The sequence below is a fragment of the Peromyscus californicus genome, unplaced genomic scaffold (genome assembly GCF_007827085.1).
Source record: "Peromyscus californicus insignis strain IS unplaced genomic scaffold, ASM782708v3 Scaffold_17__1_contigs__length_78620276, whole genome shotgun sequence".
NCBI classification, from domain to species: Eukaryota; Metazoa; Chordata; class Mammalia; order Rodentia; family Cricetidae; genus Peromyscus; species Peromyscus californicus.
In genome coordinates this window covers 4,431,262-4,503,350 of record NW_026294469.1, presented here as the reverse complement: position 1 = coordinate 4,503,350, position 72,089 = coordinate 4,431,262, and positions in this window count along the sequence as shown.

The window sequence follows — 72,089 nt, the reverse complement described above, 5'->3', positions numbered from 1 at the left end:
GCACAAATGATTTTTAGAATGGTACTAATACACTCAGCTCCATGTCCCAAATTTACCTCTAATAGTTGCAACCACATTTCTAGATCTTGTAGAAGATGTCTGTTCCTGGTATTGCTAAGCAATCTTAATACTGATCATTGGACAAATGTGTCAACATCACCAGCATCATCTTAGCAGAACTACCCAAAGATGTTTGAAATAAAACAACACCTTAAAAAGAGGGTGCAGCTTAATTTATTTCAGCTCAGCCTGGGTGTGGGCCTAGGCTACTTCCTTACATTGCCTATGCCAACCTTCTCTGGCTTCTGGGATTTCTTGAGGTCCCTTATCTGCCAGGTCTGCGACCTGATGGGGTGCTGAGGTTAGAACAGGTCACATTGGACTACAGATTAGTTTATGTCATAGTGGGCAGTGTAGATCATCTTTGTATTCAGAAACAGAAGCATCAAAGTGTAGAGTTAACAGTCTCTGCACCACTACCTGACATGATTTGCTCCAGTGTGAACTTACAGTAGGTCAAACAGACTAAAGCGTTCACCCCTACCTGACATGATTTGCTCCAGTGTGAACATACAGTAGGTCAAACAGACTAAAGAGTTCACCCCTACCTGACATGATTTGCTCCAGTGTGAACTTACAGTAGGTCAAACAGACTAAAGCGTTCACCCCTACCTGACATGATTTGCTCCAGTGTGAACTTACAGTAGGTCAAACAGACTAAAGCGTTCACCCCTACCTGACATGATTTGCTCCAGTGTGAACATACAGTAGGTCAAACAGACTAAAGCGTTCACCCCTACCTGACATGATTTGCTCCAGTGTGAACTTACAGTAGGTCAAACAGACTAAAGCGTTCACCCCTACCTGACATGATTTGCTCCAGTGTGAACATACAGTAGGTCAAACAGACTAAAGCGTTCACCCCTACCTGACATGATTTGCTCCAGTGTGAACATACAGTAGGTCAAACAGACTAAAGCGTTCACCCCTACCTGACATGATTTGCTCCAGTGTGAACTTACAGTAGGTCAAACAGACTAAAGCGTTCACCCCTACCTGACATGATTTGCTCCAGTGTGAACATACAGTAGGTCAAACAGACTAAAGCGTTCACCCCTACCTGACATGATTTGCTCCAGTGTGAACATATAGTAGGTCAAACAGACTAAAGAGTTCACCCCTACCTGACATGATTTGCTCCAGTGTGAACTTACAGTAGGTCAAACAGACTAAAGAGTTCACCCCTACCTGACATGATTTGCTCCAGTGTGAACTTACAGTAGGTCAAACAGACTAAAGAGTTCAGATCATCTTAAGCAAGGACAATGTTCCTTTGGCCTGATTACGAGACATCCACATGCATCACTCCTGTACTTTTGAAATTCAGCTTTGCACCAGAGATGGTTGGACTCTGTGTCTTTAAGCACAGCATCATATCTGGCTGGAGGACTAGATAAATGGCTGGTTACTTCAGGTGCAGAGCTCTGAATCCAGAGGTATGCTCAGATGTGACTGGCTGCACACTGGATTGCTTCTCAACCTTGCTGTACATTGGAATCACCTAGGGAGCTTTTAAAAAATTACTGATGTCCAGGCCCCACCCCCTGAGAGCTCATTTAATTGGTCCAGGGTGGAGCTTGGGCACCAGTAATTTTTTTTAAAAGCTCCCTAGGTGATCTTAATGTGTACCAGGGTTGAAAACTACTGGTTTACAGTAAAATAGTTTCAGCCATGCAGCAGTAGCAAAAAAAGGGGGGGTCCTAGTATTGAGTGTGGAAAAGAATAAGAACATTCTATGGGCTTCTATAACTCTAACAAACACAGCAGGAGTGGGAAGGTGGAGGAAAGAATCGGGAGGCCCTACCTCAGAGCTTCCCAGGCAGTGAGGGAGGAAGGCTATACTCTTAACTTCCTGGTGGGTGGGAGAGGGGTTAAGCACCAATGCCATGATGGCGGAAGGACGCAGGCTTTGTCTGGGAGACAGAAGGAAATGAAGCACCCATACTCACCAGGTACAGACCAAACCAAAGTTAAAAGGATGACTGAATAGAATCATACTTGAAATACTCTGATTTACATCACTCCTTCCTTTGAGCCTCACAATTATCCTGGGAAGACAGTTGGACCTAAAAATCACATTCAACACACGAGGAAGAAGAAATATTAATATAAAAGCAGAGGCAGAGGAAGGTGGCAGCAGCCCTAACCATTACCCACCGGTGCTAGCCAGCGCTTCCTGTTGCAACGGCCTCACATGTTGTAGCATATTATTTTAAGATGTGTTACATTTGTTTATGCCGTGGGACATTTGTTTAATGATGCAAAGATGTGTTGCATTCTTTTATGTTGCATTTGTTTAACTCTGTGAAGCTGTGTTACTTTGCCTGTCGAAAACACCTGATGGTCTAATAAAGAGCTGAACTGCCAATAGCAAAGCAGAGAAAGGACAGGTGGGGCTGGCAGGCAGAGAGAAAAAAAATGGAGGAGAAATGTAGGAGAAAAGGAAGGAAGATCAAGGAATGCAAGAGGAAGGAGGAGGACTTCAGGGGCTAGCCACCCAACCACCCAGCCACCCAGCCTCCCGGCTACACAGCCAGACACGGAGTAAAAAGGAAAGAAAAGGTATACAGTAATAGAGAAAAGCCCAAGACCAAAGATAGGTGGGATAATTTAAGTTAAGAAAAGCTAACTAGAAACAAACCAAGCTAAGGCCAGACTTTATAAGTAATAATAAGCTTCCATGTGTGATTTATTTGGGAGCTTGGTGGTAGGCCTCCAAAAGAGTAAAAGAGAAAAAACACCCTACAACATTTTGGCGTTCCAACGTGAGGCCACAGAAAGCTAAGCTACACCCGCTCAGCGTTGCAGGACAGCACCATTGACACTCACCATCATTACTGCTTTTGCAGATGCACAGACCGAATCTCAGTCTTGTTAAGTTGCTTGCCCAAGAGCAGGTGACTGTTTTGTTTCATATTGTTGATCACGAGACTTCTGTATTCAAGTGGCACAAATGCAATGTTTCAAAGCAAAGGAAACTCAGAAGTCTGAAATGGATTGGTCAAATAAAGATGTGATGTTATGCCCAGCAGTCTCAGTGATGCAAAAGGCTGAGGCAGGAGGACCGTCCAAGTCCAGGAGTTTAGGGCTAGGGTGGGCATACATAAGTGTAGCTAGAGTTTTCCTGCCTGGCCCACAGTCAGGTCAAATCTCTCTCACCTACCAGTCCCACAGCCGCTCAGACCCGACCAAGTAAACACAGAGACTTATATTGGTTACAAACTGTATGGCCGTGGCAGGCTTCTTGCTAACTGTTCTTATAGCTTAAATTAATCCATTTCCATTAATCTATACCTTGCCATGTGGCTCGTGGCTTACCGGCAACTTCACATGATGTTTGTCATCATGGCGGCTGGCAGTGTCTCTCTGCCTTCCACTTCCCAGCTTTATTCTCCTCCTTGTCCCGCCTACACTTCCTGCCTAGCCAATGGCCAATCAGTGTTTCATTTATTGACTAATCAGCAACACATTTGCCATACAGAACATCCCACAGCACATAAGCCTCTTGAGTGTCTGACCTCTGCCTCAGTCATTCAGTTTCCTCCAATACTGACTCTCCTACACCATCTAAGGACTCCCTTGAATGGACACAGCCCTACAAGACGAAACAATACAGCTCAGTATCCTAAGGTAGCACTGTCAGTTCCTAGAAAGAAGAATGTGTGTCTCAGGCCAGGGCCATGGTTCAGAAGATAAGGGGCCTGTTGCTGAGCCTGGGTTCAATCCCCAGGCTCAACAAGGTAGAAGGAGATAACTGACTCCTGCAGGGTCTACTCTGACCTCCATGTATATGTCCATATCCACCATATAAAGAGACAGATAGATAAGTGAATAAGGAAATGTAATAAATATTCTGTAGAGGGAGATGACAAGACTTTTCTATATAATCCTGGCTGGCCAAGAACTCGGTGTAGACCAGGCTAGCTCACAGAGATCTGTCATTGCCTCCTGAGTGCTGGGATTAAAGGCACATACCACCTCAGCCAGTCAATAAACAATTTTAAATGTTTCCCTTCTCTCTCTCACATTTGCCCTTCTCCCTTCCATCCATGTAGGGGTGTGTGTGTGTGTGTGTGTGTGTGTGTGTGTGTGTGTGTGTGTGTTGGCTAGAGGAGGGGAACATTCTTCTCCTACCTCCTAGAGACAAAGGGAAAACCTGGCTAGACTCCATCCTTAGATCCTGGATGACAATCATTTCCCCCTTGCTTCTTTTCTAACACACACACACACACACACACACACACACACACACACACACACACACACACACTGTTGACTAGTTTTATGTCAACTTGATACAAGCTAGAGTCCTTTGGAAAGGAGGAACTTCAATTGAGAAAATTCCCCAACCAGCTTGGCCTGTGGACATATCTGTAATGCATTTTCTTAATTGGGGTGGTGTCAGTTCGCTGTGTGGTGCTACCTCTGGACTGGTGGTCCTGTGTTCTATAACAAAAAAGGCTGAGAAAGCCATGAGAAGCAAGTCATTAAGCAGCACTCCTCCAACGTCTCTGACCTTTCTCTCATGCCTGTCTGTTCCCAAATACCTGGCAGCTGCTTCCCAAATAATTGACTCAGAGGCTTAATATTGCTTGTAAATGCTCAACCAATAGCTCAGGCTTGTTAGTAGCTAACTCTTTTCTTTTCTCTTTTTTTTTTTTTGTTTTTTTTGAGACAGGGTTTCTCTGTGTAACTTTGGCACCTTTCCTGGAACTCGCTCTGTAGCCCAAGCTGATCTTGAACTCACAGAGATCCACCTGCGTCTGCCTCCCGAGTGCTGGGATTAAAGGCATGCGCCACTACCACCATGCCTCTTAGTAGCTAACTCTTACACTTAAATTAACCCATATTTCTATTTATGCTTTGCCACATGACTCATGGCTTGTTACCTCATTTTCTACACATCCTGCTTGCCCAGGGGGTGGCTTGCGTCTCCCCAGACTCTGCCGACTCTGCCCTTCTTCCTCCCATCATTCTTTCTGCATAAGGATTTCTCACCCAATTTCTTCTTGCCCTGCTTATCAGCCAATCAGGTTTTTTTTTAAAAAAAAACAATGAGCATAATCTACAGCACCCTGTCTCCAGGATCCTCCCCTGAGTTCCTGCCCTGGGTTCCCTAGTTCCTTGGACTACAAATATGAGATGAAATAAACCTTTTCCTCTCCAAGTTGATTTTGGTTATTGTGTTTTATCATAGCAATAGAAGGCAGACTATGACACACAACACACACACACACACACACACACACACACACACACACCACTAAATGAGATCTTTTTACTTCCCCCAAATGGAATCCTTTTTTGCAACACTTGTTGGAGTCTTTTGGACAAAAATTCCCTGGCCTGAGTTACTGTAATAATCATACTTGTGCTTTTTCTCTTTAAGACCTCAAGAACATGGACACATAGAGGTCACACTAATAATAAGTATTTGGGGAAGAGCTAGACATAATGTAATCACCCCATACACACAGTCACACATCTGAATCCCTGGGACCTGTGAATGCATTACAAGGCAAAGGGAATTCCATAGATATGAATAAATCAAGAAGGCTGAGATGGGAGATTGTCCAAGATAATCTGTCTGGGTGCCATCAAACCTTTAAAGGTTTTAAGGTTCTTCTATTTTGAGACAAGCACAAAGTAAAGCATTTCATTAGCACCAAGTCAGCACTGGGGATGATATTTAAAGGAACACTATACACAGAAGAGAAGAAAGACCTAATCATAAGAGCACAGGAAAAAAGAAGGTTTGTGAGAAGAATAGAAAGGCTGGGATCAAATCCATCACCTTCTAGCAGTGAACACCCCATACTAATGGAAAAGAAAGAAAGAATAAACAATAATCTAACCAATCAAAAAACCACCAACAGAACAAGAAGAATAAATAAACAACTCTCAATAATAGCTTTAAGTGTCAATAGCCCAACACCCCCCCCCCCTCTCTCTCTCTCTCTCAGGCTGTATGGCTAGATGAAAATACCATATTCAACTGTTTATTGTCTCAAAGAAACATATCTGACTAATAAAGATTCACACAGACCCAGAGTCAATGGATGGATAGGGTTTCCTGTCAAGGGAGCCAAAAGCAAGCTTGAGTAGCTATCATGATATTTTATAAAGTAGACTCCAAACCAATATTAGAAGGGTCTTTTGAAAAAGCCACTGGATAATTATTCAAGGGGACAAATTAGGGTTTCCTGTCAAGGGAGCCAAAAGCAAGCTTGAGTAGCTATCATGATATTTTATAAAGTAGACTCCAAACCAATATTAGAAGGGTCTTTTGAAAAAGCCACTAGATAATTATTCAAGGGGACAAATTATCAAGAACTCAAAACAATAGTAAATGTATATGCCAAATACTGGGGCTGCCAATTCAATAAGACAAACACCAATGGACACTAAAGGTCAGACAAGTCCTGATGCATTAATAGTGGATGCTGATTTCAGTTATGCCCTCTCATCTTTAGATAGGTCATCCTAAAGCCAACAGAGAAGCCTTAGAATTAAACCATAGACTCAATGGACTTAATGGGCATCCTATAAACAACTCTATCCAACAGAAACTCAATACACATTCTTCTCAGCAGTCTATAGAACCTTTGTTAAGTAGACCATAATCTAGGCCAGAAAGCAAATCTTACCAACAATAAAAGAACTGAAATAATTTATTATATTTTTCCAGATCAAAGTGAAATAAAAGCATAAATCAATAGCAAGAGAAATTACAGAAACTATACAAATATAAACAGACCGAACAATTCACTCTTGCATGATGAGTGGGCCTTTGGAGAAATCATGGAGGAAAATTAAAAATTCCTAAAATCAATTGAAATGAAAGCACAATTTGCCAGACTTTTTGATATATGTATATTTGGCAGCTCTATGAGGAAATTTTATATTCTTTATATTAAAACTTCAGAAAAAATAAAAAAGAAACACCTAATGATGCTTCTTCAGGTTTTGGGATAAGAATAAGCCAAGCACAAAAGCAGTAAAGAGCAAGAAACAATGAAGATCATTGCAGAGGGTAATGAAATCATGACAAAATGAACAATACACAGCTGCAAACAAAGGACTGGTTCTTAGGGAAAAATTAACAAGATAGGCAAACCCCTCACCAAGTCAACCAAAAGGAAGAAAGAAAAGATGCAAACTGGAGATGATATAGGGAAACAAACTACAAATTCCAACAAAGCCAGAGAATCATTGGAAATTCTGAGAAAAACCTTTATTTCAGAAAATTGGAACATAGAACAAATGGATAAATTCCTGGGTACAGAAAGCATGTGCAAATTAAGTCAAGAGGCTGCAGACAACATATATAGATCCATAACAATGAGACTGAAGAAATAGGGGCTTGAGGGCTAGTTCAGCCATTAAAGGCTAGGCTGTTAACGAAAATGTCAAGAGACTGAGAAATAACACAAAGTCTCCCAACAAAGAAATGGCCAGGACCAAACACACTGATGGCCAAATTAAGCCAAATATTTAAGGAAGAATTAATGCCATTTCTCTCCCAAACTAAAATAGAAAGAGAAGATATAAAACCAAACTCACTCTACAAAACCAGCATTACCAATACCAAACAGATAGGATTATCACAAAAAAAAAATGAGGGACTCATTTCCCTTGTGAACACAGATGTTAAAATTCTTAAAACCCAGGTTCAAGAGCACAGTGGCCATTCACTGTGACTACTTTGATTTTGTTCCAAAGATGCAAGGTTGGTTCAGCTTATGCAAATCAATAAGCATAATATAGCATACCATTAGGTATAAGGACAGAAATCATATGACCTTCTCATCAGCAAAGATCTTTGACCAAGTTCACCACCTGAGTAAGTTCTCACTAAGAAACCCCTGTTTTTCTCCACAGCTCCCTCTTCTTAATTTTTTAAAGGGCTCCACAGACATGTCAGATAGACTGTCTGTCTTAGGTCATTTTCTTCTTCACTAATCAGCCTTACCTGTCATGAAGATACACTTTCTGTTCAAGTGTGCTCTGTCTTAGGTTGGCAGCTAGCAAGCAGGACTTACCTGTCTCTGACTACTAGCCTCTGGCAGAGAAAAGTACAGAGCTTAACTCTATGCAGCTCTAAATCAGGTCCCCACTAAGAGTAGCTGGAACAATCACAGCAATCCCTATGGCTGCCACATCGCCCAGTAAATGAGTAGAGGATGACCAAGATGGAATGTCCTTTTTGAATGGGTCTGGGATGTCTATAGCAGCCTCAGCTGCACCAAGCCCTGTTTTAAATCAATACACTCTTGATACAACCACATCAAATAAATCAACAAACTCTTGATGCAACCACATCAAACCTAGACTCCCTTAGCTTCACCAAACCACAATACATGAATATCAACAGGTTAACATAATTCTAGCATGAATATTACTATACATATTTACAATTCTTACAAACTTACATCTAAAAACAAACTCTCAATAGGACTATTTGCACTTTACAAACTTTTAGCAAACATCCACAAGCAATTTCTTAATAGAACTATACAAAACCTAGGGTCCATTAATACAAGTTAACATTAGTCCACTCAAGGGACAAGAAAATATTTTTTTAATTAAAGAGACTGAGGAATATTAACTCCCCCTTTTCTTTATAATTTTCTAAGCTGCATCTTGAGCCTGGGTAGAAAAAAAACCAAACTTTTCCACTTAAATAGTTGCATTTTTAACACAAAACAGTTCATGAATCACCACAGTTAATAAAGGATATACTCATACACAAAACAATTGATAAGCCATCACAATTGATAGAGTCTATATGTGTAAGTAAAGTCAAAATTGTCCCATTGCAATTGCACCACTTTTGTCCATCCCATTTCTTGACTGAAAAGTTCAAAAAGACAGTTCTGATACCAATCTTAATAGTCTACTGAAAGCTTTCTGACAACAGTCTTAAAGTTCCAAATAGGAAGTAACCCACAACCAGTATTACTTTACAGTTCCTCTGAATGCAACAATTCAGTTCAAACAAGCATCTCAGAACCCTCACTCTCAGCCACAGAGACACTTTCAGTTAGCTTTCCCCTTGGCAAAAATTGCTCCAGGGTAAAAGCTGCTAGCTGGCTGGGGAAGATCTCTTTGTACAGCCAGCATGAACCATCAGTAAACAAACTGCGCAACTTTTTTACCATCCCAGTCTGTCTGTGCTTGCCCACCTAGAGACCCCAGTGTCCTGAGGCCCTGAGGGCTCTCTCATGCCTCATGCTGAATGGCTGGATGCTGGCCCGCTGCTATGAGCTATGGGTTCTCAAGCAGCCCTTCTGGGTCCGGGAGGAAAACCAGCTTCGAGAAAACCCAGCTGCAGCCAGCTGTGACTGCTACACCCCTGTTCTGTTACCTGCTTTGCTGGGGGTCTCTCCTCCATGTATTGCCCTGCTTGCATGGCCAAATGCTGCTCTCAGGCTCCTCCATGGCTCTGTCTCTCTGGGAGCTCAGGCTGCTCTTGGCTTTTAGCACATCTCCACCATTGAGCCTAGAGCAGGGCTCTGCATCACCTCAGCATTTCTCGCTGCTGTTCCTAAAGGGGGCACATCTCAGCTGCTCATCTGGATGCTGCCTCTCTGGCAGCGTCTCTACTGGGCACTCACCATCAGGGACTCTGGCTCTTGGTGTTCCAGCTGCTGGGGTCCAAAGTCTCTGCTGCACTCTCCAAGCCACTGCCCGCTGTTCATGTCTCTCACAGTGCAGCCTCTCTGCTTGGCTTGTCAAGGTTTTGAGGAGCATAGCCTCTAGGCATGTCAGTCCTCTCTCACAAGCACTCTGGCTGGCTGCACTCTCCTCACCATGGACCCACCATGGCAGAAAGTAGGCAGACCCCTGCAGCTCGCGCTCCTTTCTCAGCATCTGCTGATCGTAACAAGATGGTGCCCCATGGGTCTCAGCTGCTGATGCCTGGCGGGGCAGCACATCACCCTCTGCTGCTTTGGCTTTCTGAAGCTGGCAGCCTCTGAAGTGGCTTTTCACTCTCGAACCACTGTTGGTGGCTTCTGGAGCCTCTGAAGCAACTGGGACTGCTAAGTTTTCAGTGGCTGCTGGGTCCTGGATGCTGCCCTCTGCACCCCAGGTCCCCTCTGTGCTCAGGGGAAAAACTACTCTTACCCTCAGTGACTTTCTTATTAAACCTTCACTGTATCCCTAAACCTAAAGCTTAGTCTACCCTAATATACCTAAGCCTACACTTCTCAAACTAAGCTTCACCAAACTTTTTTACAACTTTAGAGCAAAAGAAACAGAGAAACATAGACAAATACAGATGCAGGTAGAGATACTTGCTGAAGCCTAACTTTTACTACTTACTTTATATTTACAATTTTACTCCGGAAGAACAAAATACCACTACCTAAACTTTAATTAATAATTGGATATGTCTAACTGCTTCCATGGTGCCCACTACTCTCTCTCTCTCTCTTACTTATTTCCTCTGCACCCAAGTCCCAAGTTCTGGTGCCATCTGTGGGATGCTGGCTCCCACCTTTTCAAGGGTTTTTATTAGGAGGAGAGAGGGATAAGAAAATATTAGATAGAAAGAGAGACCTAGTTGATGAGAAGAAAGACAGAAACACAGAATAGCTTCGGGAGGACCTGGGTCAATACCCAACAACTTTTTCCATTGATTCAAAGGGATTTTTCATAACAATACCAAGGGGTGGGGCAAAAGACCTCCCCCTTGCTAGATCAAAGCACACTGTACAACCAAGTGTAGACCCTTCTAAACACCCAGTAATCACACACATGGTCAAGTCATCCCCTTATGCAGCCCTGCTGGGTAAAGCAAGCTCAGATTCTCTGGCCCTGAGTAAGTTCTCACTAGGAAACTTGTGTGTGTCTCCACTACCATCCTTTTGTGATTTAAAAGTCCTAAAGAAAATAGAAGCAGAAGAAACATACCACAATGTAATAAAGTTCTATGTGACAAACCTCATAGTCAATTATACTAAATGAGAAGAAACTGAAAAATATTTCCTCTAAAATCTGTAATGAGAAAAGGGAGTCCATTGTCTCTATTCTGATCCAATGCAGTGCTCTGTCTTAGATAAAACAATAAAGACAAGGAAAATAGTAAAAATAGGAAAGGAAGAATTGAAATTGTTCCTAGCTGCAAGCAACTCTTGTACTTATTCAAAAGATCCCAAAAGGTTCCACCAGAAAACTCCTAGAACTAATAAATACTTCATGCACAGCAGTGGCGTACTAAGTATATGAAAACTAACACTTCACTATACATCAGTAACAAACTTGCCAAGAAAGAACTTGAAGACTCTTCCTATTAAAAAAATTAAAATACCTAGGAATAAACCCAACCAAGGAGAGGAAAGACTACTACAATGTAGACTTTATTCTACCAAGGAAAGAAATTAAAGAAGATAGTGGAGTATAAAAAGGTATTCCATGGTCATAAATTAACTGATTTTATATTTTGAAAATGGTTATTTTATTGAAAGTGATCCTCAGACTCAACACAATCCCCATCAATATCCCAAAGGCACTCTTCACAGAGATGAGGGGGATCCGATTGGTAATACAAAAGACCCTGAACAGCAAAAAGCAATCCTCAGCAGAAACAGCAAGGATGAAGGTGTCACAAGGCCTGATCTCAAACTATACCATGACATCATCACAACAAATACAGAATGGTGGTGGCACAAAACGTAAAGACCATGGGAAAGACTCAGAAGTAAACCAACAGAGTCATGGCCACCTTGTTTTTGAATAAGTGTCAAAAACATACTCTGGAAAGAAACCACTCTCTTAACTGATGGTGCTGGAGAAGCTGGGTGTCCAGGAGTAGCAGAATGAGACTGTATCCATGGGGCTAGATCCAAAGGGATTCTAAATCAACACACCACAGGTACACCTGTGCATTGGGTTTAGCGCTGCATCGTTCACAATATTGGAGGGAAGGGAACTAGCCTAGATGACCACTGAGATGGATGAGTAAATGCAACAGGACATATACACATTGGAATTTTATACAGCTGTAAAGAAAAATGAAATCATGACATTTACAGTAAAACAATGGAACAAAATGGAAGTCATTCCTAAGCCAGATAAGAAAGACAAATACCATATGTTTAATCCCAAGAGGCAGAATATAGATTTAAAAGTGCCTCTGTGTGTGTGTATATGTGTGTGTGTGTGTGTGTGTGTGTGTGTGTGTGTGTGTGTGTGTGTGTGTGTGTGTCTTAGAACTAGAGAGGGATCAATCACAGGGATGGTGAGAGAGATGAGGAGGTAATGAAATACATGTGGCAAGAAAGCAGATTATTTTGGGGAATGATGCAAACCAGCCAGGAGATCAGGGGATATAGGGGAAGGCTGTGGGGAAGGATGATGAATTAGAAGTGTGTATGGTGACACATATATATATGGAAATAGCATGATGAACCCATTGTTTTGTATACTAACTTGAAAAAAATATTTTTAAAGAGAAGACACTTTGGTGTGTGGCTGTATAGCAAATGCATGCCCCTGTCAATATTCACCTGGAGTTGTTTGGACCCAGTGTGTTCACTAACATCTCCAAGGCTCTCTTCCTGCTTCACCACCCATGTTAGCCAGCTTTGCAGCTCGATGACAAAATACTGGAGTCAGACAATCAAAGGGAGGGAAGGTTCATTTGGGCCCACAGTTTCAGCCATAGCTAGCTGACTCCTTTACTGCTACAGCCAGGGCAAGGTGGAAACATCATGGACGAAGGACGTTGGAGAAGAAAGCTGTCCTCATGAGAGACAGGATTCACAGAGAGGTTTGGGGGTCAGGGCCTGGCATTCCTCCAGTGACTCACTTCCTCTAACTCGGTTCAACCTCCCAGTGTTTACATCACTTCCGAATAATGCCATCAGTTCAATCCAGTGATGAGACCAAAGCCCTTATGATTCAATCACTTCCCCAAATTCCCACTTCTGTACATAGTTGTATTTGTGGACCAGACCTTCAAGAAATGAACTTTTGTGGAACATTTTAGATTCAAGTCATAACACACCCTAAAGTTCAGAAGAAAAATCTGTCACTCTTAGTTGGTTTTTAAGATCCAGGCCGAACACATGTGATAATCTCTGAAGTTGGAGGGCTTAAAACATGAGAAGAAAGTGACATAAAAGATGCCTTCTGACCCCACTGACACTTCTCTGCTCAGTCCTCCTCAAGGAAGCCAGACCTCCCTTGAACAAACAGAGAGGAGCGATTCTCTCCTTGACAAGGAAAGGTTTATAATATGTAAAAGAATGTTAAGTAGATGTTCCAGGGCTGTCAGTAATAAATTCTTAAACTCTCCTCACATAGATCTTGAAGGAACAGATTTAGATGACAATACTTAAGACAATATTAAAGTAACTCAAGTTTAATTCAGCATGTGGGCAATGCACCACTCGACAGCAGCCCTTGCTCTGGGGATGGTTAGACGGTGAGTTTCCTAAAGTGGTCTCACTTACAGCATCTGAGAGTCTATTGAATCTTGCTCTTTGGTACTTGGTTTGTTTCTTTTGAGACTCTACAATGGAATGTGTGAGTCTTTGTGTTTGGCTCATGTTTTACCCTCAGTCAATGCTAAACAGCAACGATGCACACACGTGCCAGAGGCTCACAAGCATGCTAACCTTTGAGCATGTGTCTACAAACCAAGAATACAGTTGGCTGTTGAAAAACTATAGAGACCCCCTCCCCACGAAAGTGTAGCAAACGTCTGGAGGATTTTCTGGAATCTGGTATGAGCCTTGGGCACACCTGTGTGTCCAACTTCCAATCCTGTTTTAACTTCTTTGTTACAACATGAGCAATCATGACCATCTCTCACGTCAGGGCTCATATTCTGCCTCTTCCTGTGGAGTTTTTTAAATCCACCTCTATCTTTTACTGTACTTTGTTAGGTAGCTGACTCTCTGTGTTAGTTAGCTTGCGCTGTCTTAACAAAATACCACACAGTATGTGGCATAAACAATACAGATCTATTTCCTCACAGTTCTGAAGACTAGAAACCCAAGGTCAAGGCATTGTCTAGGCTGGGTTCTTCCAGAACTCTCCTCTGTAGCTGCCTGCCTTCCCTTGCTTCTTTGACAATCTTCTCCCTACACCCACCTGTGTCCAAATGCCTCATCCTAGGACATCAGTCATGTCGGATTAGGGCCCACCCTAGTGACTTGAGTATTAATTGCTTCTTGCACTCCCTACCATCCATGACAGCTACATCCTGAGTCCGCAGAAGTTGAGATTTAAACATGAATTTTGCAGAGATACAATTTATCGCCCAATACCCTCAACTCATGTCTCCCTTTCATCCTTGTGGCATCTTGTTTATTTACCTATTGTTCCTGAACTATTACGTTGGAAGCCAAGAAGTGGGGGTGGAAGAAAGGAAGGTGGGGGAGAAGCTGCAAGAACTAGGCATGACCTATTTCCAGGTGAGATGATTCTGCAACTGAACACACTAAAGAGCAGTGTCCTGTAGCGGAGGGTACTGTTGAAGTACACCTAATGGAAAAATGTCTTCAAACTTATCAGAGCTGCCCAACTGGGAAAATTGCCGTAACTCATGAACGCTCTCTTAGAGAATGTTAGTCACAGACTAAAGGGCGTAGGCTTTGTCTGCTCCCAGGAGGTATTTTTGTGTCAGGATAAATATGGTCTATTTGGCCTGGAACACGCACCCAGAGACGTTCAGTGATCAGAAGGCCAGTCCCCACGCTCCCGCACACCTCTTTGACTGACTGTCTTTGCTCTGTTCTCTCCAGAGGCCCCATGCAAAGCAGGGTTTGCTGTTGTTTTATCCAACTGTGCAGCCCTGTGATGTGGGCCTCTCAAAGTCACCCTGCTCAGCTGGGCAGTGTTTCAAGGGATCAGGAAGCTGTTTTCCATCCCAGGAGCCAGCCTCAAAGTTAGAAAGTTCTGTGGTTTGGTTTGGATTTCACTCTTCCCTACAGAGCACTGTATCTGCCAAGCTCTACATACATGTCAGGATAAATAGCAACAGATGCACCTTCAACATGGAAAACTCTCCATAAAATATAACCAACTCTGTTTTTCCATTTGAGATGAGTCATTAACCATATGTTTGTGATCGTCTTTCATTTGCAGATCTGAGGCACACATTCTACCTTGGAACAGGCCAGGCTCAATTTCTTTTTAGGAGATCCCTTCCCATCTTAAGAACTGATTCACTAACGCCTCTATTTCTGTGGGTATCTTGAATAAGCACATGGAAAATGTATGGAATTTTCTTTACGTGAGCTCCATGGTGTGCCTGGGCTCTGCCCTCAGAACTATTCCTGGCCAGGATATTTCAAACCCGCTCTGGGGCTCTGAGTACTATTCATATGCCAGCTCCCAGGCTGGCTTCTTGGAGTGGAGTGTGCTGATTTCAATGGAGTTTGTATAGGCAGCTTTTATGACTTCAGAAAGAGAAATGTGACATTTCGTGAGGCTGCAGGCAGGGCAGACTGAAGCTGGGGAATTAGAGGGTGTCATTCTGCAGAGAGTTGGAGGGTCTTTGTGTGTGTCTGTGTGGATGAGTTGTATGAAAGTCTTCTGCACTTTGGTCTCTGAAAGTAAACTCCCTTTGGGGAATTTTACTTCCTATCAAAGTTAGTATTTTCTTGGAATTTAAACGTTCTCTCTCTCTCTCTCTCTCTCTCTCTCTCTCTCTCTCTCTCTCTCTCTCTCTCCTTTTTTTTCTTTAAAAAAAAACAACATTATTTTGTGTGCAATGTCTATGGAGGTCAGTAAAAGGTGTCAGATTTCCTGAAGCTGGGGGTACAGACAATTGTGAGCCACTGTGTGAGTGCTGGGAGCTAAATCTGGGTCCTCTGCAAGAGCAGAAAGTGCTCTTAGCTACTGAACCCTCTCTCCAGCCTCTACATGCTGCTCTTCTGCAATGGAAGTGTGTTTTCTTTGATAGATTCCTAAAATACACAAACTACACATCATAATATTAGAACAAGATCCCCACCCCCCCAAGCCCCCACCCCGATTCTCCAGATTCAACAATTCTTGTCATTTTATTACACTTGCCTTGTTTATTGTTTTTCCCCTTTCTTAAAAAGGTACTTTAAAAAAGAACCCCAAAATGTCATTTAACACTGTGCTTATTCTAATAAAGATATCACCCTGTAAACATACTATTATTTTCATAATGAACAAAATTAACAATAATTCCTCCCATCATCTAGCACTGAGTCTGTATTCAAATTTCTTGGATTATCTCTAATATATTACTTTATAGTCTCTCTGTTTAAATCTGGTTCTAATCAATGCACACATGATTTATTTGGGGATGTTTATTTTCAAGGACTCTTCGTTTGGGTTTCTTCCAAACAGACCTTGTGATCTGGATTTGGGTGTAAGTATTTTAACATGGGAGCCATGCTTGGAAGCAAACATGAGAGACTAGGAGAACTGAGACAGAGCAGGATGGAAGGCCATGGGAGGAAAAACGCACTCGTGAGTAACCCTGTGGACGAGCATGGTCTATCAGTCAGTCAGCTTTTCTGACCACTGTAGCCAACACCTGAAGGACTTGTGGTAGTTCACGGTAGGAGATGGTTCAGTCCATGGCTGCTCGGGACAACATCATGGTGGTCAGATCTTCCTCATCTCATTGTGACAGAAAATAGGGAGAGGAAAGGGAGGAGAGGGAGGGGGCAAATCTAGTACAAAAAATCCCAAAGGGCACATCCAAAATGACCTACACCTCCTGAAGGTCCCAGAACATACCAAAATAATGCTGTCAGCTGGGACCTAAGCCCATAATACACAAGCCTTTAGAGGGAACGTTTCCATCCAAACCATAACCTGGGTGTTGATGCTGCTGAAGACATTCTGAGCAGATGTGGAACATGCTGGGCTGTGTCAGCTGTGGTGGGCTGTGTGAGTTCTTGCTGTCCTGACCCTCACCCCCTTACTTGCTGCTTCTGGGCAGCCCTGCCCAGGCAGAGATGGAGCAATTGTGATTCCAGGAGAAAATAAGAGACAGAAGTGGAAGGTCCTGGTATGGAGCTGCTAAACATAGCCATTGTGGATGGGAATATTTCATGATGGCTGTTCAGAGTTTAGACGGGGAGCAGCAATGCCTAGAACAGGACAAGGGTCTGTACATTCCCCTCCTTCCTTTACTGTCTTGTTGTCGATGACATTGGCTTACTGTGCTATACAGTTGCCCACATCTGGCACAGATCTGTATTGTTTCCTAATTGGAATCTGAAATGCAGACCCCCTTCCCCCACCCCTGCATTCCCTAGAACCTGAAAGCTGGAGTCAAAGTCTTGATCAGAAGCCATCTTGAGAGTTTAGAAAAATGTCTGAGTAGTTGGCACCAAGGTGAACTCCACCCTGCCGCCCAGGCTCATCTGCTTCCACTTCTTATTGTATTGGAAAGAGAATTGATGACCAAACTGCATCAATGACCTTATCTCCTGTCACATACTCTTCACATTTATTTTGTACTTTCTCATTCATCAATAACATTCCACATTCCCTTCCCTACCCTGGACATTCCATTGAGAGCTTCCCTTCCCCCATTCAGCCTTTACTGATGGCCCACCTGATGCGTAAATCTTGTGGGTTCCTTATCCTATTTGCTGGCTGTGTGGCTCTGATAAATTTCATAGCCAAACTCTCCAGACTTGTCCCTCTGATCTCATTGTTCTAATCCATCTCCTATAATACTCCTGATCCATCTAAGGAGCCAGTCCCCAAATGTAAACATATGTGTGATAAGATCTAAGGAATGCCTGTCACAGACAGAACAATTTAAAAAATAGTCTCATACTAAATTAAAAGAACATTCTAGAATTAGTATGCTTCCTGAACTTGCTAAGAATGACAGAGAATTAGGGGGAATAAACAGAGACAACATTGTCCTTCCTGATAATGTCCCCAACAGGAAGATGAAAAATGAATGGGGAAAGAAGACAGAGTTCCCCATCATCTAAAGTTTGATCTGATTTCCCAATCAGTGATGTCACTAAGCTTCAGTAAAATGTCTCAAGGTTTGAGAGCTAAATTGTTTTCTCTGGATTGAAAGCTTGGTCCACAAACAAAGTTAATCCAGGTGAATGGTCAGATGATGTCATAGGAAACAACTTTTGATCATAGGTCAGAACAACAGACAGATGACTGAGTAAAGAACATTTCCTCCTACCCTGAGGAACTAAATTCTTCATCCAACCCTGAGGAAAGAAGACCTTCATCCAACCCTGAGGAAAGAAGACCTTCATCCCAACCCTGAGAAAGGAACACCTCCATCCAATCCTGAGGAAAGAACACCTCCATCCAACCCTGAGGAAAGAACACCTCCATCCAACCCTGAGGAAAGAACACCTCCATCCAACTGTCAGGAAAGAACACTTCCATTCTATTGAATAAAATGCCTAGATGCTATCGGCTGTCAGGATAGTCAAATTTCCCAACAATCTTACTTCTGGATGTATATCCAAATGAAAATTTAAGCCATAATCTCAAAGAAGTATTAGCACTCCCATGGTCATTGAAGCATTTGTCATAATATCCAAGATCTGGAGTCAAATAGAAGGTCTGCCACTTGCAATGGCATGTATTGACCTGGAATACATTATCTAATAGAAATGTGTTGTTGACAACAGAAGAACCAATACTGTGTGATTCCTCTTCTATTATGCTGCATCTAAAGTAACATTAGACGAAAGTCTACATACAGACCACAGAATAGCAGTTACCAGGACATGAGGGAAGTTATGGATTAATGAGTATAAGTTACGGTCACCCAGGATGCATGAGTCCAACAGGCTGCTGAAAGGGGATGCACATTAAAAAGTATTTGCGAAGCCAGGCATAGTGGCTCATGCCTTTACTCACAGCACTCAGGAGGTAGAGGCAGGGAGATCTCTGTGAGTTTGAGGCCAGCCTGGTCTACAGAGCAAGTTCCAGGACAGCCAGTGCTACATAGTAAGGCCCTGTCTTAAAAAAACAAAACAAACAAAAAAACCAAAAGAACTATTTGAGAATATATATATCTCATGTTCAAGTTACAACACAAAGCAAACAAAAGCACACTTTCAGAGTTATTGGATATGTTTAAATTGGTCATATTGCCAGTTACATAAGTATATTCATGTATAAATTTGCTGTATTACATACATGAATCATGTGTAGTTTCTCTATACCAATTATCCCTTGATAAAGCTTGACAGTGAGTCTTTTATCTGCACCATCCAGACTGGTACAGAAGATCCTAAGGAATAAGAGGATAGGAGATTGGTTTCTCAGGGTTGATGGGAAATTCAGAACTAGAAGGTTCCCATCTAATTTAAAGCAAGGACACTGAATAAATGAAGCTTGAGACCTTAAAAAAAAGAAAGAAAGAGGAAAAGAAACTTGTGTCATAGAACAAATAAATGAGCCCAAGGCTACATGGCTCAGTAAATAAAGGCACTTACCGCCAGGCCCTGAGTTTGATTTCACCAGGGCCCACATGTTAGGAGGAGAAAACCAACTCCAACAGGGTGATCTCTAACTGCACACATTCTCTGTCTCTGTCTGTCTGTCTCTCTTTCTCTCTCCCTCTTACACACACACACACACACACACACACACACACACACACACACACACACACAGAGTAAATAAATAAATATAAAATATCAGCCTAATATATAATACCAAAAAAATGTAAATTAAAAAGTCACAGTTTGAAGTAAATTGTGCACCACAAGACATGTTGTAAAATACTCAATGTCATCGTCATCAAAGGCATTCGAAAAGCAGAAGATAGATGGCCCTGCTAACCTGGGTGTGGACGAAGACAGCAAAGGGAATGTGTGGCCTGTAAATGAAAAGCAAAGGAGGAGAGTAATGTCATTAGAGAATTCAAACTAAATTAGAAGATTCCAAGCTCAGAAGGCCTACTAGGAGCAATCTGTAGAGACTTGTCTAGAAAAGAAATCACTCAGAATGAAGCATGGGAGACCGGGAAGAAGAGGACTCGTTAAAGGGATCACTGTGCCAATCAAACAAATCAGCAAAGATGGAGTGCAGTGTGTGAGCCTGGAGAAGACACCAACCCTGAACAAAACCACAGGAAGACCAAGAGCAGGTGGCAACAGCGTACCAACAAAAACAAATACATAACATTAACAGATTTATAAGAGCCCAAAGTGTCTCTGACTACCACTATGGAACTTCAGAGACAAAAATGCTGAGTAACCCTTCATGTCAGTGTAGTGCTGGTTCAAATCCACTGCTTGTGATGTTGAGCAGGCTCAGTGGAAATTTAAGAGGGCACAAGAGATGGCTCAGCAGCTAAGAGTACTTGCTGCTCTTCCAGCAACCCAAGTTCCATTCCTAGAGCCAAGGTGAGGGAACTCAAAACCACATTTAACTCCAGGGTCAGATGCTATCTTCTGAACTCCACAGGCACTGCACTCGAGTGTATATACACACACACACACACACACACACCCGACACAGGCATACACAAAAATAAAAACGAGTCTGAAACTATTATCCTAAAAAATGAAATACAAAGCATTTAGTCTGCTGCCTGGCACTCAGTCAGGAGAAATGTGTAACCAACAGCAGAAACCATCAAACTGATCCCAAAGTTACTCTAGCAGCACAGAGAAGGTGAAGAAGGAAAGCTCTTGGCTAAGCATTCCAGAAGCAGCCGAGTTGTTAGTCTTGGAAAGAAAAGGAACAGCACACACGGAAGAAGAAGCTTTGAAATGCATAACCAAGGAGCAATTTACAGGAAAAGACCCTCACAGAAACGTCCTAACAGTAGAAAAAGAAGCAAAACGAATATGGATGTTATGGAATTAAAGACTCCTGGTGACTCTGCATCTCTTAATTCATTTCCTAACTCCTAGGAAATGCTAAGGAGGACAACACCTGTCTTAAGAGAAAATATTACAAATACTGAAGATAACCTCAAACAATTGGATACTGTAGGTCATTTGGAAATCAATCCATGACCTCCCTTGAAATACTTATACCACACACTTGTTTTACACATCAGTCTAAACTTAAGTAGTTTTGATCCCTGTGGCTACAATAAAAAATTAAATGCTAAATCCATGACAGAGTGCAGATGTAAAATAACAACTTAAATAAGTTCAAACATTCAAAGCAAGTCCATACACACACACCCCAGATGGATGGACACACACACACACACACACACACACACACACACACACACACACCAGGAAGTGAGGGTAAGTACTGAGGAAAACACTACAAAAGTGTGCAAATGCATACATTGTCTCAACACCCCATCCCACCCCAGAATGAATGAACGATGGAGCAACTTTGGGTAAGCTTAAGCTACTGTGCAAACACAAAAGTAATGCTTAGAAGAATTAAAAATTTAGAAGAATAAAAAAATATATTTTAAATGAACAGCATTTAGTGAACTAAATGCAGAATACAGAGAGATGAATAAAATGTGGCTAAAGGTAACTAGTGAATCCAGGCAATGAGTGCCTTTGCTCATCATGCCTTCTTGTCAAGGATCCTGACTCTCCTCAACTCTACCCTCCCCTCAACCTCTCTACCCTCCCCTCAACCTCTCTACCCTCCCCTCAAATTCTCTACCCTCCCCTCAAACTCTCTACCCTCCCCTCAACTTCTCTACCCTCCCCTCAACCTCTCTACCCTCCCCTCAACCTCTCTACCCTCCCCTCAACCTCTCTACACTCCCCTCAACTTCTCTACCCTCCCCTCAACCTCTCTACACTCCCTCAACCTCTCTACTCTCCCCTCAACCTCTCTACTCTCCCCTCAACCTCTCTACCCTCCCCTCAACCTCTCTACCCTCCCCTCAACCTCTCTACCCTCCCCTCAACCTCTCTACACTCCCTCAACCTCTCTACTCTCCCCTCAACCTCTCTACACTCCCTCAACCTCTCTACACTCCCTCAACCTCTCTACTCTCCCCTCAACCTCTCTACTCTCCCCTCAACCTCTCTACCCTCCCCTCAACCTCTCTACCCTCCCCTCAACCTCTCTACCCTCCCCTCAACTTCTCTACCCTCCCCTCAACCTCTCTACCCTCCCCTCAACCTCTCTACCCTCCCCTCAACCTCTCTACCCTCCCCTCAAACTCTCTACTCTCCCCTCAACTTCTCTACCCTCCCCTCAAACTCTCTACCCTCCCCTCAACCTCTCTACCCTCCCCTCAACCTCTCTACTCTCCCCTCAACCTCTCTACACTCCCTCAACCTCTCTACACTCCCTCAACCTCTCTACTCTCCCCTCAACCTCTCTACTCTCCCCTCAACCTCTCTACTCTCCCCTCAACCTCTCTACCCTCCCTTCAAACTCTCTACCCTCCCCTCAAACTCTCTACCCTCCCCTCAAACTCTCTACCCTCCCCTCAACCTCTCTACCCTCCCTTCAACCTCTCTACACTCCCTCAACATCTCTACCCTCCCCTCAACCTCTCTACTCTCCCCTCAACCTCTCTACTCTCCCCTCAACCTCTCTACCCTCCCCTCAAACTCTCTACCCTCCCCTCAACCTCTCTACCCTCCCTCAACCTCTCTACCCTCCCCTCAACCTCTCTACCCTCCCCTCAACCTCTCTACACTCCCTCAACCTCTCTACCCTCCCCTCAACCTCTCTACCCTCCCCTCAACCTCTCTACCCTCCCCTCAACCTCTCTGCCCTCCCCTCAACCTCTCTACCCTCCCCTCAACCTCTCTGCTCTCCCCTCAACCTCTCTACCCTCCCTTCAACCTCTCTACACTCCCCTCAACTTCTCTAACCACGCCCTCAACTTTTCTATTCAGTAAAGGCATTTTCACATAAAACAAGCATGTTTTATGTGATGATAAAGACATGTGATGCTAAAAACAAATAGCAAAGTTTAAGTCATGAAAATCTATAAAAGTTCTTCTATAATTGCTTTACTAAAATTAACAAATCTCGAAAGCAAATGCATGGAGTACAATATAATTTGAAGACAGCATTTGTTAGAGATACACATTCAGACATCTAAAGGAAACACAAAACTTCAGAGACAGATGTAGCTAGTAAGTCAGTAGTGAAGAGAAAATGATTCCTAAACACAATCTATTACTTCACTAAGAAGGCTAGAAAAGTCATGGAAAATGGAAATCATGACTAGATTGGCCAAAGAGCAAGCAAATAAATAGTATTAAGTGTTCTTGGCCTACTCAGTTCAATTAGAAGGTGACAACTGTCAATTAGATTAAAAGCAAGACCAAATGTATGTTGTGTAAGAGCCCCATTTTAGGGGACATTATTACACGTTAAATGTCCCAATAAATGCATCTGCACTGAGTTCTTAGGGTTGGCTAGGCAGGCACTCTCACATTACTGCTCACTTTAAAAAAATGTAACAGAATGTGATTATATATACCTTTTAGAATACTTGCTGAATTCCTCTGTAAATGTAGAAGGTATTTATTTGAGTTTACATTAGGTTACATAATAATCATATAAATTATATAATACGCCCAAAGGCAAAATTGAGAACTTTTAAATAATTGACTTTTTAATTAATTCCATATAATAGCATATAATAACTATTAAAAACTTTAAACAGTGTGTCATTTGATGAGTTTTGGTCTTCTATACATTTATTTATTATTGTTGTTAGTGTGTGTGTGCCAAGGCTGACATTGTAGGGGTCAGGGAACAACTTTGTGGAGTGGGTGCTCACTCTCCTTCCATCCTGTGCGGGGGTCTGAACTCAGAGAGCCAGGCACGTGCAGCCCACACACCTGTACCCGATGAGCTGTCTTGACAGCCGAAGTCTGGCCTTTTTTAAAATTTACCATGGAAGTCGTATGTGCTATCATTTATGTCCATTATCAAATTTGAGGATATTTTCTTCTTAGAATAAAATACATATTTTTAGTTATAGTTTCTGTTTGGTTTTACTGATATATTTTACAATAATCTGATACTTTTCACTTAATCTTCAATTAAGTATCTTACTATAAAGTCTATATTTCTGTTTTTAAATATAGAATAGTATATCACTTACAAATAAATTCTGCTTGTCTATTCTTTTCCAGTTACTCTTCCATTTTTTTTTTCTTTTTTCTAAGATACATTGTAAAGGACCAAAGGTAGAAATAATATCTGTCTATTCTGGACCAAGTGGTTACAAAACAGAAACACATCCTCTATAGATCCCTCTAGTGGCTGGTAAGGGACTCCAGGGCTCAGAAGGAAGGGGAGGAAAACCTAGATGGATATTGTATACCTCATCTGCTAGAGCTCTGCAAACACTGTTGGGACTTTTTGGGTTAAGTCACTGACATTTTAGAAGTTACCTGTTTCAACAATTAATGTCACCATAGTTCAAAAAAGAAAAAATTGAAAAAGAGAGTCATTCCTCATCCTGAGCAACATGGAAGTCCTTTGTTAACCAATCTGTAATTTGCACACTACTCCAATCATCATCTGTAATAATGTCTGAATGGGGACATGACAGATATTTCTGCTCTGTCTTTAAGAACAAAAAATTGACAACAAAGCTAAGAAAAGCTAAAAGTCGAACTTCGTGAATTATTTTCTTACAGTACAGGTGAAATGGCCCAGAAGAGCGCTTCCCTGGCATGTATGAAGCACTGGATTTGGTCCCTGGCTCTGTTAATGAGCAGATGTAGTGATACATGCCTAGAATTCTAGCACTAGGGGCATGGCAACAGCAGGGTCAAAAGTGCAGGGTCATCTTTGGCAGTGTATTGAGTTCAAGGCCACCCTGGTATACATAAGTCTCTGTTTCAGTAAAAAGTAATGTTGCTGAATGTAGAGAGGTGTCTACCATAACAAAATCTGTAGTAGTGAAATATGTAAGTGGTGTAGAAGAGAAATTTTAGTCCAATAAGGGAAAGATAGGTCAAAGTAGATCATTGTGTGTTTTACAACAAATAAAGATGGACTAAATATTTCATTTAGTTCATTCATTAGTGGCTTTTGTTGAAGACTTACTATACGTCAAGCTTTATTCTGTCTCTGAGAGATACTACAGGTAGGAAGAAGGAAAAATTCCCACCCTCACAAAGCTGTATGTTAGGAAGATGAGCAGCAAGGTGAGTGACTCCTGTCCTAGCTCAGATGGTGACAAATGTTGGAGAGAGACATGGGGCCGTAAAATAGAACCAATGTTTAGCCCCAGTTTAAAATTCCTAAGGTCCAAATTCAGTAGACTGATCCAAAACATCAGTGGACCTATCCCAAGCCAGAACCTAGTTCTCTGTTTGAAACAGTCAGGTTCTCTTAAGATGCTGATCTGCTTGTGGTGACATTTGCAAGAACTTCCTTAAGTAACCAAGATCCTCACTTATGTTTTAGGCTGAGTTTTTTGGGCTTTTAACTGCAGAAACACTGAATCTTCATAAAATCAAGATTTACCTAAAAATCAAGTTGCTTTTGCCTGTGGTTTCTTAAATGTTACACAAATGTTAAAACTAAAACTAATGAAATTTGATTGCTCCTAACCAAAGCATACAGGCCTAAGCCAATGATGATAGACTATCAGATACAGGGACAAAAGGGACAGTCAGTATTGGACCTCACCCTCTGAAGTCAGCTGGCACCCATGGTTGGAATTCCCGGCCACTCCCCCAGCTATGTGACTGCACATGCGTAGTTCAGTAGCCAAGTAAGGGGCCTTACTCCTACGTAATCCATGCTTTTCAGAGTAAAAGCGCCACATTAAAACCAACATCGATGCTGTGATGAAGCAGGCTCTCCCAGCGCTCTGCATCTGGGACCGTGTACCAGATCTACAACTGCCCACTTTTTTCATTTGCCCGGCCACCAGACTGTTCCCCACAACACACCTGCTGCCCAGATTGGTGAGTTTTCCCTTTCCAATTCCTCGCCGTTTCCCATGACTGTAGCCTTAGATATATTTCTTGCTGTCGGACACCCCCCCTCCAGGTATGGACGCCCCAGCCCTTACCCTCCTCTTGACAAAGGTAACTTATGCTGATTCACAGACCCTTGCCCTAACTTTGGGGATGCCTGAAACTGGGGTCTTGGATCCTGTTTGTTATTTTAATATTTTTTTTTCTTTCAGCTGCAGTCATGGGACATAAAATCTTCCTCCTCTTGGTTCCACTCCTCCTCTGAGAAATGCCTTAAATATCCCTAGATACCAGGAAATATGGTTGCATATTTCACAGGAATTATCTAACTTCTGCCTGTAAATAGGCAAATGAAAAGAGTTACCTTATCCCCAAGCTTTTTACCTAAGCTCTGAACACTCCCTTTCTGATTATCTATCTCTTGCCTACATCCAACCTGAACCTGAGGAGTCTCTGATTCTAAAAAACCTCCACCTATCTGACCTCTGCTCTGCTCTCTGGTATCGGGCCGGCTGTTCCAACTGCCCACCTCTGGCCCCTACCTCCACTCTTACTGTCAGCTGTTCTTGAGCTGCCCTGAGTAGCATGGACAGGTCTGGAAGCAGGCTAGGATGCATGCAAATAAGTTTACAATCAGGGACCACATTGGGATTATAATAATCCAGATGGCTCTTTAGCCAGAGATCAGTTTACAACCTGCCTCCTGACAGGTCTTCCTAAAGCTATCCTCAAACCAGCAAACTATCAAAAGCTAACAAAACAAAAAACAAAACAAAAACATAATTCAAGACACGGAATTAAATCTGTCTCATGTCTCCCAGAGCTTCCCAACATCAGGGTTAACTTAAGCACCTGGAGAAAGGGCCCCTCACTCCACAGGCAGAAGTCTCAGCTGTGGCATTTAAGGTACCGTAGTAGAGGTGAGAAAGCCCATGAACAGAATTGCCAAATGCTGGCACAAGCTATCAGGGCAGTTGCCTAGAGGCTTCCAGGTCCCTGTTTTAAGTGTGTTAGAAAAAGGCCATGTGGGCTTATTTGTGCCCTGCCTCACGTCAGCCATCAATTGAGCCTTGTCCAAAGTGCCACTAAGGGGGATACTGGTCAGCTGACTGACTTCACGTACTTCGTGGCATGGGGACATCAAGCAAAGACCTCCAGCAGACCTCCTAGGCCTGGCCACAGGCTCACAGGGAACCCAGGATGCAGCATGGGGCAATCCATTTCCTTCCTTTGGACACTGAGCCACTTACTCAGTCCTGAGGGAGTTTTAGGGTCCCACCTCTCCTCGTTTCCCTATTGTCAGGGGAGGTGGACAGCCTCACCCACCTCACCAGACCCCACCACTTAATTGTACTTTCAGGGGTACCTAATGGGAAGAGATTTTCCAGCTAAGACAGGAGCTTTCATTTCATTGCTCCCTCCATGTGCCTCAGTCCAGACTGGTCAGCAGTGCTTCTCCTCCTCATGCACAGTGACACAGACAGGGCCCTGATCTCTCTCTCTCAAGTTCTAGAGGACACCAGAATCCACTGCCTTGTCACCAATTCCAGAAGAATGAGGTCTCACCCCATAATCTTTTCTTTTACTGGTTCCCTCTCCTAATTAACTACTCAGCTAATTGTCACAGGACCACCATAGAGCTGGCATCAAGTATACATCCAGGCGGTAAGGAACAGTAACAGTCCAAAGGTATTTACACCCCCAGACCCAAAAGTGTCTGGGCTCTGCAAAAACAGACATTAATATAACAATCTATTACTGTTAGCCCTCAGCAATTGATCACCTGGGCCTTGGACACTAAACTAATAAAGGAGACAGTTTGCCTTAAAATAATCTGTCTCAGATAGGGCTTACCTCAGGTAAAAATTAAAAACTTGTTCCAAATCTCTCTCTCTCTCTCTCTCTCTCTCTCTCTCTCTCTCTCTCTCTCTCTCTCTCTCTCTCACTAACCAATATAAGCAGAGTACTAAACACTACAATGTCATGGTCACCAGCCCAAGACTTTAAATTTCCCATGGCTGGTTCTTAATATGTTTAAAATTCTTCTGAGCTCCATAGAATCCACCTGGACAGGTCAGCGAGCTCTGGAGCCAGTTGGAATTCACCTGGACAGCACTTTGTCAGACAGCACATGACAATCCACCAGGACGTCTGGCAGCCTCAGAAGCTCCCTTCCTTACCTCCCAAGAGTTAACTGATGCCCACCAAGTTAGCTTGAAGCAGCTCTCAGGAGACACAGCACCCCATTCCTGTTCACCAGCCTTCTTTTTTAAATAATAAACAAAGAGTCTGAAATGTTGGAATTTCATTTTGTGCAGTTCAGTAGCCAAGCAAGGGGCCTTACTTCCTACATAATCCATGTGTTGTGTGATGGTGTGATTTGCGTGCAGCATGATCACACAATCTATGCCCATGCGTGGTGTGGCTCCATAAGCCCATATGTGCATGTGCAGGGGAATCCCTAGGAATTGAGTCACAGACTCCTCCCCCCCCCCCCCCCCCCCCCCCCCCCCCCCCCCCCCCCGCACATGCCTTCCACAGGCCTGGTCACCCTCTCTTCTGTCCTTCCCTTCTCCTAATGAAGCTTTGTCTTGTAACAGCACCTCTTAATGAAGAACACAGCACCGCTGCATTAAAACCGACACCCATGGAACAATGAGACCTCTCTGAAGGGACCCTCCAGTTCTTACATGTCACCTGACCTCTTGATCAGTGTGGCCATGGATGTGCACTCTAGCCATTGTACATCCTACAAAGAGGAGATTCTGCAGAAGGAATGACCTCCTTCTTCTGAGAGAAGCCACATGGTCAGCAGGATGCCATGCACCCTTGCAGACTGTGCAGCTGGTGAGGAAAATATCCCAACAGCCAATGCACTGCTCTGAAGACCTTCGGAGTCACCATACTGAGCCTTGACTGACTGTAACAGTTAAAAAAGAAGAGGTTAAGTTTTTGTTGTCTACACGGTCTTGAATATTTAGCAGAAAAGGATAATGGAAAGTGACTAATAATATCAAAAAGCAAAATTCCACCAGTCACTACTCAACATTATCATCCTGATATGGGTTATCCAGGCAACCTGAGGCCTCCAAAGCCTACAAAGACATCATTCAGATGGTCAGCTTCAGCCAGTTTAAAAGGGACCTTTTAATAAGACCATCCCAGGTCTTATTAAGGACTCAATGTCTACCAAACTTCTAGAAATTACTATGTTCACTTCCCCATCCAGAACAAAACCCCACTTTCCAGAAAGTACTCCAGGTGAGATAAGGAGCCTTGTTGGAACAATAAATCGAGGACTTACCGTCTTCTTAAAGAGAAACTTTAGTTTTATTTATTTTTTTTTTCGAGACAGGGTTTCTCTGTGTAGCTTTGCGCCTTTCCTGGAACTCGCTTTGGAGACCAGGCTGGCCTCGAACTCACAGAGATCCGCCTGGCTCTGCCTCCCGAGTGCTGGGATTAAAGGCGTGCGCCACCACCGCCCGGCTAGTTTTATTTTTTAAATTATGTGTGTGCACATGAGTGCAGTTGCCCACAGAGACCAGAAAAAAAGGCAGTTTATGGGGGAACATCACCTATACCTTGGAGCTGGAGTTATAGAGAATTGTGAGCCAACCCCCATGGATGCTCAGAACTGAATTTTCTGGTCCTCTATAAGAGCAGTATGTGTTCTTAACTCTGGGATTTTTCTCAAGTTATGGTCCTTTCTTACTTCTGTGATATAATTTTACAAGTTGTTTCTATCAATGTGCTACAGGACCCAAACCATTTTGAGAAATTCATCCTGAACTTCTTCCCCAAGAAGACTGTTTAAATACTTATGTTAAAGGTGTGGTCACCGGCCTGCAATGCTACTGGAAGGCGGTAGAGTCTTTAGATGTGGGGAAGAGTGGGAGGATCTTAGGTCTCTGGAGGTGTGCCATTAAATGGGGTTTTAGAACCTCAGGCTCCCCCTTTCCCTCATTTCTTGGCTGCCATGATGCCAACAGCCCCCTCTAACATGTACTGTGATAACCCCTGTCTCCCAGAAGTCCAAAGTGATGGGGCCACATGGCCACAGACTGAAGCCTCTGAACTATGAGTTGAAGAAAATAAAATTTTCTTCCTTACAAAGTTATGTTTTCAGATAATTTACTCCAGTTACAGAAAGCTAACTAACATGGTTTTCTCAATAGATGGCTGTGGGATACCATCTAAATAGAGTGAAAGACCCACTGTGTTCCCATAGACAGTGAAATCATAAAATGAACACAAGAAAAATTTATTTCTATAACTTTGGATATTTCTGTTACTTTGAAATAGAAAAAATTCAAAGTGTAGTAAAGAAGTTGGAAATCATAAAGGAAAAATGGACAAAATTTACCAACTTAACATTTTAATACAACTTAGAAGATGAATGACAAGCTGGGAGAAAGTGGCAGCGTATTGTCAAACTGAAAGAATACACCTAGGATGCCCCCGCCCTCATCTAAACCAAGACACTCCAGAGGGTGAGAGGCCACACTGCCTCAATGTCAGAAAAAACAGACATAAAGTAGAACTTCCCAGCCAAACTAAGCAGAGGCCACACAGATAAATATGACAGATGCCTCAGAAGAGAAGAACAGGCCATACAAGACTGAATGAAGTGACAGAAAATAGACGGTATCACCTCAGACTTCACTGGAAACAGAGGAAAACTAGACGGAAGTGGGCCAGCATAGCTTTAGTGTGCGTGTGCATGTGCGTGTGCTCGTGTGTGTGTGTGTGTGTGTGTGTGTGTGTGTGTGTGTGTGTGTGTGAGAGAGAGAGAGAGAGAGAGAGAGAGAGAGAGAGAGAGAGAGGGAGGGAGGGAGGGAGGGAGGGAGGGAGGGAGGGAGGGAGGGAGGGAGGGAGGGAGCGAGGGGGGAATGCTGTGGCATGCGTGTGGAAGTCAGAGGACAATTCTATGGAGTTGGTTCTCTCTTTGCTCCTTTGTGGATTCCAGAAACCAAACTCAGGTTGCCAGGCCCGTGCAGCAAGCCACCTCACCACTGAGTCACCTCACCAGCCTGATGTCATAACTTCTGCTCATCTATTTTAAAAACCAAAATAGTGGTGATGCCTTTGATGTTGATGCAATCGAAGCCAGTGGAATTTCAAAACAATTCAAAACTGAGTTAAGGGGCCTAGAGATAGCTCAGTGAATAAGAGTGCTCCCTGTTTAAGCATGAGGATTTGAATTTGAAGCCCCAGCATCCGCCCAAGAAGGCCGCACGTGGCTGTGCATGCTCCTATAGCCCCAGCACTGTGGTTGGTAGAGATGGGACAATTGCTGGGCTAGCTCCATATTCAATGCCACACTCTGTGCTAAGGAACTAATGTGGAGAGCAAGAGAGCAGGACATCTGCTGCTCTCCTCTGTCCTTTGTACATGTGTCCACAGGTATACACACACGTGCACATATACAACACCTGTACACATTAGTTAAGGGTAATCAGGCAAAACACATGAAATTCAGAAATGTCTGTATTATTTAGGCCCGTGCTTCCAAGTCTAATAATATAATACAAGAAAATAATCAGACGGGTGGAGAAAGGTGTACTGTCAGAATATTGGATTTTTAGTCATGGCAAAGCATATGGAAACATCCCAGCTGTTCATTAATGGGGATTTATTGTTTAAAAAACTGTTGCATGCTGGATGGTGGTGGCACACACCTTTAATCCCAGCACTCAGGAGGCAGAGGCAGGTGGATTTCTGTGAGTTCAAGGCCAGCCTGGGCTACTGAGTGAGTTCCAGGACAGGCTCCAAAGCTACACAGAGGAACCCTGTCTCAAAAAACAAAACAAACCAACAAAAAACAAAACACTGTTACGTGTTCAGATTGTAAAATGCCCGTGGTCGTATTATATAAAGTGCTCATCCTTGTAAATAACAAAACCAGAAATGAGGACAATCCAAGTTCCATTTTCTCTCCAGACTCTTCATCTCCACTCGAAAATTAGCCATGTCTCCTCACCAACCCCTTTTCCTTCCTGCCAGGCCCTTGCTAAATCGTCACACTCTCACTCTAATTCCAGAAATTCCCCAAATTAATGTTCTCAGCATGTAGGTATGGTCAGCCTCCCAAGTTATTGCAAGCAACCACTTGACTGACCGTTCTGCCCACAGTGCTCAGCCTGAAAGACTGCTGCCTTCCGTGCAGCCTGCCATTCTGTCACTAAGCTAAATGACATAGAGTTCAGATTTCAGTTACAGAAGCACTTTGCTTCAAAGTACAAATTCCTTGAAAAGTTAAAGTCATGCTGGCTTCTGTGGTGAGCAGCACTGAGAATGTTTACTGGTGGGAACTGTGAGAGTGTGTGCTGGTGGGAACTGTGAGAATGTTTACTGGTGGGAACTGCGAGAGTGTGTGCTGGTGGGAACTGCAAGAGTGTGTGCTGGTGGGAACTGCGAGAGTGTGTGCTGGTGAATTGAGACCATTGATACTAATGGATATTAATGATCAGTGATTGTTAATTCCTGGTTTTTTGTTTATTTGTTTGTTTTGTTTTTTGTTTTTGTTTTTTGGTGGTAGTGTTGTATGTTTCCCTTCTTTGGTATTTGTTGGTGTGGAACCATCTATTGCCTGTGTTTTCATGGGTGTATCTAACTTCCTTAGGTTGGATTTTTCCTTCTAGTGCTTTCTGTAGGGCTAGATTTGTGGATAGGTATTGTTTAAATCTGGTTTTATCATGGAATATTTTGTTTACTCCATCTATGGTGATTGAGAGTTTTGCTGGGTGTAATAGTCTGGGCTGGCATTCGTGGTCTCTTAGTGTCTGCATAATGTCTGTCCAGGACCTTCTGACTTTCAGAGTCTCTATTGAAAAGTCAGGTGTTATTCTGATGAGTCTGCCTTTATTTGTTACTTGGCCTTTTTCCTTTGCAGCTCTTAATATTTTTTTTCTTTATTTTGTATTTTAGTGGTTTGATTGTTATGTGGCAAGGGGACTTTTTTTGGGTCCAGTCTTTTTGGTGTTCTGTAAGCCTCTTGCATCTTCATAGGCATGTCCTTCTTTAGGTTGGGAAAGTTTTCTTCTATGATTTTGTTAAATATATTTTCTGTAAGCACAATTTCAAGGCCCCCTGAACCTTTTAAACATGTGACTCCTCCATCCTCTGTTTCATGGTACATGAACTCATTGATCTTAATCCCACAGTAATATGTTGCTTTGACTCACAATCCATTGGCTCAGATTTTGTCACACAAGATCTAGCTTGTTCTAAACATGTCTGGAAGACCAGAGAAAAGTGTTATGTGGCCCCATATGTCAGTCATAGTTGACTTCTACTGCTGCAGTGTGTCTCAGCATCCCATGCATCTCATCTCAGCACCCCATGCATCTCAGGGACTTATTCTGAAAACCCATAGATTTGTTCATCTAGAGAGGGATGACACCGAAAGCAGCAGACCACACACCCTCATCTCTCTCTGCAGAAGGCCTCTTTCAGTTAAAATGGGGAAGAGGAAATGAGATCTGCCTAAGATCTTTGCCACCTTTCTTCCTGGAAGCGTGCCAATAGCAAGGGGTGAGAAGCATCCATAACTGAGCAAAGCTAGCCCAATACTGAAGAGAACTCTTACTGGCTCCTTAGCCAGGTAGCCAACCTCTGTTACCACCACTATTGCCATAATAATGCTAACAAGTGCTACTGGCAAGATGTCCTTAAGTAAAATTCTGCAGGGAGAGGTAACAGAAACAGTATGGTAGCACTTTAAAAACCAACCATGTATGGAATTTGGAGGAAGACCGAAGCACCTAACCCTTTGGAATGCAGATTAAGTTTACCCAGACCCCATTTCATGTTTTCTCCCTGTCTTCCAGGACTGTCTTCTTGAGGTTCAGGGTCTGGGGTTCAGCATTAAGGTTTTCTAGCCACTGTCCTCCCTTGTCTCTGGCCCTGGGCTGCTCTGCTAGAGAAGTAGGTGCACTGGCAGGTGACCATGTCCTACTCTTTGCCCCCACTTCCTCAGGGGTTGAAACACTCGTTCCTTAGTGCCTTCCAGAAAGTTCATCAAAGATGCAGGAAATTTGGAGAAAGAGCAAAGAGGGTTACATTTCAGCTCTGCACAGAACAATCCAGATGAATGCTGGGTTTCCCTAACATGCCTCCAAGAGCCATCCTGTCATTTGTGCGACTCAGCATGTAACTAATGTCAGAGGACTAGAAGTTGAGGGTCCCCTTTGGTCTAGTCATCTCTTCCGTCTGTGAGGTTAGCATCAGACTGTTTACCTTTGAGCAAAACATTAAGGCATTTTCTTGATGATATCTCTATATAAATAAATTTATTTAATTTACTTGTGTAGGTGTATCCTGAGAGGAAATTTTAACTTAAAATTAGTGATTATTAATAGCAAATATATATCATTACAGGTATCTGTGTTATACATACACTCAGAGAAAGAAATTCAGAGAAGTATTTCAAACCAACTGGAGAGGTGGTTCAGTGCTGAAGAGCACTTCTGGCTTTCCAAAGTGCCCAAGTTCGGTTCCCAGCACCCACTGCAGGTAACTCCAGGGCATTTAACACCCCTTCTGGCTTCTGCAGGTACCTCTACACACACAAGAGACATACACTCACAACAGGTAAATGCACATACACAGAAATTAAAAAATAATAAAAATAAAAGTGTTGGGGCAGGAGAAATGGCTCAGCAGTTAAGAACATGTTCTCTTCTTGCAGAGGATTTGGGTTGGTTCCCAGGACCTACGTCATGGCTCACACACACACCTATTACTCTAGTTCTAGGAGACAGTTGCCCTCCTCTCGTCTCCTCAGACACAGGCGTGCATGCGGTGAAGGCGCATCCATGTAGACAAACACTCCTACACATAAAATAAAAATAAATAAAAATTTTAAATTTTTCTGCATGGTTAGGATTGAAAATAATTTTTCTGTCTTTTTAATTTGATGCATTTTATTTCACTTTTCCCACAATGAACTAATATTAATTTTGAAGTAAGAAAAAATAAAAACAATGCCATTTAGCACACACGTATTTCTCAGTAGTCCCTGCAAATGGTGGAAATGTTGCTGCTTTCCTGCCCCCTTTCCAGTTCAGAAATATTCCTGCCAATGTTTGAGTCAGAGACTCCAAGGTGTTCAGGATCCTGGAGACTCTCTTATTGCAAGGCGCAGCGTTCAGCAGGGAGCTGGCACATGGGTGGAGGAAAGACAAGGTCAGCGTCTCCTTTGTTTCGCTCTGTCATACTAGCCTTTAGGCTAGATCACATGGCAGGGGGATCTATACTCCCCAGAGAAACCGTCTCCTGAATTTAAAGTCAGAGCGGAGAGGAGGGCAAAGGTGATAGGAAGCAGAGCTGAAATTTTTAATAGGAAAAGCCTCCTGGGGCCTACGGGGAGAATGAGAGAGGAGGGGGGAGGGTGGGGCTGTGTACTTTGAAGGTAGTTTGCAAATCAAACTCATTTTTCTTTCTAGGTATAATAACTACTTACTTCTGAAGAAAAGAAATTCTAGAATATTTCTGATGAGGCCACACCTGTACAAGCAAGTCATTGTTTACTCAAAGGATAATTGCTTTGTTTAGCTGAGGCTAGTGCATGCTGTTTGTCAGTGCTAAGGTGAGATATGATAATAAAATAGTCATCCAAAAATATGCATTGAATACTTGGTTCTGCCAGAGGTCTAGCGTTTGAATCAGTAAATAGTGGGCCATACATGCTGACCAGCGTATGTACAGAAAGGACATATCCAGGGCTCTGGCCGTAAAAAAAATTACAGTGAAAATAATTTCTAATCATTAAGCAAATGATAAAACTCAAATAATGAACACGTGTCAAAGGTCAAATGCCTATGTAACTGGGGAACGATGGTCTTTTACAGATCTATGATAAAACATCACAAAGTATTAAACATGGAGGTCTCCAACTCACCCTCCCTTCCATCATCTTGTCTGTACCATCTGATGAATGATTTGTGAGACTATAATTTAGGAATCTGTGTGAGGAAGAAGCACAGATGTTCACAGACCATACATCAGTGCTTGCACTCTGAATTTTCCACGAACTGCTCACAGCGACCCCGAGCCCCTCAGTCGGCCAGGTTGCTTGGCCCCCAGTGTGGAAGTGTGTCCTGATTGCCTGAAGTGAAGCAGAAGAGGCAGTGATCCGCTGCATGCTTCCACACCTGTGGAAAGTCTTACTTCACAAGTATGCCAGAGCCCAGTTTAGAAGGATGCTCTGCCGCAGTCACTCCAGACTCCCTGCCACCCCAAGGTTCAGGGGCTCCTGACAGCAAGCATCCACTTCTCACACATGTGCACATTGCTATGGTTTGGGGCAACTTCCCAAGACAGCTCTTCTCTGTGCAGCGATTCAGTCATCCAAGCTATGTTGTCTTCTTGACATGCCACTTCAACACGAGTCCTCCTCGGTCACCAGAGGAGGAAGGGGGTGCTTGGGGATTCAAGTCTATTGTTTGTTACTTGGGCCCAGAAGTGACTTGTGTCACTTTCAATGTAGCCTGTGACCAGAGAAGATCACATACCCCAACCTAACTTTCAAAAATGGAGGGAAGGTCACTGAGTCCATGTATCACCTTGGTCCATCATTATTCATGTTTTCATTCACCTTTCCTTCATTTACTCTAAGGAGAGATTTGAGTGAGTTGGTCTAAGTGGATCCAGCATGGAGCACTAGATTGTCCAAGATGGCCACATCTTGTTTATAGTTGACTTGTGCTCATCCGGCATTGCTCTCTAGAATAATAGAAATAATAGAGTTGGTTCTCCATATTTGCAAGTTCCAAACTGATCTATTCAACCAACTATGGACCAAAAATAACATGAAGAAAATGTGTCTTTACGGAACATGTAGACATTTTTCTCTAGGGTCATTATTCCCTAAACAATACAGTATGGTGTCTATTTACAGAGCACTCATACGTCTTAGGCATTTGAGGTAATCTAGAGTTGATTCAAAGTGTACTGTTGGATGTTTGTAGGTTGTATTCAAATTCCATGTCCTTTTGTATTATGGACTGGAACAGCCATAAAATCTGGTATCCAAGGTGTGTCCTGGAACCATTTGCTACAAAAAACAAGGGATTTACAGCACAGAAAATTTTGAAGTATTTATTTTATTTTTAATTATGTGTGTCTGTGTTTGATTATGTGCATGTGAGTGCAGCTGCCCACAGAGGCTAGAAGAGGACATGGTCCTGGAGCCAAAGTTGCAGAAGGTTGGGTTGTGAGCTGCTTGGTGTGATGCTGGGAACTAATGTAGAATATTATTTTAAGGTGTGTGACTTTTGTTTATGTTGTATTTGTTTAACTTTGTGAAGCTGTGCTACTGTGCCTGTCTAAAACACTTGATGGTCTAATAAAGAACTGAATTGTCAATAGCAAGGCAGGAAAAAGGATAGGTGGGGATGGCAGGCAGAGAGAATAAACAGAAGGAGAAATCTGGGAAAAAAAGAAAGAGCAAGAGAACAAGAGAGAAGGATGTTAGGGGCCAACCACCTAGCCACACAGCCAGCCACAGAGTAAGAGTGAAAGTAAGATTTACAGAAGTAAGAAAGGAAAAAGCCTGGAAGCAAAAGATAAAGGGGATCATTTAAAGTTAAGAAAAGCTGGCAAGAAACAAGCCAAGTTAAGGCTGAGCATTTATAATTAAGAATAAGCCTCTGTGTGTGATTTATTTGGGAGCTGGGTGGAAGGCCCCCCCAAAAAGAGTAAAAAAAAAAAACCAACAACAGGGAACTAATTCAGGTCCTCTAGAAGAGCAGTAGGTGTTTTAAAAACAAAACTATCTCTCTAGCCCTTACAACTGAAATCTTAAAAAATATCAGTTGAGACCATTTGTGTGTGTGTGTGTGTATTTGTGGTGGGGGTATTTTTATGCATGTGTTTACAACATCATGTGGATGTATCACATGTGCATATATGTGACAGAGGCCAGAGGTCAACCTTGGGCATCATCCTCAATCACTTTACACCTTATTTTTTTTAAGACTGGGTCTCTTGTTGAACCTGGAGCTCATCAATTAGGCTGGTTGCCAATGAACTCCAGAAACCCCCTGTGCCTGTCCTTCAGTGCTAGAGTTATAGACTAGATATAACTGGGCTTTTAATGTGCCCTCTGGGGACCCAGACCCAGGTCTTCATGGTTGCATGGCAGGCATTTTATGGAGTTACTTCTTTTTTTTTTTAATGTTATTGCATGAAGCCGAGGCTTTGCTGATTTTTCTTCTTATATATCCATTATATACAATGTGCACCATAATCTGATGATCATGGCCAAGATCAACATCATTAATAAGTATCCATATATAAATGTCATGTCATCTCCTCACTCAACAGTTATAGAGTCACTACCATATGCCAGGCTGGGAGCAAGGGAATAGGATTTCTACCTTAAAACCCTCCTTGGTCTATGTGGTGGTTTGAACAGAAATGGCCCCTATAGGCTCAAGTATTTGAATGCTTGGTCATTAGGAAATGGTGCTATTTGACAGAGATTAGAGGGTGTGGCCTTGTTGGAGTGGGTGTGGCCATGTTGGAGGAGGTTTGTCAGTGGGGTGGCCATTGGGCTTTTAAATGCTCAAGCCAGGCCCAGTGTCTCTCTCTTGCTGCTGCCTGGTTGTAGAACTCTCAAGCTCCTTCTCCAGCACTGTGTCTGCCTGCATGTCACCATGCTTCCTGCCATGATGATAACAGACTAAACCTCTAAAACTGTAAGCGAGTCTCAATTATATGCTTTCCTTTATAAGAGTTGCCATGGTCGTGGTGTCCTTTCACAGCAGGAAAGACGGACAAATGGATTATTCTTGAACCTCAAGCCTTGTGAAACACGGGTGATGCTCAGAGAGAAGTGGGAAGGGGGAAAGTAACCCACATTAGAAAATCATCCAAGAGACTGCCACGTTTTAATTAAACGACAAAGCCCAGAAGAGTCAGGAGGGTAAAGAAACTGAAAGTGCATTCTTGCTCTTCCTGGAATTGGACATTGTTGGAGTGGGGATGGAGGCAGTGAGAGGGAGGCCGAGCAACTGGGTGGGGCTCTGTTATCACGATCCTTCTGGCATATTCCAAACAAAACCTTCCTATAAATGGCCCACTTTCAGTGTGACCTGGGATGTGGGAATCAAAATCATCTCAGGATCTTGTGGCCACACTTCCTTCCATAATGGGACCGCTTTCATGCAGCGTGGAACTCAGAGCCCAGAGTGAGCTGCAAAGGGTCATTTCCTTCCTTTGGCAGGAGCCAGCCGGCAAGTTGCCAGCAAATACATGTAACTTGCAGGAGTCACCCCCATACTCCATAACCCCTTCCATCTGTGTCCAGATGGTCCTTGAGACAGCCATGTCCACTTGGCCACCCACATCTCATGCCCAGTTTGTACCTGGAGACAGGAGCTCAGAGCCCTCTGCCCACTTCTCACCTCAGACTTCCCACCCGTACATCCTGTGCTGGACTTCACAACCCCGAGGCTCCCCAGTCTCCCCAGCCTGGGTTTTCAAGCCTTGGCAAGAACGTGGAATTAAATATGTGGCAGATGCAAGCAGGGTCAAGGGGCTTTCATCCTTTTGCTGATTTGCAGTTTCTCTGACAGTTTTACTCTGTCCAACATCTCCGATGAATTCCTATTCCATCACACCACGAGGTCCGAGGGTTTCTCTCTAAGCATTTGACCAACTTGAGCAAGCCACACATGTTGGGAGCCTGAGAGCCAGTTTCCAGAAGAGACAGGGTAAAATGGTACCAGCGTCGGTGAGAGGGGAGACTGGCCATAGAGAGTTTACCTCTGGAGGTGACAGACCACGACAGGTACTACAAAGACTTAATGTCAACCAGTGTCTCTGTGGTTGAAGTTCAGCTCACTAAGGATCAGAGGGCATAGTCACTTTTGCCCATGCTCCGAGGAATGGATGGGTCTGTTACTGATCTAAGGAGCCCAGGGCATTATAGTAAAAATGTTATGCCACCTATCAACAATGGCTGTGCCCCTGAGATGAATTGTTTGGGGAACAGGTCGTATCAGAGTGACTTTTAAATAGCTCATTTCTTTCAGCCTCCTGCTTTTCATCTGGGTGGGCTTCCCAGCTTAAATGCCACCCTCTGTCCCCTAAGGAGGTATGAGTTTGAGCTCTGTGTGTCTGGAAAAGCATACGATCCTTCTGTACTTGGAGGATGCATCAGTTTTCCGTGAGGGAAATGACTGCTATGTGTGTATACAGTAACTCAGCATCAAGAAAGAACAGGGTCTTGACAGTCACTATCTTTAGAAGCAACTTCTCAGTGCCTTCCTGAGATGCTCGAGACAATGGCTGTGGCAGGAAGCTAAGCTCCTATAGTATATTGGTCTTGCACCTGTATTATACATTTAAGATGCAGAAAACCTCAGGATACCAAGGAATTGCTGTTTTTGTATTCTATCAGGCAAGGAACACTTTTAACAGGGCGACTCTTGACCATTGTTAATAAAGATCTTCAGAGATGCACACACCATACAGCAGATGTGAGTGTTACCAGAGATGTGAGTGTTACCAGATGTGAGTGTTACCAGAGCTTCTGGGGTCAGAGTCTGGGCTGTGCATGCTATAGAAGTCATGATTGGCTACCTTTCCTCAATCAGACAATTAAACAAGTCATGGTGATTTATTCAATATAGCCACGTTGGGGAGAGGAACAAGGAAACCCAGCGATCCTCTCCCCTGGCCCAGTACATTTTCAGAGTCCTGGATATATGAAGTTTAGGTTTAAATGGAGGGTGAGCAGATGCACAGCTGAGCAGTCCTGGTCAGGATGTGGTCCTGTATATCATTGCTGTCTCAGCTCCCGTCTTTCCTGCAAGGTGCTCTGACAAGTCATAAATCTCTTTTCTTGCGACAAACTTTCCCTCTGACTGTGACCAAACCTGAGCCTTTTCCTTCTGTTATCGTGAGAATCCTGGGGAAATTCCAACATCTTGGGCTCCATTGTTTCAACAGCATAATTAGACAAAAGGAGGGTCTTGAGTGTCTCTTTCCAATGTGCAGGAGAATTACATTCCTGCCATGACAGTTACGTGAGTGTATCAAGGACCTTGAGATTAGGTGATTGTCCTTATTAGCCTAGGGGGTCCTCCATGTCACCACAAGTGTCTGTCTTATTTATTTACTTCACAGTGCCGGGAATTGAGCCTTGCTGCAGACATGCTGGCAAATCACTGTGCCAATGAGCCAGGTCCCTGTCCACTAAAGTGCCTTTAGAAGTAGGAGCAAGAGAAGGAGACTTTGACTACAGAAAAAGAGAGAGCAATGTGACAGCGAAAACCAAATGGTGCAGCCATAAGCAAGGAATGTGACAACCACAAGGTGTCACCAGCTGAGGCAGGGAGCTGCCTCTCCCCAGAGCCTTTGGGTTGGACCAATCCGGCTGACACCTTGGCTGTATTTGTTTATATTTCACATTTATTAATATTATTTAGATAATAATAAATATAATCTCAGCTATCAAGGCTGACACGGAACTGGGTTCCAGCACCCTCTTGCCTCGGCCTCTTGAGTGCTGGGACTACAGGTGCAGGACAGCGAGTCCAGCCCACACTTAGACTTGGATGTAGTGAAAATGGTCTCATTGATTTGTTTCCTGATTGTAGGAGAAAAGATTCAGTGCTTCTGTGTTGTTGCTGATTGACAGGGTCTCCCTATGTAGCCCTGGCTGGCCTAGAATTCACTGTGCAGACCAGGCCGACCTGGAATTCGTATAGTTCTCCTGCCTCAGCCTTCCAAATGCTAGAGGGTCGCAGGAAGGCAGCCCACCACACCGGGCTACGCTATGTTGTTGTAAACCACTGATTGCTGTCATTTGCTGTGGCAGCTTTAGGGAATGGGCATCCTGTTTCACACCCTCAGCCTGTGCTGAAGATGAAGCCTGAGCTATGGAGGCACAGCCTTCTCACTTTAAAGGGATTCTAGGTTTCTTGAAATGGAAATGAATACAGGTATCCATCATATTTACGCTACTACAGCAGTGAGGATGGTCTTTTAAAAGATGCAGGCTGGCAAAGGGGCCGCCTGAAGTTTGGACACTCTCCTTGCATGAAAGAAACGCTCCAGCAGAGCCACTCCCGGGGCTCTTGGCCAATCTGGATGGACAGCCGCCGCCGGAATCCCCTGGGTCTACGGCAATGAACTTGCTGAGAGGAGTTCAGGAGTCTCTCGGGAGGTGTGCTGGGAGGGCCGCCCTCCCCACGCTGTCCTCCTGGGTCTGAACAGGATGTCCCTTTTGTACACACATTCCTTAGACCCCTCCTTTTGGTGTCCCTCTTCAATGCAGAGCTGCCCGGGGAGTTCCTTAGCTCTCAGTGTGTCCTTGTAAACATTCGGGGAGTGGGACCCACAGAGTGCTTTGCCTTGGGCCCCTCAAACCCCGGGGATCTTCTTGGAACCTCAGTCTTGGACTGGACACGTTGTTTTTGAGTTACATAGGAGGAGGAGAATTTGCTAAGTTATGAACAAAAGCAGACGGCTGGGAGGAGGGAGCAGCACAGACAGGGAGCTGCAGGAGTCCTCTCTTCAGAGCCTTACAGTGCCTACCCTGGGAGAGCAGCTCTGCTCTACAGTGGGCCAAGCACCGCGAGACTTCAGTTCCTTGTTCCAGGTCGCCCATTTCAGCAGCAGAGCTGGGCTCTTGACCCAGGCAGGATTGATGCCAAGGCTCTTGTTTTTCAAGACACAATCTGAAGGCAGCCCGGGCTCCTGAACAAAATGTTCTGGGCATTCCTGTCTCACCAAGGAGGAGAAACCCGTGCAGGACACTGTTCTCAAGTGGCCGCCAGAATTAGGCCCTGTATTGAGGGCAGGGTTTTTCTTTTAAACTAAGTTCTCAGCTCACTCTGCAAAAAACAGATCTTGGCCCATGCTTCTGTGGGCTCTGGCTGGGGTGCCCTGGTGGCATTCACGTGGTAGTGCCCCTTTCATGGCACTTCCCCAGAGACATACCATCTCCAGCAGCTGCTGGTGCCTCCTGTTCTGAAACTTCTTCCTGCATCCAGTGGCTGCCCAGCTCCTCCCCTTCCCCTGGTCCAAGAATATATCAAAACTTGGTCCACAGAGGCTGGAAGAAGGGAGAAGGCCCAGAAAGCCTGAGTTGAGTTTATGAAAGTTTTCCACTAAAGTCAGCAACAGCCTAAATTCAAACCAGGCCCAAGCCGTTCAATCTCCATAGGAGTTGTTCATCAAACGGCCAAAGAGAGGAAATCTGAGCCCCGGAGCAGAGTCTGGCTTAAAAGCTTCCAAGTGACTCCTTTTGCTAAGGAAACTATTTCCTATGTCTGCACACGCTCAGGAAAACTGCCTGCTTGGCTCTCAATTCAGGTTGTTGGTCTTTTTAGCCAGTTTTTTTTTTTTTTTTAAGTCGTTAAGTATGGAATGTCTGCTGTTCATTACTCACGCATGCCTGCACACACGTACAAGCACACGTGATCAGTGTATGCATCTGTGCTGGGACACCGTAAAGAGTTAAATGTTGCATCTGGGCTGGTTAAACTGGGTTTAGTGTAACAAGCTAGGGTTAGGGGTTAGGAGGTGGGGCTTCTCAGTGTAGTCCTTCTCTAGCAGCCACAAAGCCCTATTCCAGCTTCAGTTCCAAGGAGACGACTGATGACTGAAGGTCTGTCAAGCTGCCAGCATAGTAGCTCTCCAATCAACGTGTGCCTATGGACACTGAGACCAAGAGCACGCAGGCTGTGTGCCGCGGCAATCTCAGACAACGCAGGGCTGAGGCTGTGACTTGCCCGCTCAGGAGGGTTGGCTATCTGGACAGGGGTGCAGCAATGAGCAGCAGGGAGATGCAACCACCACCATAAGACCACCCCATCGCAGCTGCTCCAGGCCCAGCTCGGCCTCTTGCAACACATTCTTCAGACAAACCATTCTCAGCCTTGAAGTCATCCAGGAGGGGTATTTGCCACCTGTGTTTTAGCTCTCCAGTCTGTGTGCTCTGAAGAAACTCACCCCTGTGGTGGCCAGATGGTTTGGGACTGCCCAGGGCGTTTTCTAAGCATGTGCCTCAACATTATTTTCTCTTTGGGCCTCTATCTCTCCCCATTTTTTTCCGGTTTCAATTTGTATTTTCTTTCTTTATTTCTTTTGCAGTCTAATCAGATGTTTAGAAATTCAAACTGGGAAGAACTCTTAACTCAGTCCTTCTGTGATGGGTCCCTATGGTTCACTTTCCATCTCCAGCCAGACTTCCTTCATTGTGTCTCTAAGGGCAGGGTTCCCACTAGATGGAGAGTCTGTACCTCAGCTTCGCAGACCTGGCTGCTGTCTGGTGCATTTTAGAGCATGGATCCTTTCCTTTGTTCCTTCAGCCCTCAAGGACCCCAGCTGGGAAGGTAGATTTGGGTTCCTGTGCCCACTGCACCCTCTGCAGGACACTAAGCTGATGTCCCCAGAGGGCAGAGACTGTTTTTAACTGTCTTCCCTTTTGGAGCAATGGAAGACTGCTTCTGGATAATCCATCTGTGAGACAAAATTGTACAGCATTCACTTCGGGAGCCTCTTACAAATGTGGGGGAAGTGTTGCAAAAAGTCACAGTTTTGTCTAGCGTCTGGCTTTCTTCTCATTAATTGGTGGAAAATAAGTCACGTGGGCATTCCTCCTTTCTCTTTCTCAGCGAGATATTTATGCCTCTTGGTGAATGTTGTCGTCTCTTTCCTAATGGTGTGAGGGAGGGGTGGTATGTTACCTAATCCACAGAGTATTTCTAGAGAAATGATCCCAGACTGTGCCCACTGTGGGCACGGTAGAATGTTCTGGCTGGTGGCCTGTGCTCAGACTCCACCAAACCGCTGGTGGCTTCTGGCTCCAAGTCTTTCTCCATGAAACTCGAGACTCAGGAAACTTTCAAGTGGTTCCTATGGTTTTAGAATCAAGAGAACCACCCCAAATGAATAAGTAACAAGTATAAAAGGAGAGAATGGGGCCATTTCTAAAGCCTACATGAGCACCGAGCTCTATAAAATCAGGGATCAGGAATCACATAGCACGATGAACTGCCTTTTAACCCTACTGGGGAAGAAACCTAGGTTTCCAGTCCTGGAAAACAGAGATCTGCCTGATTCCAAATTTGCAATTTCCTTCCCTCATGCACTAAAGGAAAAATACATGGCATCCGTGAAAATGTGTCTGGAGCTCGCTTTATTTCTGATTCACTGCAAATGTTCACCCAGGAACCATATCCTCTCTTTCCTTGGGTGTTCAGGAGTGATTTCCCCAAATCTCACAGAGTTTGGGGAGTCCAGTGGGAATCACCCAGCTGAGTTGGACTGTCATTCCAGGATATGCTCTCCTGTGTGCCTCCTGCCATCACTTTGCGAACTGACTTGGGTTGTTACTCTCATTGAAAAACATCACTTTCTCCATTGCTAGACCCTGATATACCCACATGGGAGAAAAAAATTTTTTTTTTGCTTTTAAATATCCTGCTACACCAACTGTTCTTTTCCCCCTAGCAATAATTTTCATCTTCAAACTCATTTTGGGCATCAGTGTGATTCCCAGTAAAGGGTCCCTAAACACCTAGAGGTCCTGAAGGTAGTAATGGGAGTCTACATAGTTTACATATTTCATAAAACCTAATGGAAATCACAAATATACTCAGGGTAAGTTGGCAGAAGAAACTGGAAACATGTCTCTGATTTGATTAGAAACATAGCAAGGCTCTGGGCTAACCCTGGATAATTTGTGTGACTGGGAAAGGTGGCATCGTCACCCTGGTAGAGCTCAGAACTGTTCCTAGAATATGTCCGACAGCTTGCCATTAACTGTGATTGCAGGAGGTCTGCGGTGGGAGGTGCTGGTGTCTCTCAGAGACACTTGGAGGCTGAGATGGTCGGTCGGGAACCATTGTTCTGCAGCAAGTCACAAATGACCCCCCACCCCCACCCCCCAGTCCTCCAGGGCCAGAGTGCTTGCTTCTGACATCTTTCCAGAGGGAAGGGGGAGGGGGGGAGTGCAGCACCCCTGGGGGTCTGACAGGGTGCTCCAGAGGGAAGGGGGAGGGGGGGAGTGCAGCACCCCTGGGGGTCTGACAGGGCGCTCCAGAGGGAAGGGGGAGGTTGGAGTGCAGCGTCCCTGGGGTCTGACAGGGCACCCTCTCTGACTTTTTCATTGCTTTTCTCTTTCCAAAGGAACAGGAACTAGATGGAGATTCCAGGGAACTGGTAATTCTCATCAGCACCTTGTTTTTATGATCTAGGAAATAAAGGACATGACCTCCTTTGTTCCTTCATGCCACTCTTACGAGAGAAAGAATAAACTAAATATTTTCATTGCTCAAATCCTTAGAGTATTATTCTCTGCAAAAACAGCTTGTTATTTCCTATTAGTCTAAGAAAAAAAGCAAGAATCCAAAGTCACACATACATACGTACATGCACACACACATACACACATGTATATAAAGACACAGATACATACATGCATGCACATATATGCATATGAAGATACAGATACATACATTCATGCACACACATGCATTTAAAGACACAGATACATACATGCACCTATGCACACACATACACACACATGTGGAAGTACTCTCTAAATAGGGTCATATGTGTTTACACACATAGCCAGATAAATAGAAGCATATGTACATCCATATCATATTTGTGTCTAGTACCTACACAGACACTTCATGTCCTGCATACTTGCACCTACACCTCTTTTGTCTATTTTGTTTTGTGTGTGATCTATCACTAATTAGTGTTTTATTAGGAGGTGAATTGTATGTGAATCACACAGGCACTCCTGAAATTGCAGATCAGATTTTACCACTAGGTGTTTCCAAAATCACTGCAGAGCACAATGCCATCTCCATATTCATATTTCAGATCTGTCAGGACACCCGGATAGTTCATCTGATCACATGGATTTCCATTCTAGGCCTTGAGAGACAAAAATCCAGTCATCACAGGGAGCTGGGGCAATTACAGCCAGTCAGCTCCCCAGTCTCAGTGGATGTCTTCTGGGTTTCCACAGGGGGACACAGGCTGGTATGAGGTTTAATCAGGCACTAACAGCACCTTGCTGGGAACTTCATGGTTGATAAAGGCAGCAGCCTCAGACCAAGGAGCTCCTACTTTTTAAAGAGGAAGCAGCCCCCTTTGAAATGTAAAACAGGCAGGCTTTGTTGCAAGGTGCAGAGGGCAGAGAGGCTGAGAGGAGTTGTGGTGGGATCCTTTCATGGTTTCCAGCCTTCTTCCAGGGTTGTGATGGTAATGCGAAAGACACCCCCAAGGCTACCTTTGTAAATGAATCCAGGCCTGGATGCCTGGTGGTCCCATCGCTGGGCTGGTCGTATGTGGGGTTTCACAGTGACACTTTTCCTTGTCCTGCTGCTCCATCGATGGCATTGGTCACAACTGGGTTCTTGTACCATTGATTAACTGGATCCATGAGCCAGAGAGAGAGAGAGAGAGAGAGAGAGAGAGAGAGAGAGAGAGAGAGAGAGAGAGAGAGAGGAGTTATAGTGACTGGGCCTCTTCTGAGTGCAGCTGCTCTCATCTCTATGGAAGTGATTTTGAAGGTTCTAGTCTTGACTAACCCTTCATGGAGGTTTTAATCTCAGTGTGGCTAGGGAGTGCTGACAACCCTATTAAATAAAGGCTTTAGCATAGGAACGGCACAGCACACTCCAACACCTGAAACTCATGGGATCACAAGTTCAAGGCCAGCCTGAGCTACATAGTAAGACCCTATCTCAAAAACCAAAAACAAATCATCTTTAATTTTTCTGTTTATTTACAGATTGATTGTGTGGTTTGCCATTAAAACCAAGACGTAAAAGGAGTCCAGACATACTTGTGAGTCAGCACTTGTGAGGTAAGAACAGGAGGATCAAGAGATCAAGGTCATTTTTAGCTAGTTAGTGAATGTGAGTCCAGCCTGCGATACCTGGGCCTCAAAGACAAAAGACAGTGTGGTGGTTTGAATGTGAATGGGCCCTGTAAGCTTATAGAGAATAGCACTATTAGGAGGTGTGGTTTTGTCGGGGTAGATATGGCCTTGTTGGAGGAAGTGTGTCACTGTGGGGGCGGGCTTTGAGGTCGCCTGTGCTCAAGCTATGCCCAGTGTCTCAGTTAACTTCCTGTTGTAGGTCAAGGTGTAGGACTCTCAGCTCCTTCTCAGCACCATGTCTGCCTGCATGCCATCATGTCCCACCATGAGGATAATAAACTAAACCTCTGAAAATGTAAGCCACCCCAATTAAGTGATTTTCCTTTATAAGAGTAGCGATGGCCATGGTGTCTCTTCACAACAGTAGAAACCCTAAGACAGAAAGGATGAAAGAAGATGTCAAAAACCACTCAGGCAAGAGACAAAACCCAGAGTTATTCTAAGCAAAAAGCAGGGGTTGTTTTGTGGTTTTGTAGCAGAATCTAAGTTTCCTAATTGGCAACCCCTATCCTAACATCAATGGTGTGTGTGTGTGTGTGTGTGTGTGTGTGTGTGTGTGTGTGTGTGTGTGTGTTGGATAATCACATGGGTGTATTGGGTGATCACAAGCTAAGATTGCTCACTGAACAAAACAGCACAGGAGTCCAGAGAAGCCTGGGTGAAAGATGAACAGTGCAACAGCAGAGAGGAAGTGACGTTTCTCTTACAACTGTCTGTGAGCAGAATTCCAGCACCCACAGGGAACCTTCTTTTCTCTTCCTCCCGGTGTCTTTTCCAACACTGACACATGCGCTGTTCATGCTTCTCATTGGCCCCAGCAATCGGGGGTTACAGGCATTTGTAGTTCTATTGGTCCCTTACATCTGTCACTTACCACCAGGTATCATCAAAAACACATTTCAAGTGCCACCACTGTGGCTCAGTTTCTGCAGTGCTCACTAGCTCACTTCTAGGTTTGATCTCATCACCAACCAAACCAGGTGTGGCTGTGCCTGCCTGAGATCCGAGGACTCTGGAGATGAAGGCAGGAGGATCAGTTCCAGGTTATCCCCTGCTATACGCTTGCGATAAAAGAGACCCTGACAAAAATAAATAAATAAGAAAAGAGAGAAGGTAAGGGAAGAGGGAGGGAGGAGAGAGGAAGGAAGGAAGTGCAAAAAGAAGGTCACATAACTCTTTCTAGCTTCTAGACAGGCCCTTAGCTTCCGGCTTTCCTGTGAAACTCTTTGGCAGAAGCTGGGCCACATGTTCATAGCTCCAGCTCTCATGTGCAAAGTGCACATTCAGCTGTCAGACATCCGGAAGTCTAGGAGGCATCTTCTGGGGACACTGGAGCTCAGGAAGTGCTAAGGGGGTGGGGTCACATAGGCCAGCCGCTACCCATTGTACAACCTCTTTCTTCAGTAGCAATTGCCTGGAGCACCATCTCAGAGAAAAGCAATGTCCCTTCTCCACAGTGTTTAGATGCTGTCACAGGGCTGCCTTTTCTTCCCGCACATTTTAATCCCATTGAGTTATTGTATTCCACTTCAAAGAGGACGGAGAAGATGGGGGAGGGGCACACGAAGCTGTTGGGGAAATATTCCTGGGGTAAAGTTCTGCAGGGTGACAGTTATTTTGAGACAAAGGGAAGAGAGGGCAGGAGACCAGGGAGATGATCAAGATAATGAAATGTTGGTGCCAAAAAGGTCCAGGAATATAGTCAAATGTCAAAAGACCACTGAAGGAGAGATTCCCCTCTTCACCCCCTCACAAGACTTATTTTTTTAAGCCAGTTCTTTTAAAAATCACATCAAAACTTTGTATGTGTTTTCTCAATCTCTCTCCAGCTTGAGACATGATAGTATTTAAGCCTTCATTGACACATCCACAAAGCCCCAAAGACAAAGGGGTTAATTGAAAAGGCCACAGACCTTCCCCTGGAGGTGGGACGGGAGGCGGTGGAAGTCTTGCGTGCTCATGTGTGCACATACATTTGTTCCTCCTGGCCCTTTCTTTCCAGAAGGTTTTGGCAGTGACTGCACTGTATCTTAACTGCCAAGCTATTTTTTTCCTTGCTAGCTTTCATTTGTGTTTTCTCTCACCTTCCTGAGACCCCTTACCTCTCTCCTCTTAAATCTATACTCACCACAGAGCAGACATAATCCCAGATTTTCAGTAAATCAACACTATATGCTCCCCACTGACTGAGAGAATTTGATACTGACAGACTGTTATACCTGAAAGAAAAATACTGCTATGCTTCTTCTCGCTCTTCGCCTGCAGAAGAAGCGTGGGGGAGGGGGAGGGTCCATTATAAATTAGGGAACGTGGAGTCTGCTCTCACTGCTCCATGAAAGGAGATGGGGTACTATCTTATTCTTGCTTGTGTCTTGGACTCAACAAAGCCCATCGCTGGAGTATTTCCAATGGTAACACGCACCCTTCCGTGGGAAGGTCCTGGGATTTATGCAGATTGCAACAAAGCTGAGGTGTACTGTCCAAGGAAAAGCATGGGCCTCCGTGTCTGCAGAGCCCCCCCCCCCCACGTCCTGCCAGCTCCTGGTTCCGCCTCAGGGAGGCACAGTCTGGCTGTGGGATGCGAGGGCAATTTTCTTTTGTAATTTGTCCCCTGTCAGGGATGGCCGTGAGTAGGACTGGGTAGAATTACTAAGAACAGAGGTGACTGACGTTGCTCACCTCGCCTCCATGGATTGAGAAATCAGGTCATCAGTTCATGTTTATATTTAAAACTAAGGCAAGGGGTCTTCCACCAGGATACTATAGGGTATGGAGTGGAGGGGAGTCCTCGGTCTCCGTTGGAGACGGGTGAGCTGCTGGGAGAGCAGGCTGAAGTGTTGAGAGTGGGCAAAACCACCCTGGGGTATAATAGCTGGCAGCCACAGTTTTACAAGGATTCAAACCATCTCTCAGACCACTGGGCATGGGGGACTGAGTTACTGCTTGGCAGACCTTGCATAGAAACCATCACCAAGAGACTGGGAGTTGGTCAAAGTTGGGACCTATATGATTTTTTTTCTCCCAAGGAACAAAGGCTACTTCCGGTGCATACCCTACAGGTGTATGCAGGAAGGGAGGAGATTTTTCATCCATGGTAACTCTTGGAAAAAGGCACAGACCTCTGCCCCACTCCTGAGAGCTTAAGCCGTGTTTACTTGTTACGGGCTGTGTAATAATGCTAAGGCAAGCCTCTCTTGTGTGTCTGGTCAACACTCTTTCCCTCCTGTCTAAACATCTTCACGGAACTGCTTCAAGAAGAACTGAGGAGGAGAAGAGACAGCATGTTCTCTTTCTCCCATGAAGGCAGATAAGGTACCAGATGTTCGTCTCAGCTCTGGGCTTTACCATGGTTCTGCATAGACCGTTGGTATCCTAATGAATCTGATGCTCTAGTTCCTTTTCTGCCCCCACTGTTTGATCAGTGATGTTTCACACCACTCCAATACTTGAGACTAACTCTCAGTGAACTGAAACTAGTCCAGCCAAGCAGGTGAGATGCAAGTGCACCTGACCCGAGGGAGTTACAGCCCGGCCACATTTACTCCACTCTTCATGGAGAAGACAGCCAGCCTGCGCTGTGAGGCACAGTGGACTGATTCTCGGGCATCATCCCTGTAGTGATGCGGGTGTCTCCTGACATCCCACGGGTCACCCCTCTGCCTTGCTGTCAATCACTGTTGTGTGGCTGCCACTGCTGGTGAATCTGGAGGTAAAATTACTCACTTTCACATTTCCTTGTTTTTGTGACATGTAGCAAATCGGGATGATTCATAATCTTCATCTCCCATTTCATCTCCCCTTGGGGAGATCCCAACCTCTCAGCAACACATAATATAGTGCCTAGGTCCTGAGGGCATTCAAGACTACTTAAATTATTGCATAGCAGAATTCTGTTCCTCTTCCTACCTCCTCTCAAGCCTGTGTTTACATATATATTTTCCCCCTCCCCCATAGGCCAATGGTTTGGGTTTTTGTTTTGTTTTCTGAGGGCAGAGGCTGATGAAAGAAAACCATCACCCCATCCTTTGTGAAGTTGAAAATCCCCCAACTTCTCTTCTGGTGCCGGCGATCCCACTGAGTGTCAGCAGGCACCTGTCTCCTCCACTCATTTTCCGTGGACCCTCTCTGTGTTTTTAGTAATTGATTAGGGGCCCTGCAGAGGACTCCTACACCCCCTGTGGTCTGTTTCATTTGTGATGACCACACCTCCTTCGCGACCCACTGAGATGTCAAAAGCTGCTATTCAGCCGCTGCTGATATATTTGAAGTGGGTCTGGGCTGGACAGACTCCCCACCTCCTCTTCCCTTCTTCCCTACTGCCGGGTCTTCCTGAGATTCTCCAGAGTCTCTCCCGAAGCCTGGCAAGCACAGAGCACTGATTCTAAGTGCTGGAGAATGCAGGTCTCTTGCTGGCCACCTCAGGCCGAGCACATGCCATCTTGCCAGGAAACAGTAAGTATTTGTCACTCACAAGACGGCTCTCCATACTTCCTGTTACTGGGATGCTTAGGGACATGCTCTAGGTTGCAGTTTGTCTCTTTGCTTTGGTCCCACCCCTCTTCTCACTTAACACTGTTTTCAGCCACAGGTTGTAAGCAACAGCCATAAAGCCACATGCCTAAGTCTAAACTGAGAGAGAGCAAGAGCCAGAGCGAGAGAGCAAGAAACAGAGAGGGGGGACACTGAGATCTTGAGAGAGCTAGCTCAATTCAGAAGCCTCCACAATGGACCTCTCTTGGAGAAAGGGACTCATGTAGGGCTTTGAAGCAGGCTCCAGGCTCATCTAAGGTGCCAGTCTTACACCACAAACAGAATACCGGTTAATTTTTTAAAATGTGTGGTGACACAAACGCCCCTCTTGAAAGTTGTTGAGATTTGACATTGATTGACACTGGTAACACTTGGTGATTCTGTTGTTGCGTGGGTGTTTTGACCGCCAGCGGAAACTCCGTGAGGGCGGCTCCAGACTTTCTGTCCTAGCACTGCAATGTCTTGGGCGACTCTAATTACTTCAAAATCAAGAGTTTGGCCCCACATTGCCATCTAAGAAAACACTTAGCTCTCTGAAGTCCCTTAGGGTTGGGGGTCTCAGATGGCCCTAGTAACCCTGGAGGTACACTCTGGCCCCCTTGTGTGCTTTACTCAGGAAGTGTACTAAGGTGGCCTGCACTGAAGATGTACACACTAGTTTGTTCTCACACGTGTACAAGAAGAGCACAGACACAGGGTGAGCAAGTGATTGGATGGAAATGAATGAAGAAACTCCAAGGAGACTCGATTGCCTCTTCTGTACCAAATGGCTCATGGGTTGGGATGGAATGTCAACCGTGGACATCTTAGGCTCAGGTTGATACATCTGATTGTAAACACAGGGCTTTAGCTATAAACCAACCATAGTTCTAATAATTCTGACAGTGTCCTCCAGCATTGAAGCTCCAAGAGTTTGTTTCCTTATCTATATCCCATTCCAAAGGGCAAGTGAGGAGACTACCACAGCTCCACACAAAGCTTCCTTGAGCCTCCGAGTACTAAAACAGGTCTACGAGTCCAGTAATTAACACATCAAGTGGAGCAATTCCACTGGAGTAGAAAAAGAAACCAGGCTGGTCAAAGTCAATCAAGAACTGTCCATACTTTCTACATCCCCAAACTTCCTTCCAGACAGTAGACAGCTCGGGCAGCTGAACAGGCTCCTCAACACAGTCTTTGCTGACTGAGAACCTCTGATCATTCTTGACAGTGTGAAGAGGGACAAGGTACAGAAATCTGGCAAATGCAACCATTTTCTCTGTGTTCAAGAGTGTCGTATGGGGCTGTGGCCCCACACAATCTCATCAGGAGATTCAAGATCCATCAAACAGAACACCAGTTAAGTCTGTCTATATGGATCCAGAGAGCTTATAAGACAGAACAACAGCAAAGCCCGACTGGGTATGGAAAGCAGTTGGTAGAGTGCTTTGCCTAGCATGTAAGAAGCCCTAGGTTAGATCCCCCAAACTGACTATGTGAGCTTGATTGCTGGGACAAACACAGTAGAGAGAATCTTGACTCTTACAAGTTGTCCTCTAAGCTCAACACATATACACGTGTACAAGAGAAAGAACCACAGACACACACACACACACACACACACACACACACACACACACACAGAGTAAAAATAAAAAGAGCTCCTGTAAGAGAGAAACATGATGCTACCTCAACAGGGTTTTCCAGCCAAGGGCCCAGGGCACAGCCAGCAGAAAAATTCGTGCTTATTTAATTGAGATGATGTGGTAAAAATGGAGGCTGGGGTTATAGACAAGTTAAAGAGAAAGCTTGTACTGAACCTTCCCAAGTCTGAAAGTCAGTTCAGCAGAGAGTCCTAAAGGAGGTATGTAAGACGCCTGCCCCAAATGTTCCCCTTGACATTTCCATCATTGTCTACCCACAGGGAGACCGGACAACTGCCCAGTGTCCACTAGATTTTGCACTTCTGACCTGGCTTGTGCGAAGTGAACCCTCTTTTCTGAGTACAGGTAAGAGGAAGGAAATGAAATGGACCAGATTCCTGGATGATCCCCAGGGATTACAATTCATTCTCAGGAGGCCAGTGGGTGGAAATCCTACATCAAGGTCAACATTCAGTCCAAAAGACCTCCCAAATCTGAATACACAACAAAAGGATCCAAATTTCCTCTGGAAAAGACTTCTACACATCCCCTATGAAATTTCAATTCATTGTATCATGAAAACTATGGGAACTATGTCCGACTCGAACTTGTAAGGGTATCCATACTTCTGAGCTCCTACTGTGTGCCTGTGTCCTGGGGATGGTGTGTGATGTTTTTACAAGTTCTCACTGCAGAAATTTTTGTAAGTGCAATCTTGTCTAATTATAACAATTTTCAGAATATGATTAATAGAGTAACTCCAATGTTGTACAATAACCTCAGTTGGAATTGTTGCTTCTGGATCTCTGGCTTTCTATTTTTTCCCCATATGTAGCTTTAAGAAGGAAGTGACTGGGAAAGTCGTGTTTAGGTTCATGTAAATAAGACACAAGGTTTTCATGCCCTTCACTTTCACTGGGGACTCATTTCCCTAATACAGTCTCGTTGTAAAACAATCCACTCCCGAGGAGGTCAACAGTGAAAAGTTTGTCTTCTCAAATTAGTAATCAAAGAGTGAAAATAATTAATAGAGAAAACAGCATAGTTCCACACTGCGTGCCCATGTAGATGTCTATAGAACAGTAAATCAGTGGGGGAAAGAAACAATATAGGCATTTACAATTAGACCTCATGCATAATGCCCTGGAAGGAGAATTTGTGTTAAAAAAGACAACATCTGCTGCAAGTTGGTTTATAAATAATACAGCCAGATATTCAGGTAATGACATGACAGACGGTCTCTTGTGTCCTTGTCCTTTTGTGTCCAGGGCTGAATCTGTTTACATACCGTAGCTCGTGACATACAAGCCTGGCCTGTTTGTGCTGGGGCCAGGGGCATCTCTCTTCTCCAGGTAAATGCTTCTCTGCCCAAACTATAGCACACCCATGACCCAGATATCCAGAGGAATGTGTTCCATTTGTTTTTAATTGATCCCTTACTGTGAACAGGGAAGTGCCTGAAAGAAGTGTCATCCGACACGTTCAGGACTTTCAGGCTTGAACCAGTTCCCTAGCTGGGACCCTCCAGCTTGACACAAAGACTGATGCTTAAGGTCAAGGGCATGGAAGCCAATTCCAAACAAAGACAGATGAGCCAGGGCATGGGATCTACCTGATCTAAGGGGGTCTGCTCAAAGTTGGGATTTACCAGGCGCTCAAAAAAAGAAAAAGTCCTGTAATTCTGGAATTAATGAAGTTATCACACACTCAGCATTTGTTGGGGCCTTTTCTCTTATTATTCAGCTCCTCGCCACCCGACTGACAGCAGGGTGAGTGATGGCCTTTAGACAGATGATTCTTCTTCCCCATGAAGGAACTAATAAATACTGCCTGTCTCAGCGATAAATTGTGCATGAAATAGTCCACTCTGGTAATCTACGGTTATGGTAAGGAAAATGGCGTTGTGAAGAAATACAGCTGTCTGCAAGCAAGACACAGACGGACAGAATCCCTGCATCCTGACTCCGGGTTGTTTGCCTGCTATCTTTTGTTTCTGTTCAGTCTACTTCAGAAGAAATAAGGTGGGGGAGAGGGGAAAGACTGACTTCTGGGGAGGTAAGATAATTCACAGAGATTCATTTCAACTGCTCATGTTTCCTGTGTCTGTAATCCTTTACCTGGGAGTTCCCATTTTTAATGACTGCTAAGATACTCTATTCTACAGCACCCAGAATTCTCAAATGAAAATAAGCCAATCAGTGTTTGTTCCTTAAAATAAAGAACATTGTATGTTGTACATGTTTTTCAAGGGAATGCACATGAAATTAAAGGCTTGCAAGATTGGAGATTTTTAAGTAGAAGATCTTAAGCCCCGGGTATACAATGTAAAGGTTGTTGCTTTTCCAAAATCATACTTAAAAATAAACAAGGAATTTCTAAAAGAAAAGTTGAAGAGTTTGATTGGCCAGTTTTTGTTCTCTTGCATGGGTGCTTTCAAACCCAGGATTCTCCTAAAAATGGCAGCACTGCCTTTTGGTAATATACACGCACCCCTAGGGTCTTCCTCCAAGACAGTTACCAATATATAAATCTTTCCGGGCTTGTGGGCCAAATGGATGTGTTCTCTTCCATATCCATACATTGACTCTACACGTGGTAGGAACCTATTTATACACTGAAATGCTCTCTGTACCTTTGCTGGATTCTACTGGAATGGGCCTCAGTATTAGCCCTTTACAACTCAGCTGAACTTGAACTCGGCGTGTTGCGCCTCCTCGGATGATCTCAGTGTAAAGACTGTTTCGAATAATCAAACAAAATTATCTGCCATCGTGACACGAGTGTTGGTGAGCACATGGTGGGTGGAGACCAAGAACGGTTCAGCTCTGTGGTGCTGGACTGAAGGAACCCGAGAGGTCCCTCAGCGGCCGCTCCAGTGATTTCGACACCATAGTGTTGAGGCCGGTCTTCATGTCAGGTCATAGTGTTCTCTGAAAGGCACGGCCCCGTTTCATCCCCACAAAGCCTGATGAATTTGGAGCGACTTTTGTTATTTTTTTAGAGAAGATGACTGAGATCTGAAGTATTAATTTATTGTCTGAAGTTCTTAGAACCCAAATATGATAGAAGTGGTATTTAAAAAAATATTTTAACATATACTGGCAAGGGTAGGGCCTGTTGGTGGATTGTAGATTAGTTCAGCCACTATGGAAATCAGTTTTGGGCTCTCACACAGCTGAAAATGGAACTACCATAAGAATCAACTTTCCCATTCCTGGGTGTGTGCCCAAAGGATCCAAAGCCAAAATACCAGAGACACCAGAACTCCATGGTTACTGCCATACGTGTTAGCTAATTATGGAATCAGCCTAGATACCTATACACAGAGGACTGATAAAGAAAATGTGTGTGTATGGATGCATGTGTGTATGTGTGTGCGTGTATGTGTATGTGTATGTGCGTATGTGTACGTGTATGTGTGTGCATGTACGTGTGTGTATGTGTGAATGTGTGTGTATGTACATATGTGTATGTATGTGCATGTATATGTGTATGTGCTTGTGTGTGTTTTATTCACCTCCAAAGAAATATAAAATTATTCAATTTCCAGGAAAAAGGATATAACTGACTATCATCATAAGCCAAACTCAGAAAGGAAGATATCACAATTTCTCTCACATGAAGAATCTTTATGTATATATGATGTGAACACAGAAGGCCTATTTGAGAAAAGAGGGGCCCAACCCGAGTGAGGGGGTGCTCAGAAGGATGAAGAGTGGAGAATATACGTGTACACTCTACCCAATGTATCCATGTGAAAGTTCCATGATGAAACTCATTACTTTGTATGAATAATGTGTGCTAATAACATAAACGAGTAAATAAATAAATCCCAGGCCCCAAAGGAAGACTCTCTCCACTACATGACTAGTTAGTGAGGGAACAAAGAAACAAACAGGAAGCCCCAGGAAATAAAGAATTTGCCGCAGGTTCACTAATGTTCATGATAAAATACTTGGGAGGAAGAAAAATAAATAAGTTGATTAATAAATTAATAAATCCAGACAGCTTCTGCTATGGCAATGGCATAGCAAACCTCCACACCCAGGGGAATCACGGGGCCACCAGCTGTCTGGAGATCAGCCTGGAGTCCACAATTCCAGGCTGGGCTCAGCAAATGGAGCCTCAAGCTTTGTTTGTGACCCAGGTCTGTTCTGTGTGTCTCTCGTCTTTGTGGACCAGTGGTCCAGTGAAGACATTTTCTTATCAAGACGGTGACAGAAACACAAGAGGGTAAGATTAACCACAGAAAGACATTTCCCGTCTCTGGTCCTGTCGCATCTGATAGCATTCTGTTGACTGAAGAGGAAGAAGGATGCCCATGGGCTCTTAGCTGGGAACTGATCCCTGTAACAAAGGAGAGATTAAGACAGGGAAAAACAAACAGAAGTTTATTAGCAGGTATAATCCATATATACAGGGGTGATACTCAGGGATGGGAAGTTCTCATCAAGGTGGTTTTGAGTCCCAGACTCTTCAGTACATTCTAATGAACGTTGTTACTGTAACAAGACAAGAGGAAGGCTCTGCATCCCTACAGGAAGCTGTTCGGAGGGAAGCAAAAGAAGGAGGGAGCAAGGCTGGTTAGGATGGCTTGCTGATGTAGAATCCTCCGGAAAGATCTCTGGGCCAGGACAGATCAAAAAGCACCCTGGGTGGTTAACCTTTGCTCTTCCTTGGCTGGGCAAGATAACTTTTGTCTTGGTAACTTTATGTCCTACTTTTAGGTGACTAGAGGGAGCACCAAGAGTTTCCCTGTGCCTGCATCTTCTCACTTGGCTCCAGCTCTGTAACCTTTCCTACTTTGGGATGGCCTCTTCTGGTTCGGCATATAACTTAAACAAACGACAAGATCAGACTCAAACCCACAGTCCCACATGCTGATATTGGGAAACTTGAGTCTCATGAGATGAGGCCCTCAGGCTCTGAGCCCCACATTTCTTGGGCTACATCAAGGATTTCTTGGGTTTAAGGTCTCTTGACTTAAGGACTGAAAGTAAGTCATGTGGTGGGACATCCTCAGCCACTTCTGTCTGAAAGGAAGGGATGGGAGGCCCACAGCTGCCACTAATCCATAGTAAGCATGTAAATCTACAAGACAAAGGGTGACAGGTGTCCATTTCCTGCGAGCTAGGATTTATTTTTAAGTTTTTAAAATTAGTTTACAGAATGAACTTTTGTTTTTGAAATAGGGTCTCATGAGCTCCTATTGGCCCGCATTTCTAGATATAAGAATAAATATGAACTTCTGATCTTCTGGCCTCTGCCTCCTACATACTGAGATCACAGATTACATTCCACAATATTGAGTTCATGTTGTGCGGGTGACTGAAGCCAGGACTTCCTGTGTGCTGGAAAAGCACTCTCCCTCTCCTGCTCCTATGGTGGCATTCTGTACATTGTTTTTAAGTCACCCACCTCTTGACAACCCCCTTCCCTTCCCACTTTTCTCCCCCTCTCCTCTTCTTCTTCTTCTTTTTTTTAGAAGAAAGAATTATTTTTTATTAAAGAATATTATTAAAAAATAATAAAGGATTAAAAGTGTGCACTACCACCGCCTGGCTTGGAGGAGGTCTTAAATACAGGCTTACAGCACAATGGGAGAACCCTGAGGGCAGAAGTTTGCTATCGATGTTTTGCAATGTAAGCTGTTAACACCCATTATGTAGGATACACAGACAAAGAACTTCCCTTAAGCATTCAGGAGGTTGAAACCCTGGAGGGAATTAGCATAGGGAGCATATCAAGGTCACGGTCAGCAAGCAAGGCAATAGTTACCCAAAACGGGGGCCAGGACCCTACAGGTCCCCCTTTTACTAATAAATGAGCTTCTGACTTAGGTTGTGTGGGACGTCAACAGGTCACCTTATCCGTCGTGGAGATGCCTGCCCAGGCCACACAGGCGCTCTGTCTTAGGTTGGTGAGTGCCCCCCAGGAATTACCCGTCTTTGAATACTCATTATCATACAGGCTCAATCGTGTGTGAGCTGCAGAGTTAACTGTTACCAAAGATCTCAAAGTGGTGTTGGGCTTGCAATCTGTGTTCGACACAGAAAAGACCAACAGAAGTCCTAACCCACCCATAGCCAGTAGGCTAAAGGCAACTGAACCATTCCCTTCCTTACTGCAAATTGGAGTCCTTGTAAGATGATATCCCGAAAGCAAATGGAATTTGAGTTTATAAATTTATAATTTTATATTTGAAATTTATAATTTTCAAAGTCAATGGAAATGTATATAACTATTGAATTAAATTTGTCATGCCCAATAGAATGAAAAATTAATTAACTGTGGTAGCTACTTTTGCTGCCAGGGTCTCCACTGTTCTAGCTGTAGTAACCAATTATGAAATGGTAATCCCATAAACATTAGCAGCAGTGGCTGTCACTGCTATAACAGCAACAACGGCAGCAGCAATGTCAAATTCTCTTCTGTAGCATGTGGGCATCCACTGGCATGGATACAACTCCAGTGGCTAGCCTTGGCAAGCATTAACATAAGCCTAGGAACTGTAGCCATGCAGTTGGATTCTACAGAAGGTAATGTATGGTAACTGCTTTTTCAAGTATGTTTGAGAATGTGTCACCTAGACACCTTAGAGAATAAGGATAACTGACCTCCATTTGTTAACAGTAGCATGCCAACTAAGCCTTTTCATTTTCACAATCCTCTTCAAGCTGGTGTAGTACCTACTTTTCAGGAGTGGCTCTGTGCAACATTTATTGGCCTCCTGAAATTCATTTAGCCCCCTTTGAGGATACCCTCTCCTCTTCTTTATCCCCTCCCCAATCGTCCTTTAAGATTTCTTCTTCACAACGGGCATGGTTAGTGGCACACATCTTAAACCCAGCACTGGGGGGCCAGAGGCAGCAGACCTCTGGGAGTTGGAGGCCAGCCTGACCTACATAGCACATTTCAAGCCAGACAGGTTGTACACTGAGACTTTGTCTCAAAAACAGAACAACAGCAACCAAAACAAGCAACAAAAAGGACCCCCCCATCTCCTTTCCAGTTTCATGACCTATACATGCCCTCCTCATATACATACCTTCACATAGCACATCAGTTAGCTGATAAAGACTCAGCACCTAGAGAGTTCCAAAGAGGGTTAACAAAGGGAAAGCCATCATAAATGAAGGCACCATTCCATGGGCCGGGGCCCTAGACTAAAGTAAAACAAAACAAAATAAAACAAAACAAACATGGTGTGGGAGGGAGACATTCGGGGAGCTCCAGCACTCCTCTCTCTCTGCTCTCTGCCCTGCCATAATATGAGCAAGCAGCCTTCCACTGCCCCAGACCAGAGCTGCCCACCATCACGTCTTCCCCACCATGATGGACTGTGGCCACTGAGCAGTGAGCCAAAGTAAACCCTTGACTCTTAAGTGTTCAGGCATTTCCTCACAGAAACGAGAGAAGTAACTAATCCCCCCCACATTGGCTGACCCAGTATCCACTTTCTATGATTGCTGTGCAGTTTCCCCCAACTTACTGACTCCAGCATTCATTAATCTGTCACTCACGATTCTGTAGGACAGACAGATAAAGGGCTAAGGAGGCAACAGTCCTATAATCCTCCTGGACCACCAAGGAAAGACCTACTTCCAAGTCCATTAAGATTGCAGGCCAAGTTTGTTTGCTTGGGTTGTAAGACTGGTCCCAATTCCAAGCTAGCTGTCAGGCCTGGCCAATCTTTGCCCCTAGATTCTGCCTATGTTTCTTCCCCCACTTCTTTCCAACCCTCAAAGCAAGCAAAGGCAGCTCAAGTTTCCCTGCTTCCAACTGCCCATCTCGCCCTATGGTGCCTGTCTTCGGCCCTCTCATTCTGGCTGACTGCAGCCAGAGCCACTTCTTCATGGCTGGGACTCGCTAACAGAGGTATGCCCAGCTATGTGTTTTATTTTCTTGTTGCTGTGACAAAATGTCTAACAGGAAGTAACCAAAGGGAAACGGGGTTTATTTGACTTACAGTTCAGAAAGATGCAGCCCATCATGATGGGGAAGATACTGTGGCAGAAGCATGAGGCATCTGGTCCTGTTGTGTCTACATAAAGGAGAGAGGAGGCGGACAGGCAATCTGTTGTTGGTCCTATTGACTCACTTCCTCCAGCAAAGCTCCACCTCCTAAAGGCTCCAAAACAGTTCCAAACAGCCTTCCAAAACAGTTCCACCAACTGGGGACCATATGTACAAGCACATGGGACTCTGGGGGATATTTCAAATCAAACCACAGCCCTAGATGAGGGAGACATCTGTATTAATTGCTTTTCTGATGCCATGGTAAAACACCATGGCAAAAGTGACTTACAGAAGAGTCTGTTTTGGCTTGTGGTCCCAGTGGGCTGAGTTCATCATGATGGGAAGGCACGGCAGTGAACAACAGGCATGGTGATATGAACAGAAATCTGACAGCTCACGTCTTTAGTCACAAACAGGAATCAAAGAATGCGACCGGATGCAGGGCAAGGTTATTTCTCTCAGAGCCCGCCCACAGTGATGTACTTCCTCCAGCAAGGCTGCATCTTCTACACCTCCCCAAACAGTACTGCCAACAGGGGGCCACGTGTTCACCACTGGAGCCTGTGGGTGATGTTGCTTTCTCAGACCACCACCACTATGACTCTTGATTTCAGATGCGCACCTTTTGTTCCTTTTACAACGTCTCTTCACACTGCGCCATGCATGTCAATCCAACAGCTAAGAACAAGCTCATAAGCCTTGAATTTGGTCCATTGAAGTCCTAAATCAAGGGACATGGACATGTGCATGTACATGAGGTAAAAGCAGGTTCCATGACCATCTAGCATTAATGGGGAGATGGGAAAAGGGATAATCTTATCAGAGAGAAGGCAGAAAGATGTTAGAAAACTGAGAACCAGAGATTGGCAAACTTATTCAATGGCTGCATAGAGAGTAGTTTAGTCCTTGAAAAATGCATGGTTCCTGTGACGTTGAGCTAGAGCTCAAAAGCATCCACAGACCAGACACAGTGACTGGACGCATTCTACAATAAAACTTTATTTACAAAAACATGTGGAGGGCCAGCTAGGTCCCACAGACTGAACTGTCCCTAGTTTCAGCTACTACGGCCCTCCAGGTTTGTGCCTACAGGGGAGTCTTCAGTGATGCTTTGGAGAGTACCCAGAAAGCCCCAGAGGTAACAAGATTTCAGAAACAATGGTGTTCTGCCACAGGAGTGTTCTCCTCTAGGCAGCCCTTTGTTTTAAACTACCTTCAAATCTCTTCAGCCTACCATTGAAGGTAAGGTCTGGAGAGAGAGAGGGAGAGAGAGAAAGAGAGAGAGAGAGAGAGAGAGAGAGAGAGAGAGAGAGAGAGAGAGAGAGAGAGAGAGAGAGGAGAGAGAGAGAGAGAGAGAGAGAGAGAGAGAGAGAGAGAGAGAGAGCAGTAGTGGGTCCCCTAATGTGGGTGCTGGCAACCACACTCAGTCCTCTGAGAGAGCGGACAGGGCTCTTCTTAACCACTGTGCTATCCCTCCAGCCCTGGGCGGGGCCTGCTTGCATTGATTTTTTTTACTGCTGGCCCTGGACTTTCTGGAACATTTGGGTTTCCCTTTGTGACAGCTGATTAAAAGACTGCTATTACTGAAGAAAACAAAGATTTACAAACAAAAGCAGTTAGTAGCTTTTATCCATCATCAAGGAATTAGCCAATTGGCAACAAACGAGACAGCTCAATTCCTTTAGATATCTGAGACCGAATGGCCTTAATTGGGGAAGCATGTTAAGAGGAACGGAATGACATTCATTATGGATTAAGCTAATACATCACAGACCCATCACATGGCTTAATTTAACAAATTCCACATCTTACTGTTTGGCAGGAAATGGCATCTCAAGAAAAGCATCACCAGCCAGTCTGCCTTGAGTCAGTGGGAAGGACTGAGTCCATCTGAAAACAGTTAATCTTAACAGCACTGTGCCTCGCCTTGACAAAGGGCACTAGAGGCTTGGCGAATTTACAACTGGCTCACTACTCTCCTGCCAGCCTCCCTGACACCCTCCTCTCGGTGCCCAAGTTGAGGTGGGCAGAGGTGACCCCTGAGCTTTCTAGTCCAGCCCACATGAAGTGGTCCAGCGTTAGTACACTAGTGGAAAACCATTTGCTTCCTGCCGTGATTACAACCAGAGTTCAAACACAAATGGCTGGAGTCTAGCGTGACATGTTTGATGTCATTATATCAGTCATAGCGTCTTCTCATGCGGGAAAGAGGAAAGGGGAAATGAAGTGTTTGGTTAAAAGCAGTGAGACTAAAACTAGCTGTTCTCTTTAATAATAAACCATCTCTCACGCACTAGAGATTCTCCGTGTGTGCGCATGCATGTATCTATATACACGTGTTATGTTTTCATGTGTGAGTGTGTGTGTGTGTGTGTGTGTGTGTGCGCGCACACACGTGCATGCTTGCACACATGCACACATGTGCAGGCCAGAGGTTTTCCCAATCCCATTTCACCTTAAGTTTGGAAACGGTCTTGGACTGAAACTGGATCCCCTGGTTCCCGAAACTGACAAGGCAGCAGTCCCCGGGGACCTCCTCACTTGTACAGCTTCAATGCTGAGTTTACGGTGAGATGCACCTTGTTTTTCACCTGGGTGCTGGGGATCTGAACTCAGGTCCGCAGGCTTTATCCACTGAGCCACCTCCCCAACCCAGCAGGCCTCCTTTCATTTATTCCTCCAAGTGACTGGGAACGGCTGCTATTTCTACCCCACATTGCTGGAGAAGAACTTTCCCCAACAGAGCTACATAGCTCACCTATGGTCACATCTGGTGGAGTCAGGCTACCAGCCAAGGCCTGCTTATTCCAGTTCTTCTGACTGACACACTCCACACTCTCATATAATGTCCGAAGAGTGGGAACCTCATTCTCAATGCGGGCAGCAACCCATCCCCCTTTCAAGCCCAATCCACAGGTGTTCCTTCCAACTGCATCAATAATCTTCGGCTGAGACATCTCAAACGCCTCTTGTCACAGAGAAGGGATTCTCTCAATCTCCCTCCTCCCCTCTGGTGGAAATCATGCCGGGGAATTTGCAAGCTTCCTCGGAGGAGTTTTCCACACAGGCAGGCTGCCCCTTCCCTCTGACTCCCCATGGGTGCTGGTCATTTTCTGAGCTGACTTGAGGTAGCACTTTTAAAAGGAAAGAGAAGGCACAGCCAGCATGTTCCCACTGCCCTTCCTCTTCCGTGTTTAGCCATTTCTCAATTCAACAGTGCCACAGGAAAACAACCACATTGTTTCCATGGCAGTACCAGTAAGCATTTCCTCGATGCTCCTGTAAGTGGGTCCAGGTCCTGACTGCTACTGAAGTGACCTGGGCTGGGCCCTGGCCCTGATGTGGACCAGATCTGGCTAGCTTTACTAATTTCAGCCTGCCTTAGGTAGCTTGGAGCTCTGTGCCCTTCCTTATTCTGGCTTCCAAGAAGTATTTTTATTTTCAAAACTTTAAACCTTATTAGCATAGATATTAGTTATATGTGACAGTGGTTTTCATTGTGATGGCGTTTTGAACACATGCATACGATTTCAAACACATCCTCTCCACTTGCTGCCCTCTCTTGCTCCCCGCCCCTCTGCCAATCCGCTCCCTCTTCCTAACTAGTCTACACATCCTCTCCACTTGCTGCCCTCTCTTGCTCCCCGCCCCTCCGCCAATCCGCTCCCTCTTTCTAACTAGTCTCCCTTCCACCTTCATGGATCCATGGACGGGTAACTTACCAACCATCGCGTTGCTGAAGACAACGCCCCAGAGGGGGATCTGTACTCATGACATGTGTCAGAAGAAGAGAGGCAAGAGAAGGCAGGCCAATCAAATCCTAGGCAAGCCTGACTTCCGTGGAAGAGAGCTGTGAAAGGGCTGCTTACCGAAAACCAGTCCCGTCTGCGGCGCCGTCTCTGTAACCAAGAACCAGTTGAAATAATTGAACTAAGGTGGAAGTGACTGATAAGGGTTGGCAGTCTCCCCTTTTAAAGACCATTTCTATTGCAACACAGAAGAAAGTTTTTACTTACAGACAACAAACCCAGAGCCTGGACTGGATGTCAGTGAGGACTGGAGGACCCTGCTGGGGGCGCATATTAATAAGGATTTAGTTGCAAGTAAAACAACACTTTCCCCTAAGTGGCTCAAATCAGAGCTAGAAAGAGAAACCCATGGGCCAGTACCTATTTCATAACTAGGGTTTAAATAGAATAGAACTTGATTCATGTACAGATTTATGGGCTGTACTAAAATGGCAAAGCTGAGCAGTGGCCACTGGAACTGGTACTGGACAAGCCTATGTTTCCTATCTGGATGCTAAGAAAGTATTTACTAACCTGGGTAGTCTAGGATGGGATATCTGTAGGGGACTGTCTTGGGCTTGTCTCTCAGGTTTGCAACCCCACAGGATGAGGACCCCAAGCTCTTCTTGTTAGCACTTTCTCTTCACCCTATATGACTCGCTGTTCCCTTCTGAAGCTTGCAGTCTCATGGTCGCAATGTGACTGCCAGAGCTCCAGAAATCACATCTGTCTCGAAGAAACGGAAAACATGGGTGCCAAAGAAAGCAGAAGGGTTATTGTCTTTTTTTTCTTTGCTTTTGTTTTCTTGTTCAAAAGTAGCACCCCAAGGAGACTTGCCTTGTATTTAACTCTCTGGAACACACCAGAGGTCTCTGGCAACAAGGGGAGCTGGAAAACCAATTATTTCATGAAGGACAAAGTCATTTCCATGTAAGGCATCATAGTCAAACATGATCTAATGTCTTGGGCTGACAACAACTGACCTAAAAATGAAATTACAGGTTTGTTGGCAGTGAAGAAAGGGGAACGCCATCAAGTTTTCCACTTACTGTACTGCTAGCATTAAAGGCAGAGGCCAGCGCTCTCAGCAGCAGCTGAATTATTTGTACCTATTAAATACAATAGCATGTCAGCCCCAGAGAATCACCTGCTGAAGGGACACCAGCTCCCAGAGTGACTTTGGACCTCAGCCCTTTGCATGGCTAAGAGACAGTCTTTGTGGGTCCAGAAACAGAGCCCTGAGCTGTGACCCACACCCAGCTTCACAGCTTTGGCCTATTTTGGTTTGGAGATATGGCTTAGTTAATAGAGTGTGTACCTAGCATGCAAGAGACTGAGTTTGATCCCTAGCACTGCACAAAAGCAGGCCTTGTGGTGCATAGCTGTAAACCCAGAGCTGAGAAGTGGAGGCAGGAAGATCAGAAGTGCAAGGTCATCCTCAGTTTAGGGAATTCTAGACCTTGTCTCAACAGACAAAACAAAAACAAACAAACAACACACATGTATAGCATAGCACATACACACACACACACACACACACACACACACACACACACGCACGCACGCACTGGAGAGAGACCTTTTCCAGAAGGACTGGCCTGGGTGACTGCCTATGTAGCGTTTTGGAAAAGAGCTGCTTGTGTGAATTTTCCAAGCCAGTTGACTCTCCCAGTCAACCCCCAGCTATTACCTCACGTATCCCCATGGTCAGAGGCTGTCTTCAGAGTGCTGTTTATGAATCTATAGACAGGTTATAGAGCTTATGTTCCAGAGACTTCCCTGGGACCTGGAAGTAGATAGACACCACCTGGAAATCTCCATCTAAGTGGGAGTTTGATGCCAATGTTCTTTATTTGCTCATTTCAGGAGTTTGAGGTAAGGGCTGATCTTGTAACAGGCTCATCTGAATCTCACAGTAATTCTCCATCCCAGCCTCCTACGTGCCGGGATTATGAGTGTGAACCACCAGACCTGGCTAAAGCTGACTTCTACTGAACATGGATGACACACCAGACACCATCCTAAGTGTTCTCACCCTGGTGCCAACTCACGGAACGATCAGCACAGGCCAGGAGGAGGGGGAGAGCTCGCTGCTGTCTCCTTTCCCTCTAATGGATGACTAAGTGAAGCATGGACAGATGACGTCATTTGCCTCAGATCAAGTGGTAGAGCGGGGATTTGAACCTAGAACTCATGTCTTTTCTTTTTTACCGAGATACTTTTTAAAACATGATTTGTATTTATTATTGAGAATTTCATACATGCATACAATGTATTTTTATCATTTCCCCAAGTCCTTCCACCACAACTCCCATCTTCCTCTCAACTTCTTAAAACTTTTTTTACTTATTTTTTAATTCCCTACTGAATCCAACTAGTGCCTGTGCATGTGCTCCTCTCCTGGAGCATGGCCAAGCTACTAAAGCCCCAGCCATGAAAACAGATGAGTCTCCCTCCAGCAGCAGCAGCAGCCACCTGTGACCAGCTCCTCAGTTAGGCCTGGAGCCTCATGGGCTGCCCCCACCACACCAGTTCATTATGGAATGCTGACCCTGCTTGATCTTGTAAAGGTCTTACGGAGCAAAAAAATGGCTTCTGTAAACTCAGGAGTGGGCTTCCAGAAGACCCTGCTTCACAGCAGTCCTCTACAACCTCTGGCACTTGCAATCTATCTACTCCTTTTTCACAATGTTCCCTGGGCTGGGGGTGTGTGTGTGTCAGGAGGTGTGTTTGTGTGTATGTCTCTGTGTTAGGAGCACCTCACAGTCTGCCCTGTGACCAGTTGTGAGCCTCCAGCTGCCAGCCACTTCAAAAAGAAGACTGAGAACCACATCAGTCAATGGGCATAAAGATGCTGAGATTTATTTATTTTATTTGGTGTATGAGTGTTTTTCCTGTAGTGTGCATACTACATGTGTGTGTGGTACTCATGGAGGTCAGAAGAAGATATTGGATACCATGGAACTGGAGTTATTGATGTTTGTGGACTCCCATGTGTGTTTTGGGACCACAGCCCCTGTCCTCTGCAATGGGAACAAGTGCTCTTAACCACAGCGCCATCTCTCTAGCTCCAAGATGGGTATTTAGAAGGCACGTTGATCCTACATCCACTTAGCACGCATTAGTAGTGAGTTTTCCTCTAGGTAGAACCCTTCATCGCTGTGACAAACCATCACGGGTGAGCAGTGCTGAGACTCTTGGGCAAACTGTGCCTCTGGGGTCGAGAGATGGACGAGCACCTAACTCTTCCTGCAGACCGTTCCATGAAGACAACACTGGAGCCCGGCTGTGATCGACACTGAGCTAAGTGACTGAGCCACAGTAGTGGGATTTTTCAAGTTAACAAATGAACCAGCTTGAGATACATCCCTTTCCCTCTCCATTAAACACTTACACATAAAAGAAAAAAAAAGTTAGTTTGAGCAAGAAGGAAACCAAAGCATAATCTCCAAGAATGGTAGAGTCCACAGCGAGGAACTGGACACAGAGGACGGTAGAGTCCACAGTGAGGACACAGAGGACGGTAGAGTCCACAGTGAGGACACAGAGGACGGTAGAGTCCACAGTGAGGAACTGGACACAGAGAGGACGGTAGAGTCCACAGTGAGGAACTGGACACAGAGGACGGTAGAGTCCACAGTGAGGAACTGGACACAGAGGACGGTAGAGTCCACAGTGAGGAACTGGACACAGAGGACGGTAGAGTCCACAGTGAGGAACTGGACACAGTGGACGGTAGAGTCCACAGTGAGGAACTGGACACAGTGGACGGTAGAGTCCACAGTGAGGAACTGGACACAGAGAGGATGGTAGAGTCCACAGTGAGGAACTGGACACAGAGAGGATGGTAGAGTCCACAGTGAGGAACTGGACACAGAGGACGGTAGAGTCCACAGTGAGGAACTGGACACAGAGGACGGTAGAGTCCACAGTGAGGAACTGGACACAGAGGACGGTAGAGTCCACAGTGAGGAACTGGACACAGAGAGGATGGTAGAGTCCACAGTGAGGAACTGGACACAGAGGACGGTAGAGTCCACAGTGAGGAACTGGACACAGAGGACGGTAGAGTCCACAGTGAGGAACTGGACACAGAGGACGGTAGAGTCCACAGTGAGGAACTGGACACAGAGGACGGTAGAGTCCACAGTGAGGAACTGGACACAGAGGACGGTAGAGTCCACAGCGAGGAACTGGACACAGAGGGGGCGGTAGAGTCCACAGCGAGGAACTGGACACAGAGGGGGCACAGCCTGGCTTCTGTGGAGGAATGTCCTGATGTAGCTATCTCCATATGATGGGCCGAGTCCAAGGCAAGGGTGCGTCTCTACCAACCCCAGGTCCAGTGGAACACAGAACAGGATAAATAAAACAACTCAACCATTAGCAGGTACTCTCTAGAGATGGAATCTCTAACCAATGGTGCTGAGCTCTCTGGAGCCAAGAGCAAACCATCCCCAATCAGCTTCTGGTGACTTCATCCACTCCTCTGTTTAACAAAAACATTTAAAAATGCTGGCAAGGATGCAGAGAAAGAGAAATTTACCCACACTGTTGATAGGAATGGAAATTAGTGTGGCCATGGTGGGAATCAATACGGAGTTTCTCAAACACTTGAAAATCAAGTTAGTGCATGACGCAGCAATTTCCCTGCTAAGTACGTATCCAAGTGAATGAGTCATCTGTCCAAGAAACGGCCATGACACGAGTCACACGGTCAGATGTATGGGATCAACCAGATGTCTACCAAAGGATGAATAGGTTATTTTAAAATATGGAAGCTATACAATGAAATACTATTCAGCTATAAAAAGGGTGAACTCCTGCCTTTTGTAGCAAGCTAAATAGAGCGTGAGGATGTTGGGTTAAGTGGGAAATCCAGGCGGAGGGAAACAGATGGAAGGTTGGTGGGAACTGGAAAACAGTTCATCATGTAGAAATCAAAACGAAATAAAGGTGAATAGGGGCCAGAGAGGAACGGTGGGTGGGGAGCGAGAGGGTAGAAGGTGAGTGTGCAGTTAAAAGGCACAGGTAGCTCCGAAGTCCCCCAGCACAGAACAGAAGCTGGAGGCTACAGGATTAGACATTTTTAAATAACGAGGAAGAAGAGTGTGGGGTTTCTTGACACTTAGAAATGATGGTATCTTAGGAGAGTCAGTTTTCTTCAGGGATACTGCCCTTGCTGCCCGCATACCGGTGGATGACCCACGCACACACTGGCAGAACAGAGCATGCTCAGTGATTGAAACAAAACAAGACAGCTTGTGAAGCTGGGGGAGGGGGAGAGGTGGTTGGGAGGACAGAGGAGGAGTTGGAAGGGTGAGGGTAGGGAGGGGTGGGTTTGATAATCTGATTTAAAAATTTTTAAGATTAAATTTAAATTGTTAAATGCCCAGAGAAACTCTAAGGAACTGTAACAAAAATGACAAGTGACAACGAGAAAAGAAAGTAGGGGTGTGGTTCCCACGGGGAAGGTTATCTCTGCAGCACACTGTTAGCTCACGTTCCTGCCCCGAGTTTTCTCTCCTCCTCTTCCGGGCCTCCTCTGTGTCTCTGCCCTTTGCCCTACTCCAAGGCCGTCTCCTGACAGTACCCCCAGAAGACTGTAACTTTAAGACTTTTAATTGCTTTTAAACCCTTGTGTTTGGATGAGTGTGTGTGTGTGTGTGTGTGTGTGTGTGTGTGTGTGGTGGCGGGCAGGGTCTGTGTGTGTGTCACACCACAGCTCAGCATCTCAGATCACGGGGTTGGAACATGTGGTCCTTTCTCGGTTGCTACTGCTCTCCTGCCCAGCAGTGTGTCTGAAAGGAAACTAGCTAATGCAGCAGGTGACATTAGGGAAAGAGGAATGGTGCATGTGAACAGGACAGTCACAGAGGCAGCACGAGGCGTTGTGGGGAGGAAGAAGCGTAGTCCTCAAGTCCTGATTGCGTCTCCTAAGATCTGAACCCTGAACTTCTGTGTTAACTGCAGACATATTTTAAAGACGAATATGCGTCGGTGTGTCAACAAGAAAGAGCCACCGAAAGTAGCGACATTCGCGGGGCTCAAAGGCACAGCAAAGTCACAGGTGCCACACTCCGCCACCTCTTACACAAGGGTTGGACCACATTTCCTGGCTTTAGGAGAAAACTCCCTGTGAATCCAGGCTCCACAGACTCATATGACTGGATCTTTCAAAACCCTCACTCCCCCTCTGAAAGAGGACTGGCTTCCCAGCTGTGTGTCCAGAGCATTCTGAGCCTTGGCCATGGTTAACTGGTTTCCATCACTGGACTAAGGGCTCAAGTGCAGACTTATGCATCCGTCT